The following is a 72089-nucleotide window of genomic DNA, read 5'->3' as shown; positions in this document are numbered from 1 at the left end:
TGTGACCAGTCTTTATACTATTATTCCTCATGCACAAGGAATGGCTGCAGTAGCTTATCATCTCCTCAAATATCCCTATGTAGGCCCTCCAGTGGATGTAATAATGGAACTGCTGGACTTCTGTCTGAGCTGTAACTATTTCAAATTTGAAAAAGAGTTTTATTCTGCAAACATCTGGCAAAGCGATGGGGTCCAATGTGGCCCCATCCTATCTGAATCTCTTTATGGCACAGTTCAAAACTGTACAAACGGATGCCTTTCGGGACAACAGGGTTAAATTCTACAAAAGGTACATAGACAACCTGTTGGTTATTTGGGGTGGTACCCCTGAAGAGCGTTTAACTTGGTTTGCAGATTTGAATAAGGCCAACACTCAAGTGTGTTTTAAACTAACGTTCAATCTCAATTGCATAACATTTTTGGATCTTAAGATCTATAAGGATAACAAGAGATTATGTAAGCCATTTGAGAAGATGGAAACACCCATGGTCGGGTTTAAGAGAGGAAGATGTCTGAAGGACTTGCTGCTGAGACCTGACAATTGTGATAGTTATTTGCCAACTACATGGTTGAGCACCACCAAAATGGGTTGTTTCCGGTGTAGTGGATGCACTACCTGTGGTGGCTTGACGCAGAGCAATACATTCATACATCCTTGGTCCAATAAGAAGTTCTATATACAGCATAGGGTTACTTGTACTACAAAGTTTATTGTATACTTACTTCACTGTCCATGTGGCAGGTTTTACGTAGGAAAGACCCAGGATGATCTTAGGACAAGGATGGTGAACCACCGGTCTGCGATACGCAAAGCCATCAAAGATGGTGATTCAGACCAACCTGTGGCCAGGCATTTCTGTACTAACAAACATGGGGTATCCAATTTGAGGTACATTATTATTGATCATGTTCCTAGGAGTGTGAGAGGGGGTGATAGGGCTAAATGCCTACTACAAAGGGAGTCCATGTGGATTTTTAACTTGGACACAATGTATCCAAAGGGCCTGAATATGCATTTGGATTATCAATGCTTTTTGTAGTTGTTGGGTTTGCCCATTGACGTATGCTTGGTTAGTTGGGTTGGATTTAACAAGGTTAGCACACTATAGTGGGCGAATGTAGCTGTATCACATTGGGAGTCTATATTGCTACATGCCTTCTTTGGGCTGGGTAATATGTGGTCCTGAGTGTGCTAGTATGTAAGCTTAGAAATCTTCATTATGTTACTCCTGATGTATGTGTGATATATGACTGACATTTTGGGGGTTTGGGTAGCCTAACAGGGATATAACACTGTTGTTTGCAGGGATCAAGTATACTGATCATTTTTGAGTGCAACATGGTTGGACAGTGCACAAGTGATTACAGTATTAGATTATCAGGATTTTAAATCCCATTATTACCTACTTTAATAAATTATACATTTGAATTGTTCTATGCTAGTATAGCGAGTGTGTGATTTGCATTGTATGTTAAGGCTTCTCACCCTTACAGGATCAGTCTAACATTTGGTCTCATAGTTTCCAAGATGCTACTTGTCACAATGTATTTACACTTGGAGTTTTAGTATTTTGTCCTGGTTGGCTTTCCGTAGCGTTGCTCGCGCATGCGCAGTTGCACTGTACTGACGCTATGGGAGCTGACGTTGTTTCAACATGGTGGAGGGGGTAAGGTGACAAATGGTGAGTGTTTGTATGTTATTGCTAAGAGGTCTGAAGACGGGGGAGACCCCGAAAACGTTAACCATTGAATAAAGTATTGTATTATAAAACGGCGAGTGCCTTCTTCTCTGCAAGATTTATATATATATATATATATATATATATATATTTATAGCGAACACACAGTCCTCATAGACCACAATGTAAAGACAGTTTTCAGTGCCGTTTTTTTTCTAACACCCCACACCTGCCACTTTTTGAGGGGGGGGGGGGGGGGGAGTTGGGACAGATTTTAAAAATTAACTAGAGGTCTGAGCTCTGGTTAATATTTTGATCGGTAATGGCTGGTTATTTATCGCAAGTTTGCCCGTTTAGCACTCCACTTGTAATGTAGCTCTTAATCATTTCAGATTGTAGCGTTAAAGGGGGTGACATTTTTTCTATCACCAGGTATCCTGCTGGGGAAGGGTCTGAGAGCTTAGTTTTTTTTAGAAAGTGGCCCTAATTGTATGGCTAGTAATGCACAGAGGCACTCCAAATTTCACACTGTTACTGTCGGAGAGCAAATTTGGAAATTATAGAGAAATTTAAAGGGACCTGTTACCCATATGCTAAACAACTTGAAAAATATGCAGCATAACTGTAAAAAGCTGACATTAAAATATCCCCTGAACATCTGTAAAATATCACAGAATTCCTCCAGCTCACCAGAATAAGTGCTGTGATCCAGAGATACTCTTCTTTCTGTCATCTGTAGGGTGGGTGGAAAAAACTGCCAATCAGCATCATCAATGCTAAATTCACACTGTGATATTGTGGGATTTCACAATAATCTCACAAGATTTCACAGTAAACTTCCTTAAAGAGACAGTAAACACCTTGAGATTTGTATATACAATGTTTAGTTATGCAAATGTATTTTGCTCCCTTTTCATGCAATTTTCATGCAGATTGAGCTCGCATTCTATTGGCTGATCGGAACAGCCAATAGAATGCGAGCTCAATCTGATTGGCTGATTGGATCAGCCAATCGGATTGAACTTGATTCTGATTGGCTGATTCCATCAGCCAATCAGAATATTCCTACCTTAATTCCGATTGGCTGATAGAATCCTATCAGCCAATCGGAATTCGAGGGACGCCATCTTGGATGACGTCCCTTAAAGGAACCGTCATTCTTCAGTTGGACGTCGCCGGATGAAGATGGGTCCGCGGTGGAGGTCTTCAGGATGGAGCCGGTCCTCATCGGATGAAGATAGAAGATGCCGCTTGGAAGATGATGGTTGCCGGTCCGTATCTACTCTTCTTCCCGGATAGGATGAAGACTTTGGAGCCTCTTCTGGACCTCTTCAGTGGATGTCTAGCCCCCGCTTGGGTTGGATGAAGATATCGGAGCCAGGACGGATCGGTGTGATACCCGGTGAGGTGAAGACAAGGTAGGATGATCTTCAGGGGCTTAGTGTTAGGTTGATTTAAGGGGGGTTTGGGTTAGATTAGGGGTATGTGGGTGGTGGGTTGTAATGTTGTGGGGGGGTATTGTATGTTTTTTTTACAGGCAAAAGAGCTGAACTTCTTGGGGCATGCCCCGCAAAGGGCCCTGTTCAGGGCTGGTAAGGTAAAAGAGCTTTAAACTTTAGTAATTTAGAATAGGGTAGGGCATTTTTTATTTTGGGGGGCTTTGTTATTTTATTAGGGGGCTTAGAGTAGGTGTAATTAGTTTAAAATTGTTGTAAGATTTTCCTTATGTTTGTAAATATTTTTTTATTTTTTGTAACTTAGTTCTTTTTTATTTTTTGTACTTTAGTTAGTTTATTTCATTGTAGTTATTTGTAGATATTGTATTTAATTAATGTATTGATAGCTTAGTGTTAGGTTTAATTGTAGGTAATTGTAGATATTTTATTTAACTAATTTAATGATAGTGTAGTGTTAGGTTTAATTGTAACTTAGGTTAGGATTTATTTTACAGGTAATTTAGTTATTATTTTAACTAGGTAACTATTAAATAGTTCTTAACTATTTAATAGCTATTGTACCTGGTTAAAATAATTACAAAGTTACCTGTAAAATAAATATTAATCCTAAAATAGCTATAATATAATTATAATTTGTAGTGTAGCTATATTAGGATTTATTTTACAGGTAAGTATTTAGCTTTAAATAGGAATAATTTATTTAATAAGAAATAATTAATTTCGTTAGATGTAAATTATATTTAACTTAGGGGGGGTGTTAGTGTTAGGGTTAGACTTAGCTTTAGGGGTTAATACATTTATTAGAATAGCGGTGAGCTCCAGTCGGCAGATTAGGGGTTAATAATTGAAGTTAGGTGTCGGCGATGTTAGGGAGGGCAGATTAGGGGTTAATACTATTTATTATAGGGTTAGTGAGGCGGATTAGGGGTTAATAACTTTATTATAGTAGCGCTCAGGTCCGGTCGGCAGATTAGGGGTTAATAAGTGTAGGCAGGTGGAGGCGACGTTGTGGGGGGCAGATTAGGGGTTAATAAATATAATATAGGGGTCGGCGATGTTAGGGCAGCAGATTAGGGGTACATAGGGATAATGTAGGTAGCGGCGGTTTACGGAGCGGCAGATTAGGGGTTAATAATAATATGCAGGGGTCAGCGATAGCGGGGTCGGCAGATTAGGGGTTAATAAGTGTAAGGTTAGGGGTGTTTAGACTCGGGGTACATGTTAGGGTGTTAGGTGCAGACGTAGGAAGTGTTTCCCCATAGGAAACAATGGGGCTGCGTTAGGAGCTGAACGCGGCTTTTTTGCAGGTGTAAGGTTTTTTTCCAGCTCAAACAGCCCCATTGTTTCCTATGGGGGAATCGTGCACGAGCACGTTTTTGAGGCTGGCCGCGTCCGTAAGCAACTCTGGTATCGAGAGTTGAAGCTGCGTTAAATATGCTCTACGCTCCTTTTTTGGAGCCTAACGCAGCCTTTATGTGGACTCTCAATACCAGAGTTATTTTTATGGTGCGGCCAGAAAAAAGCCAGCGTTAGCTTTTCGGGTCGTTACCGACAAAACTCTAAATCTAGCCGTTTGTTACCTGCAGACTAGCTTTGTTATCTGCAGACTAGTCTTGTTACCTGCAGACTCGCTTTGTTACCTGCAGACTAGCCCTGTTACCTGCAGACTAGCCTTGTTACCTGCAGACAAGCCTTGTTACCTGCAGACTAGCCCTGTTACCTGCAGACTAGCTTTGTTACCGGCAGGCTAGCCCTGTTACCTGCAGACTAGCCTTGTTACCTGCAGACTAGCCCTGTTACCTGCAGACTAGCCTTGTTACCTGCAGACTAGCCCTGTTACCTGCAGACTAGCCTTGTTGCCTGCAGACTAACCCTGTTACCTGCAGACTAGCCTTGTTGCCTGAAGACTAGCCCTGTTACCTGCAGACTAGCCTTGTTACCTACAGATAAGCCTTGTTACCTGCAGACTAGCCCTGTTACCTGCATATAAGCCTTGTTACCTGCAGACTAGCCCTGTTACCTGCAGACTAGCCTTGTTACCTGCAGATAAGCCTTGTTATCTGCATACTAGCCAAGTTACCTGCATACAAGCCTTGTTACCTGCAGACAAGCCTTGTTACTTGTAGACTAGCCCTGTTACCTGCAGACTAGCCCTGTTACCTGCAGACTAGCCTCGTTACCTGCAGATAAGACTTGTTACCTGCAGACTAGCCCTGTTACCTGCAGACTAGCCTTGTTACCTGCAGACTAGCCCTGTTAACTGCAGACTAGCTTTGTTACCTGCAGACTAGCCCTGTTACCTGCAGACTAGCCTTGTTACCTGCAGACTAGCCCTGTTACCTGCAGACTAGCCTTGTTACCTGCAGACTAGTCCTGTTATCTGCAGACTAGCCCTGTTATCTGCAGACTAGCCTTGTTACCTGCAGACTAGCCTTGTTACCTGCAGACTAGTCCTGTTATCTGCAGACTAGCCCTGTTATCTGCAGACTAGCCTTGTTACCTGCAGACTAGCCTTGTTACCTGCAGACTAGTCCTGTTATCTGCAGACTAGCCCTGTTACCTGCAGACTAGCCCTGTTACCTGCAGACTAGCCTTGTTACCTGCAGACTAGCCCTGTTACCTGCAGACTAGCCTTGTTACCTGCAGACTAGCCAAGTTACCGGCAGACTAGCTTTGTTACCTGCAGACTAGCTTTGTTACCTGCAGACTAGTCTTGTTACCTGCAGACTAGCTTTGTTACCTGCAGACTAGCCCTGTTACCTGCAGACTAGCCTTGTTACCTGCAGACAAGCCTTGTTACCTGCAGACTAGCCCTGTTACCTGCAGACTAGCCCTGTTACCTGCAGACTAGCCAAGTTACCTGCAGACTAGCCCTGTTATCTGCAGACTAGCCTTGTTACCTGCAGACTAGCTTTGTTACCTGCAGACTAGCTTTGTTACCTGCAGACTAGCCCTGTTACCTGCAGACTAGCCAAGTTACCTGCAGACTAGCCCTGTTATCGGCAGACTAGCCCTGTTACCTGCAGACTAGCTTTGTTACCTGCAGACTAGCTTTGTTACCTGCAGACTAGCCCTGTTACCTGCAGACTAGCTTTGTTACCTGCAGACTAGCTTTGTTATCTGCAGACTAGTCTTGTTACCTGCAGACTCGCTTTGTTACCTGCAGACTAGCCCTGTTACCTGCAGACTAGCCTTGTTACCTGCAGACAAGCATTGTTACCTGCAGACTAGCCCTGTTACCTGCAGACTAGCTTTGTTACCTGCAGGCTAGCCCTGTTACCTGCAGACTAGCCTTGTTACCTGCAGACTAGCCCTGTTACCTGCAGACTAGCCTTGTTACCTGCAGACTAGCCCTGTTACCTGCAGACTAGCCTTGTTGCCTGCAGACTAACCCTGTGTCAGATACTTGTTAGTCAGTATGTACCTTTAAGCATATCCTATATAAGGCTACTCCTCCCCCTTCCACCTGCCAATTAATGCGTTTGTGTTACTGACTAAGTCGCCTTGACACAGATACTATTTCTCCTGGCTAAAGCTAAAAACTTACTATTCAGGAATAATCTACCTGCACAACGAGTTGTGCCTTTCAAAACAACCAAGCAAGCACCTTTCAGGTTACGGACTTTGCAGCTACTACCTCTGTTAACCTGAATACCGGATCTTCCACTTAAACTACCGGATTAAGGCTGTGTAACCACTGCACTGAACTTTTACATACCGCTTCTCAGTTCCAGCCGTTTACAAACTTTTACCGCTCCTGAATTGTTTGTCTCCTCTGTGTGCTCAGCGTCCACTCTGCCTGTCAGCTTTACCAGCCTCCTGATTGGACAGTTCGCACACACCCTCACAGCCGCTGCTGCTGCAGCTACGAAGCACTTCTCCCTGCAGAGTGAATCAGCTTTCTCCTGCTACAACTCTCAAGTTACTGCCTTGCAACTTGTATTACACACAGTAAGAACTTTTACTAACAACTAAAGGAACTTTATTGTACAGCTCATTCACAGAACTACAACATTATTCTCTGCTCTCTGCTTACTATATCAGGCAACACCTGTCCTGTTAGTGCTGCCGGTGAATACATTATCGTTCCTCCTCTGGTTACTTCAGACCTTATACACTTCCAACATCTACTCCTGTAACAAGATAACAGGGGTCTACTTAAAACCAACCCTCCTCTTCTAATTATTACAGGGACTGCAGTTGTGATCCACTATATAAGGAATATTTCCTCCATATTACCTAACATATTAATTGGCCCTACTATGGATCCAGCAGATCTCCCCAATGTGGTCTATAACCTCACACAGCGTGTGGATCAACTTTCACAGGCATTCAGAGACCTTCAATTACAAAATGACAATTTGAGGGCAGCTTTAAGAGATAACACGCCAGAACCTCAGGTTTGCTTACCCGAAAAATTCTCGGGTGACAGGAAATACTTTAGGCAATTCAGGAACGCCTGTTATCTACTTTTCCAAATGCGCCCTAGGACTTACCATACAGAGAGACTTAAGGTCATGACAGTAATATCTTTTTTGGCTGGTGAGGCTAGGATATGGGCTGACAATTTATTTGAAAATAACGATCCGACTCTCACCTCATTGTCTGATTTCTTCACACAAATGAGCCTGTTATACGAAGATACACAAAAACAGCTTACTGCGGAAGCCAAGATGCGCTCTCTGAGACAAGGCAGGCGTCCTGTAGAAGAATACCTTTCAGAATTTAAGCTTTACATCAAAGACTCTGAATGGAGTGAGGTTGCTCTACGTAATCAGTATCGCCTGGGATTATCTGATACCTTGAAGGATGAGTTAGCCCGTATCGAACTTCCCAACACTTTGGAAGGTATCATGAACCTTTCCATACAGATCGATAGGAGGGTCAGAGAAAGACGCTCTGAACGACAACAAACAGAAGGACCACCAAGATTCTCTTCAACATCCCAGGGAATAAAAGAAACTACTGTTCCCATGGAGATCGGCTTCACCAAAGGGCCCCTCACTTTGGAAGAGAGACACCGCCGACAGCAGAAAAACCTCTGCATGTACTGCGCATCTCCTACTCATCCAGTAAAAGAATGTCCCTTGCTCCAACGCCAAAAGAAAAGTAAGTTAACATTCACTAGAAATTGTTTCACAAACAAAATGGTTGATGTTGCTTACTGTACTCTCCCTTTATCTATACAGTGGGACCTCCAGGCCCTTCAAGCGGAAGCAATTATTGATTCTGGAGCATATGCAAACTTCATTGATTCATCTCTTATAAATAAAAATAAAATCCCTTTATGTGTGAAAGCAGTACCTGTCTCCATACGTGTCATTGATGGTACCATGGTGAGCTCCGGGCCTATAACACACCACACTGTTCCTCTTAAGGTCACCATAGGTAAGGGGCACACTGAGTTTTTATGTTTTGATGTTATACCTTCTCCTTTGTTCCCAATTGTATTGGGGTTATCATGGTTACAACAACATCAGCCATCAATCTGTTGGCAGACTCTATAAGTGGAACTGGATTCTGCATACTGTAGTGAGACCTGCTACCCCCAACAGAATATCTTACATATATCCAACCCAGCAATTCCTCTTGAATACCAAGATTTCCATGATGTCTTTGACAAAAAGCAGGCAGAGTCCCTACCTCCACACCGGATATATGACTGTCCGATTGAATTGCTACCTGGTTCCAACATTCCTTATGGACACATATATCCGCTTTCACAGCCTGAACTGGATCACCTAAAGGGGTACCTTGAGGAAAACCTGAAGAAGGGTTTCATTCGACCCTCCACCTCCCCAGCGGGAGCTGGGATGTTTTTCGTGAAGAATAAGGACAATTCCTTACGTCCAATAATTGACTACCGTGAGTTAAATAGGAGGACAAAGAAGAACAGGTACCCCCTTCCCCTGATTTCTGAACTAGTGGAACGTCTTAGTAAGGCAACCATTTACACCAAGTTAGACCTTAGAGGTGCCTACAACCTGATCAGAATCAGGGAAGGGGATGAGTGGCTCACCGCCTTCCGCACAAGATACGGACTTTATGAGTATCTGGTGATGCCATTTGGGCTTTGTAACGCCCCTGCTACGTTCCAATACTTTATCAATGATATTTTTAGGGACTTATTGGACATATGCGTAGTTGTCTATTTAGACGACATCCTGATATACTCCAATTCCATAGAGGAACACAAAAAACATGTTCGTTGGGTCTTAGGCAGACTTAGGACCCACCATCTATACGCTAAACTGGAAAAGTGTTCGTTTCATACCAACGAAATAACCTTTTTAGGATACAACATTTCCTCGTCTGGTGTTAGGATGGAAAATGACAAAATAGACGCTATCCTCAACTGGCCTACACCTTCCAACAAGAAAGATGTTCAACGTTTCCTCGGTTTTGCTAATTTTTACCGGAAATTCATCAAAGGCTTTTCCAAAATTGCAAAACCCCTCAGTATTCTCACCGGTTCACATACTCATTTCCACTGGAATTCTGAATCAGAGAAAGCTTTCTGCTCTCTGAAACATAGCTTCACCACTGCTCCCATTCTTCGTTTCCCGGATCCGAATCTTCAGTTCATTTTAGAGGTTGACGCATCTGAGTATGCTCTTGGAGCTATCTTGTCACAGCGGACAACTCCTTCAGAACCCATACATCCCGTAGCCTTTTATTCTAGGCTGATGACATCTGCCGAACAGAATTACGCAATTAGAGAGAAGGAACTTCTCGTAATTAAATCTGCTCTGGAAAATTGGAGGCACCTCCTGGAAGGTACAGTTCTCCCGATTCTTATATATACCGACCATAGGAATCTTGAATACCTCCAATCCTGTAAAACCCTCTCTGCCCGACAAGCTCGCTGGAGTCTGTTCTTTACCAGATTTAATTTTCTGATTACCTACCGACCGGGAAGCAAAAATGGGAAGGCTGATTCGCTTTCAAGACACTTACAGCGTCCAACTCCTTCGACTCAGCCGTCAAATATTCTAAATCCCCAGCAATTCCTGGGAATCTCAAGTCTTGCTTCTTCCACTCTACGTTCTCACCAACAAGCTGATAACACACTATCCAAAGACCTTCAGCATCTCGATTCCAGAGGTATCACTCATGTACATGGTAAAATCTACATACCACCCACGTTAAGACAAGAGATACTTCGAGAACACCATGACTCTCCTCTTGCAGGCCACCCTGGCATTCGGAAAACCAGTGAGCTTGTATCAAGAAACTTCTGGTGGCCCAATCTTCAGCGAACTGTAGACACGTACATTAAGTCTTGTCACATTTGTGCTATCTCCAAGTCAGAGAGATCTAAACCATTTGGCAAACTTCAGCCACTTCCCATACCCGAAAGACCATGGCACACAGTAGGCATGGATTTCATAGTGGAACTACCCGTATCCAACCACTTTAACACCATCATGGTTGTCGTGGATCTTCTCACTAAGATGGCCCACTTCATCCCATATCACAAACTTCCCACTGCTACCGAGACTGCAGCCCTCTTCTTAAAACATGTTGTACGTCTTCATGGTTTACCTTCAGTTATAGTGTCTGACAGGGGATCGCAGTTTACGTCTAAGTGCTGGAGACACCTTTGTTCCGTTTTAAAGATTGACCATCGATATAGCACTGCTTTCCATCCACAAACAAATGGGCAAACGGAGAGAGTTAATCAATGGATAGAGCAATATATTCGTTGTTATTGCTCCCACCAACAGGATGATTGGGAGAACAATATACCCATGGCAGAATATGCATACAATAACACCTTAAACTCCTCTATAAAGTGCTCTCCGTTTTATGCTAACTACGGATACCATCCAACATTTCATCTCTATCCACATCTCAATACAACATCTCCTAAAGTAGATGAGACTTCCAGGAACTTATCAGAAATCGTTGAATTTCTCAAGGAGAATATCCAACTGGCTCAACAGAAACATAAACAGTACTACGACTCCAAGAGACGTAAACCACCTGTGTACCGATTAGGTGATAGCGTATGGCTTTCTACTAAACACCTAAAACTAAAGACTCCGTCTAAAAAATTCTCTCAATTATTCATAGGACCCTATAAGATAATCATAATAATAAATGAAAATGCCGTTACTCTGTCTCTCCCTCCGGAGATTCCCGTACATCCCACCTTTCATGTCTCCCTTCTAAAACCCTATCTCATTACCAGACAACAGACGTCGAGTCAATTATCTTCTCCAGTAGTTGTTGACGAGAATGTATATGAAATCTCTTCTATCATAAATTCAAGACTACATCGTGGACAGTTGCAATACCTAATCAGGTGGAAGGGTTATACCTCCGATGAGGATTCTTGGGAGCCTGTCTCGAATGTTAATGCCTCTCGCCTCATCGCCCGATTCCATAGAGATAACCCGGATAAACCACATGCTAGTGCTGCAGTGCAGCACTTTTGACGGGGGGATCTGTCAGATACTTGTTAGTCAGTATGTACCTTTAAGCATATCCTATATAAGGCTACTCCTCCCCCTTCCACCTGCCAATTAATGCGTTTGTGTTACTGACTAAGTCGCCTTGACACAGATACTATTTCTCCTGGCTAAAGCTAAAAACTTACTATTCAGGAATAATCTACCTGCACAACGAGTTGTGCCTTTCAAAACAACCAAGCAAGCACCTTTCAGGTTACGGACTTTGCAGCTACTACCTCTGTTAACCTGAATACCGGATCTTCCACTTAAACTACCGGATTAAGGCTGTGTAACCACTGCACTGAACTTTTACATACCGCTTCTCAGTTCCAGCCGTTTACAAACTTTTACCGCTCCTGAATTGTTTGTCTCCTCTGTGTGCTCAGCGTCCACTCTGCCTGTCAGCTTTACCAGCCTCCTGATTGGACAGTTCGCACACACCCTCACAGCCGCTGCTGCTGCAGCTACGAAGCACTTCTCCCTGCAGAGTGAATCAGCTTTCTCCTGCTACAACTCTCAAGTTACTGCCTTGCAACTTGTATTACACACAGTAAGAACTTTTACTAACAACTAAAGGAACTTTATTGTACAGCTCATTCACAGAACTACAACATTATTCTCTGCTCTCTGTTTACTATATCAGGCAACACCTGTCCTGTTAGTGCTGCCGGTGAATACATTATCGTTCCTCCTCTGGTTACTTCAGACCTTATACACTTCCAACATCTACTCCTGTAACAAGATAACAGGGGTCTACTTAAAACCAACCCTCCTCTTCTAATTATTACAGGGACTGCAGTTGTGATCCACTATATAAGGAATATTTCCTCCATATTACCTAACACCCTGTTACCTGCAGACTAGCCTTGTTGCCTGCAGACTAGCCCTGTTACCTGCAGACTAGCCTTGTTACCTACAGATAAGCCTTGTTACCTGCAGACTAGCCCTGTTACCTGCATATAAGCCTTGTTACCTGCAGACTAGCCCTGTTACCTGCAGACTAGCCTTGTTACCTGCAGATAAGCCTTGTTATCTGCATACTAGCCAAGTTACCTGCATACAAGCCTTGTTACCTGCAGACAAGCCTTGTTACTTGTAGACTAGCCCTGTTACCTGCAGATTAGCCCTGTTACCTGCAGACTAGCCTTGTTACCTGCAGATAAGACTTGTTACCTGCAGACTAGCCCTGTTACCTGCAGACTAGCCTTGTTACCTGCAGACTAGCCCTGTTAACTGCAGACTAGCTTTGTTACCTGCAGACTAGCCCTGTTACCTGCAGACTAGCCTTGTTACCTGCAGACTAGCCCTGTTACCTGCAGACTAGCCTTGTTACCTGCAGACTAGTCCTGTTATCTGCAGACTAGCCCTGTTACCTGCAGACTAGCCTTGTTACCTGCAGACTAGCCTTGTTACCTGCAGACTAGTCCTGTTATCTGCAGACTAGCCCTGTTATCTGCAGACTAGCCTTGTTACCTGCAGACTAGCCTTGTTACCTGCAGACTAGTCCTGTTATCTGCAGACTAGCCCTGTTACCTGCAGACTAGCCCTGTTACCTGCAGACTAGCCTTGTTACCTGCAGACTAGCCCTGTTACCTGCAGACTAGCCTTGTTACCTGCAGACTAGCCAAGTTACCTGCAGACTAGCTTTGTTACCTGCAGACTAGCTTTGTTACCTGCAGACTAGTCTTGTTACCTGCAGACTAGCTTTGTTACCTGCAGACTAGCCCTGTTACCTGCAGACTAGCCTTGTTACCTGCAGACAAGCCTTGTTACCTGCAGACTAGCCCTGTTACCTGCAGACTAGCCCTGTTACCTGCAGACTAGCCAAGTTACCTGCAGACTAGCCCTGTTATCTGCAGACTAGCCTTGTTACCTGCAGACTAGCTTTGTTACCTGCAGACTAGCCCTGTTACCTGCAGACTAGCCAAGTTACCTGCAGACTAGCCCTGTTATCTGCATACTAGCCCTGTTACCTGCAGACTAGCTTTGTTACCTGCAGACTAGCTTTGTTACCTGCAGACTAGCCCTGTTACCTGCAGACTAGCTTTGTTACCTGCAGACTAGCTTTGTTATCTGCAGACTAGTCTTGTTACCTGCAGACTCGCTTTGTTACCTGCAGACTAGCCCTGTTACCTGCAGACTAGCCTTGTTACCTGCAGACAAGCATTGTTACCTGCAGACTAGCCCTGTTACCTGCAGACTAGCTTTGTTACCTGCAGGCTAGCCCTGTTACCTGCAGACTAGCCTTGTTACCTGCAGACTAGCCCTGTTACCTGCAGACTAGCCTTGTTACCTGCAGACTAGCCCTGTTACCTGCAGACTAGCCTTGTTGCCTGCAGACTAACCCTGTTACCTGCAGACTAGCCTTGTTGCCTGCAGACTAGCCCTGTTACCTGCAGACTAGCCTTGTTACCTACAGATAAGCCTTGTTACCTGCAGACTAGCCCTGTTACCTGCATAGAAGCCTTGTTACCTGCAGACTAGCCCTGTTACCTGCAGACTAGCCTTGTTACCTGCAGATAAGCCTTGTTATCTGCATACTAGCCAAGTTACCTGCATACAAGCCTTGTTACCTGCAGACAAGCCTTGTTACTTGTAGACTAGCCCTGTTACCTGCAGATTAGCCCTGTTACCTGCAGACTAGCCTTGTTACCTGCAGATAAGACTTGTTACCTGCAGACTAGCCCTGTTACCTGCAGACTAGCCTTGTTAACTGCAGACTAGCCCTGTTAACTGCAGACTAGCTTTGTTACATACAGACTAGCCCTGTTACCTGCAGACTAGCCTTGTTACCTGCAGACTAGCCCTGTTACCTGCAGACTAGCCTTGTTACCTGCAGACTAGTCCTGTTATCTGCAGACTAGCCCTGTTATCTGCAGACTAGCCTTGTTACCTGCAGACTAGCCTTGTTACCTGCAGACTAGCCCTGTTACCTGCAGACTAGCCTTGTTACCTGCAGACTAGCCAAGTTACCGGCAGACTAGCTTTGTTACCTGCAGACTAGCTTTGTTACCTGCAGACTAGTCTTGTTACCTGCAGACTAGCTTTGTTACCTGCAGACTAGCCCTGTTACCTGCAGACTAGCCTTGTTACCTGCAGACAAGCCTTGTTACCTGCAGACTAGCCCTGTTACCTGCAGACTAGCCTTGTTACCTGCAGACTAACCCTGTTACCTGCAGACTAGCCAAGTTACCTGCAGACTAGCCCTGTTATCTGCAGACTAGCCTTGTTACCTGCAGACTAGCCTTGTTACCTGCAGACTAGTCCTGTTATCTGCAGACTAGCCCTGTTACCTGCAGACTAGCTTTGTTACCTGCAGACTAGCCCTGTTACCTGCAGACTAGCTTTGTTACCTGCAGACTAGCTTTGTTATCTGCAGACTAGTCTTGTTACCTGCAGACTCGCTTTGTTACCTGCAGACTAGCCCTGTTACCTGCAGACTAGCCTTGTTACCTGCAGACAAGCCTTGTTACCTGCAGACTAGCCCTGTTACCTGCAGACTAGCTTTGTTACCTGCAGGCTAGCCCTGTTACCTGCAGACTAGCATTGTTACCTGCAGACTAGCCCTGTTACCTGCAGACTAGCCTTGTTACTTGCAGACTAGCCCTGTTACCTGCAGACTAGCCTTGTTGCCTGCAGACTAACCCTGTTACCTGCAGACTAGCCTTGTTGCCTGCAGACTAGCCCTGTTACCTGCAGACTAGCCTTGTTACCTGCATATAAGCCTTGTTACCTGCAGACTAGCCTTGTTACCTGCAGATAAGCATTGTTATCTGCATACTAGCCAAGTTACCTGCATACAAGCCTTGTTACCTGCAGACAAGCCTTGTTACTTTTAGACTAGCCCTGTTACCTGCAGACTAGCCCTGTTACCTGCAGACTAGCCTTGTTACCTGCAGATAAGACTTGTTACCTGCAGACTAGCCCTGTTACCTGCAGACTAGCCTTGTTACCTGCAGACTAGCCCTGTTAACTGCAGACTAGCTTTGTTACCTGCAGGCTAGCCCTGTTACCTGCAGACTAGCCCTGTTATCTGCAGACTAGCCTTGTTACCTGCAGACTAGTCCTGTTATCTGCAGACTAGCCTTGTTACCTGCAGACTAGCCTTGTTACCTGCAGACTAGTCCTGTTATCTGCAGACTAGCCCTGTTATCTGCAGACTAGCCTTGTTACCTGCAGACTAGCCTTGTTACCTGCAGACTAGTCCTGTTATCTGCAGACTAGCCCTGTTACCTGCAGACTAGCCCTGATACCTGCAGACTAGCCTTGTTACTTGCAGACTAGCCCTGTTACCTGCAGACTAGCCCTGTTACCTGCAGACTAGCCTTGTTACCTGCAGACTAAAGTCCAGATTGGCTCCTCCAAATTAGGCAAATGGTGGGTGGAGTTATTGAAAAATAATTACAGTAAAAAGGATGTTAATTTGCATTGAAAACATTAAGATTTTGCTGATATGTTTTTCTATGGCAACGCAACTGAAATGCCTTGTAATTACAAGGAGTTTACTGTCCCTTTAAACTGAGGGCTAATCCGGCACTGCTGATCTGCAGAGAGAGTAACTGAACACTAGAGAACATCAGAGAGAGAGAGAGTTGAAAAGCAGAGAGAGTTTATGGTTAAAGGGACAGTATACATCAATTTTCATATAACTGAATGTAACAGACACTACTATTAAGAAGAATATGCACAGATACTGATATAAAAATCCAGTAATTTTTTTTATTTTTTTTAAACTTACTTAGAAGCTGCCAGTTTAGCCCTGTTGATGAGGTTAGTCTGGGACTACCACTGAAAGGGGCTGGGGAAGCAGAAAGAGCAGACCCCCCTCCTTACACATGACACAAATACACAAATACTGATTACACAAACAGTAATCTGTAGACCTGGGTCTACATCTAAAACGTTGGGGCTTGGTTAGGAGTCAGCACAATGTTATTAAAAAATAAGCAAAACTATACATTGTTACAAAAACAATACCAGATTGGCAATATATATGGAGTATCTACAAAACATTTATGGGAAGAAAAATCTAGTGTACAATGTCCCTTTCATAACTTCTAATCTGCTTCATTATAAAGTGATACCTGTGGTGAATATTATATTTATTTTACCAAATGTGTGAGCGTGTTTGTGAGAGGTAGAAGAAACAGCTTTCAAAATATAAAATAGAAAGACCCTAAAGTATATAAATGGAGTCTTCTGCCTAACCTATTTAAGTCACCATTTAAGACTGGTAGGAATTACAGCTGATTATGCCTGATATATATTGTTATCTGTATGTATTCAGTAATGCTACATGAAAAGTTGTAAATTAAAAACAGTTATATTAGACTGGGTTTTGGTTTTAGCATTTCAAACCATTTATTAAAGTAAATAATGCGTGAAACTAATAGCTGCAACTGTTATAACTTATAATGATGTCAGCTATTAGTTTCATGCATTGTTTACTTTAATAAATGGTTTGAAATGCTACAACCAAAACCTTGTCTAATAATTCATCCCTTTCTTTTTGAGTATGTTGCGTATTAATGCTGATGTGTCCCTTGTTTCGCCTCAGATCTGGTCACACTAGATTACATGTATATGAATATCTTCATTAACTTCAGAGCACTGGTAATACAATAACATTTTTTCTTTTATTTAGTTTATTGTGTAATTCAGTAGCCTTTGATTTTAGGTTACCATTGCCTAAGGACTATGCATCCTCATAGAAAAGCCTGTGGCGTGCTGGTGTTAAAGGGACATTAAACACTAAACATAAGTGGCTGGTTAATGCTTCCGCGAGCTTGTGGTAGCAATTAAAACTCAGAAAATTAACCAGAGGTCAGACCCCTGGTTAAATTTAAAAATAAAGTGTGTATATCCTTAAAGGGACAGTCAAGTCCAACAACTTCCCAATTTACTTTTATCACCAATTTTGCTTTGTTCTCTTGGTATTCTTAGTTGAAAGTTAAACCTAGGAGGTTCATATGCTAATTTCTTAGACCTTGAAGACTGCCTCTAATCTGAATACATTTTGTCAACTAGAGGGCATTAATTCACATGTTTCATATAGATAACATTGAGCTCATGCACGTAAAGTGACCTAGGAGTGAGCACTGATTTGCTAAACTGCATGTCTGTCAAAATAACTGAAATAAGGGGGCAGTCAGCAGAGGCTTAGATACAAGATAATTACAGAGGTAAAACGTGTATTATTATAACTGTGTTGGATATGCAAAACTGGGGAATGGGTAATAAAGGGATTATCTTTCTTTTTAAACAACAAAAATTCTGGTGTTGACTGTCCCTTTAATAAAATAAAAAAATATTTATATAGAACAAAGCAGTTTTAAGGGGTCAAAGTGTGCGGATGTGGGGTGTTAGAAAAAAAGCAATGGCACTGAAAAGTGCCTTTCATTGCAGTCTATGGGGACTGTGTTAAAACTGTAAATATATATGTATGTGCTTATATACATGTGTCAATATGTCTATATACAAATATAAACACACACACATATATAAATATATATATATATATATATATATACACACTTTTTGGTCTGAGGAAGGACTATAATATGTCCGAAAACGTTCACTAAATAAAAGTGCCTGTTTAAGGATCCCTTGGAGTGCCCTTCTTTCCATATGCCTGTTTGTTTGTTTGCTGCACCCAGGGCACTGGATTGTTCATTTGCTTGGAGTGCAATCCCCCAGTGATATATATATATATATATATATATATATTTATGTATATATTCATATGCATATATATATTTAACCTTACCCCTTCACTGCTCTAGGTTCTCTGCCGTATCTCACGGCATGAGAACGAGGCTCCCATTGGGGCCTATGGAAGTGAGCTTTCGTGAGTGCAAAGCTTCCTTCAATGTGAACGTGAGGTCACGTCCGTATTGCGCTCAACTAGTAATATCAGTGCACATTTGCATGCACCGGTATTACTGAGTGGAGTGCAAATATCGTGCTCGCTTAAGCACAATTTTGTGCTCCACTCATAATCTGGTAATAAATAAATCATTGCTTGAATGGTGTATTCAGAGCAAAGATTACCTTTAGAATAAGTTGTACATGTATTTTTAAAAAACATATTAGTTGTCTAAATATTGTAACAAAGTATTGTAAAATTAATGTCCATAGATCAGTGGGCGTCGCCATATTGTAACTTAGGTTACCTTTTCTGCTGAGGCCAATTAGAAATGGTTATAAATGGCTTACTAGAGTGTGCAACCAATTACTGTGTAGAATACAGCTGTGTCTGCACTTCCATGTTTAACAGGAATTGCTAAGTCTGCAATATTCAATATTAAATTGCAACAAAGGAGAACAAAATAAATAATGAAAGTATATTGCAAAGTTGTTTTACTACATTACAATTTATATTACTATCTTGAAGTATTTAATGTCTTTGTAAATAGGAGACTAGGCAAATGCATAAGACTTGTGCTTAGCATGTAAGCAATAAAGTGTTGCTTGGACTAGAGCATTTGTGGTCAGCACTCAAGCTACTTGGATTATAATAGCCACATTATTATTTATGTTACAATGATTAGAATAAGATACTATCAAAGCAAAATAGTTTAAAAAATCACGTTATTTTTCTATTGTAGAGTTGTCTTTGTTTTATCAAGGTCTTCAGAGTATGCCCCTCCCCTTCCTGTATAACTACATCCGTATTTCTTTTTTTACCAAAAACCTGTGTCATTGCCCAGCATTATGTATCAGATTCATAATAATATTAAAATAGATATTTAGTGGCTTGATTTGCAGCGTAAACATGTATTAGTAGTTATTTAAATGTTTAGAAATATTTTCATTTATTCTCTAAGGTAACCATAACCATATTCAATTGAGGGACAAGGGATATTTCTTAAGAAAGTAAATCTAATTTTGAATCAAAAGATTTATTGCATTTAGCAAAAAGTGTTAGTCTGTATGGTAAAGTGTAAGGATATTTCCACAAATAAAGCATTGCTGTTCACTGGGCAAAGAAGAGTTAATCTAATAATCTTTTAATCCTATTTGTACCTGACATCTGTCAATTCCAAGGAAAGACTCCAACAAATCTTCTGTGTTGCCTGGGACTGACATGCTGAGCTGGGGCTGCTAAAAAGCGAAACATTTATACTAACTTATTTTGAAGCTGTGGTCATGAAGTAAAAATATATATTGTTGGTGGAGGACTGTGGGAAAAATGAAGAATCATATGGAAATACAAGTCTCAATAGAGCAACAAACAAATAAGGATTAACAGCCTTACAGTGATTCTTTATAACAGGATGGGGTGCACACCTTCGCATAGTGGTATTATTCATAGTATTGTAAAAAATACATCAATACCATTAAAGAAAAATGGACCCATCCCTACCTCTAGCTTGGATAATAATGGATTTACAAACACTTTGGGTAAAAATGACTCAAACTTTTATGATGCTGATGGTGAACTCAACTCTGGAATAAGTCTAGAAAATGGGCAAAGAATATCCAACTTGGAGAAGGATGGTTGTAAGGATAGGATGGATAAAAATACATTGATGCTACAGGAACAATGGAAAAAAGAAACCGTGGATGAAGCTATGGTAAAGTTAAGTTACCAAAAAGGCAAAACAGAAAGGACATATGCAAGGAAGCAGAGTTCAACAGGATCTGAACAAGACATTGGAGATGAAATTGTACAGGAGAGTAATAGAAGGAAAGGCAAAAAATCAAAGAGTCAAAGAAGCCACAAACAAAGTCGGCGTGTCAAGTCAAGAGATAAAGATTTACTCTTTCCTGAGACAGAAAAAAAGGTGGATTTTCCTGAGCTTCTTGTTAAGGCTCATCAGAATGCCTATGCTTACCTAAATCCTAATTTATCCAAATATGAAGCTATCATTTCTATGGCAAATCAAGCTTCTGAAACACAGCTTATAATGCAGCAGATGGTGAGCTTCATGACTCTGAGATTTGAAGAGATCAACCAGTGTTTGGAAGAAATTGCAGAGGATGGGGAAAAACTTTTAAAAGAAGTAGGAAACAATCTTGCTTGGCCTCTTGGAAAAGGAAATCCTACGGAACAGCCAGATCTACTGCAACAACTGCTGCAGTACACAGTTAACAAAATGCAAACAATAAATTGTACAGTCTCCACATTAACTTCAAATACTTTGCAAGAAACCTGTAACTATTTACAATCAGCTTCCATTACCCTTCAAGAAAAATTTAAAGTTAAGCAACTCTATGATGAACGTCTTCTTAGGACTATAAAATTGTTGGAGACATCAGCTGTTGGCCCTCCACAGATCTATCCAAATGATGTGACTCTTTATTCTGAGGACAGTGGTATTGGAGTTGACAATGAATCTATTAAAGAATCTAGATCCATAAGCAAACATTTACGAAAAAGAAGTGATTCAGAGAGTTTGGGGAGAAATCCAGAAATAATCTCTCAACATGAGTCAATCACTGGAAACAAGATGGCTGAACTCACTGATGCAAATCTGAACAAAAATGAAAGTTTTAATTATTCATCAAAAAATAAACATACCCCTTTAAATGTTAAAAAAAGATCCAGCATAGGAGATAATATTTCCATCAACTCTCTTGGGTCCAGTACAACTCTTGAGCAAGACAGCATTAATGGCCAAGAAACAGAAGACACAGCGGGCAATGATGATAGTTCTGATGAAAGTGAGGACAACACAAGTTTATCGGATCAAATTAGAATGCCTCAAAGACCTATGACTTCTCCAGCAGGAACAGGTACTTATAAACTTTCATCAAAATGGTTAGAAAATCCTGAAAATGAGGAAATGTCATTAAAAATGAAAGAGGCAATCAGTGAAAAAATCAAATTTGTTCCTGAGAAATTAAATAACCAAATGTGGATTAGAGAAGAAGGTGAGACATTGGCCTTAATAAGGCCTAGCTCTGCAAGTGCACGCAGAAGAAAAACATCTAAACATAGACGATCTAGATCAGTAGAATCACTCAAAAGTCAAGCAGAGGATCCCACTCTTTTAGAACTTCAAAGGACTCAAAAAGAGCTCACTAAAAAGCTGGAACAATTACATTTGTCCAACGGAAATAAAAACAAAGAAATGCAAACAAATGCCAATATTAAATCATTTAACCACAGAAATGACAATATTGCACTAAGTTCTTCTACCAACAAACTTAAAGCATGTCTTGACAAATGTTTTAATATTTTGCCAAGCCAGGAAAGAGTAATCTTAACAACATCAGATCAGAGTATAGAAAATAACTTAGATAACAATTCATGTGTTGTGCTGGATACGTTCTTACAAAAACAAAGTGCTCAAACTGAACAAAATGTTCCTTCTGTTGAACGAAAACCAGAGAGTATGAGCATGTCCCCTCGTCAATCTGTTAGAAAGCTAATTGAAACATTTAGCCCGGGAGACAATTCCATAAAACAAAGATCATTAGGGCCACTAAGATGTATTCATAAGTTTGGTGTACCTGTTCTTCCTCCTACTATTTCTGCCTACCGAGGATTACAACCTCTAAATCACAAACACTCTCTTTTACCCACAAACGAGTTGCCTTCTGATGATTTAAACACATGCCTAAGTAAGTCTTTCACTAGTTTTCCTTCTGACCTATATTCAGATGTCATCAAATCTGATCCAAATGACATAGGGGCTGATGACATAGAAAACTTGCCTCCTCCTCCTCTTGAAATACTTATGGATGATTCATTTAATGTACTCAAATCTGATTATTTAAAGCATCATATGTATCAAAGTATCAACTTAGAACCTGGAGCTATAAAGAAAAAAACAACTTCTCAAAAAATGAAAGGCACAATCACTGCAATAGACCTATTACCAAATAAAAATGGTACTGATGCATACTTTTCAACTGAGAAGGCTTTCAAAAACCAGATTAACAGTTTCCCACTAAGAAAATGTTCTTTGGGAGCAGTTCAGCAACTTGCAACACAAACGGAAAAAGATAGGGGTACTGAAATGCAAAAAAGACATGAAATAGAGCAGGCTGCACATTTATACAAACAGTCACACAAAATAATCCCCCTTCAGAATCCTGGTGAATTGATTAAGTCAAGTAATGATGGAGAGATTACAGATCCATGCACTAATGGACCAACTTTGATTAAACAAAAACAATGCTATTCTACAATACAAAAGAGTGTGAAGACTGAACCAGTAGTTAGAAGGATCTCCCCAACAAGGGCAACAGCTCCATCTCCACCATGTGAAGGAAAACTTACAAGCCCACCAGTACCCAGAGCTATATTTAAAAGCCACTCACATGTACAACCAAGTCCTCCATCGCTACAGAATAACATCAGTCCTGTAGGATCAAAAATGCAGAGCCCCCCTTCGCAACGTAAGTTACCTAGTCCCCCATCTCAACGAAACGTGCCTAGTCCCCCTTCTCCGAGGATGGTGTCTAGCCCACTATCTCAGAGGAAGGTGTCTAGCCCACCATCTCAAAGAAATGTGTCTAGCCCTCCAGCTCAACAAAAGGTGCCCAGCCCTCCACCTCAACGAAAGGCACCTAGCCCTCCATTGCAACGGAAACTGCCCAGCCCTCCATCTCAACAAAAGCTATCCAGCCCTCCACAAGTACGAAGACAGCAAAGTCCTCCAAATCAACGTAGACTTCCCAGTCCACCAAGCAGTCGTAGGGAACCTAGTCCTCCCTCTCACTGCACCCCTTCTCCACCTCTTTCTCCATCATTTTCACAAAAGGGATTAAGGCATAGCTCTGATGAACAACAGTCTTCATCCAAAATGATTGGCAATGCACAATCAATATTTTGCCCGTCATCAACTTCCTTGTTTGAAGCTAAGTTACCATCTCCACCAAGCACCTCAAAAACAGAAGTAGCATCTAATCAAATTAAAGGCCCCATACTGAGAAGCAGCTTTTCTAACCATCAGTATGATGACCAACATAGAAGAGTTGCAATGAGTGCAGCCAACCCTCAACCTTTTGTTCGAAGGTGCTTTTCTGAGAGAAGGCCACGGGTTCAACTTAGAATTCCAGTTTCAATTTCTGCTGCCTCGACTAGTGAACCAGATCTTCAGAAACTTAGGTAAGAAAAACTGTCTAGAACATTTTATTCATGTTTCCAAAGGGGTTGCACCTCTTAAAAGAGCACTCTGGTGCAAAAATAACACGCCCCAATGCATTTAAGCATGTCATGCTTGCATTACCAATCCTAGTTAATTATGTGTGTAACCCCCTCCCCCAGCAACCCCCAGCAAATGTATAGTCCTACTTGGAAGCCACAACCATTGAAGTTCCTGAGCAGGTAATTGCCAGTGAGCCAATCAAAAGAGGGAGTCATGGCTATAGCGATTTGCTCAGGAGCTGTAAAACTTGAGTCTCACAAGTAGGAATTTACATATGTCTTTAAACCCCTGGCAGGGGTTAACACATAGTAATATAGGTTAATACAAAAATGACATTGTCTTACAAATTAGAAAATAAATTTTACATCATAATGTCCCTTTAAGAAGCAACTAAAATTCAGATAGGACAGAGATTTGTTATCCTTTGCATTTAAATATCTTTCTAAAGGTGCATAGCTTCCTTTATTTGTGCAGTTTGCTTTTGGTATCTCAGAATGCACCAGCGATGCTTCAGTATGTTAAAAACAACACCACACCTGAACACATACGCAGGACAAATGATGGCACCTGACATCACAAAAACTTTACTATATTACCTTTAGCCCACAAGTTGGCTGAAACAGTTGCTGAAAGGGATACTTAGCCAAAATTATTTCATGATTCAGATAGAGCATGTCATTTTAAGCAACTTTCTAATTTACTTCTATCAAACAAATAGCTTAGATGCCTTCTTTTTCAAATAAATTTAGCAAGAGAACAAAGAAAAATTGATAATAGGAGTAAATTAGAAAGTTGCTTAAAGGGACAGTCTAGTCCAAAAAAAACTTTCATGATTCAGATAGGGCATGTAATTTTAAACAATTTTCCAATTTACTTTTATCACCAATTTTTCTTTGTTCTCTTGGTATTCTTAGTTGAAAGCTTAACCTAGGAGGTTCATATGCTAATTTCTTAGACCTTGAAGGCCGCCTCTTAAGAATGCATTTTAACAGGTTTTTCCCCACTAGAGGGTGTTAGTTCATGTTTTTCATATAGATAACACTGTGCTCGTGCACGTGAAGTTACCTGGGAGCCATCACTGATTGGCTAAACTGCAAGTCTGCCAAAGAACTGAAATAAAGGGGCAGTCTGCAGAGGCTTAGATACAAGATAATCACAGAGGTAAAAAATATATAAATATAACTGTGTTGGTTATGCAAAACTAGGGAATGGGTAATAAAGGGATTATCTATCTTTTAAAACAATAACAATTCTGGAGTAGACTGTCCCTTTAAAATTGCATGCTCTATCTGAATCATGAAAGAAAAAATGTGGGTTCAGTGTTCCTTTAAATAAGATAAAGACACTGTCTTCTATAGAATAAGATACACTGGCATTGTTATTCATGTTCCAGTGAAAAAGACTGTTTGTTACACTTATTTGTGTGCACTTTAAGAGTAGACATGTGGAGCCAAAGGTACTCATCTTTTATTAAAAAAAATACTTTTTGTGGTGTTTGTTTAAATAAAGTTTACTGAAAAATATCAAAATAAATATTTAATACAAAAGAAAGTTATAATAGGATTTTTTAAAAAGAGACAAACAATAGTGTGCATTGAATAATGAAGCATTACAAAAAGCTAAAGAACTTTATTGTGTTTACTGTAAGACCCCTGCCTTTTGTAATGAGCTCCTTGCTCATTTAAAAAAAAAGGCATAGGCTCCCAGAACCACCCCAAAACGGGTATGGGCCAATTAGCTGCTTATTATTCTTTTACGTGTTTGTTCCTTTAAATAATATAAAGTATAGCTGAAACTAGCGTTTAACTAGTAAGCGCTCTCACTCCCCTTTTAAGTCTTGCAATGTGTTGCAGACCTCTATGGCAACCAAAGGGTTAACCCTAACCACAATTCCTAACCTTACTTTAAAGAGATATTGATAGGGACATGAAAGTCAAAATTAAACTTCTTGGGATTTTAAGAGAATTTAATTTATACTTACTATCAAATTTGCTTTGTTCTTTTAGTATCCTTTGTTAAAAAGCAAAACTAGGTAGGCTCAGAAGCAACAACAATAGCTAGTCATTTGTGGCTATACACATACAGTATGCTTCCTGTTATTGTCTCACCAGATGTGTTCAGTGTTCAGATCCTAGTAATGCATTTTTCTATATCTGACTTTAACTATGTGTTTAACGTATTTGTAGGAGTTGCATAGTTCTATGCAATCAATAGTGCAGTAATACAATATTCTAACAAAAGATCTTTACACCTAACATTCTGATCTCTCTGCTAAAACATCGTGACTGAATACCAAGAAATATTTACAAGTTTTGTGCACTGGAATCAAGGAAGTGTTAACTACTAGCACCAACATGATTTACTGGCATTTATCTGTTACAGCTCTTCTAAGAAATCAAATAGATAATTGCACCAAGGAACAAACAAACATCAGACACAAAACAATGGATTTAAAGGAACAGATGTGCGTAGATTAAAATTTGAAAAATGAATTCTGGCTAGTTTTATCTTCCTTGTAATCTATTTATTTGAATTCAATTTTCTCTTTCACAACTCCATGTCTATAAGGATGTCTCCTTCCCTTTAAAGGGACAGTAAAGTCCAAATTAAACTTTCATGATTCAGATAGATACAAACAGAGAATGCAGCAGCATAGGTATTTTACCAATTTTATTTGTCTGTGCCAAAATAAAATTGGTAAAATACCTATGCTGCTGCATTCTCTGTTTGTATCTATTTTGGGGTTTGCAGGAACCCTGCAGCGTGCATTGAGCATTTAAGGGTGCTGGACTTTGGATTGTTTGATGATTCAGATAGAGCATGCAATTTTAAACAACTTTCTAATTTACTTTTTACTTTACTATTGTAAAATGTTCTTTATTCCCTTGGTATCTTTATTTGAAAAAAAATAGACTATAAACTAAGGAGCCGGCTCATTTTTGGTTCAGCACCTGGGTAGCGCTTGCTTATTGGTGACTACATTTAAACACCATTCAGCAAATACTACCCAGGTGCTGAACCAAACACGGGCCAGCTCCTTAGTTCACATTCTTGCTTTTTCAAAAAAGATAGCAACAGAACGAAGATAATTTGATAATAGAAGTAAATTAGGAAGTTGCTTAAAATTGCATTCTCATAAAAGTTTAGTTTTGACTAGACTATCCCTTTAAACACTTTATTTAAATGAATCTACTAATGAAAATATGTATAGGGTTTTAATAAAGGACAGGGGTCATAGTATATTTTATATGTAAGATGCAGACTGATAAAGTAAAGCTTTGTATTATCTGTCACCTTCAGCTTAGTCATCTGTCACCTTCAGCTTATTCATTTGATCAATTGAAGTAGATTTATTATTTTGAATTTATTTTATTTAATTTACACATAATAAACTTGTTTTTAAGGGTCACTTGTGTAGAACTGTGACTCATACATTTCTATAAAATATACAAATCTTTTAAATTACATCATTTGTATTTTATTGTGCACGTATATTGTAAAAAAACAATTCACAACCCAGAGAAATGACATTGTTTATCAGGTGCACAGTAAATATAACAGTAAAAATGAGAGGCAGTTTTATAGCTCAGCAAATTACAGATGCAAACAAAAAACAGGAGCTTGGAAAACAAATGAGGTCAAACACCTCACATTTTCAATTGCAGCAGGTCATATTCACAGCTAGGCAACAGGCAGGTCATATTCACAGCTAGGCAACAGGCAGGTCATATTCACAGCTAAGCAACATGCAGGTCATATTCACAGCTAGGCAACAGGCAGGTCATATTCACAGCTAGGCAACAGGCAGGTCATATTCACAGCTAGGCAACAGGCAGGTCATATTCACAGCTAGGCAACAGGCAGGTCATATTCAAAGCTAGGCAACAGGCAGGTCATATTCACAGGTAGGCAACAGGCAGATCATATTCACTGGTAGGCAACAGGCAGGTCATATTCACAGCTAGGCAACAAGCAGGTCATATTCACAGGTAGGCAACAGGCAGGTCATATTCACAGGTAGGCCACAGGCAGGTCATATTCACAGCTAAGCAACATGCAGGTCATATTCACAGCTAGGCAACAGGCAGGTCATATTCACAGGTAGGCAACAGGCAGGTCATATTCACAGGTAGGCAACAGGCAGGTCATATTCACAGCTAGGCAACATGCAGGTCATATTCACAGGTAGGCAACAGGCAGGTCATATTCACAGGTAGGCAACAGGCAGGTCATATTCACAGGTAGGCAACATGCAGGTCATATTCACAGCTAGGCAACATGCAGGTCATATTCACTGGTAGGCAACAGGCAGGTCATATTCACAGGTAGGCAACAGGCAGGCCATATTCACTGATAGGCAACAGGCAGGTCATATTCACAGCTAGGCAACATGCAGGTCAAATTCACAGGTAGGCAACAGGCAGGTCATATTCACTGGTAGGCAACAGGCAGGTCATATTCACAGGTAGGCAACAGGCAGGTCATATTTACAGGTAGACAACATGCAGGTCATATTCACAGGTAGGCAACAGGCAAGTCATATTCACAGGTAGGCAACAGGCAGGTCATATTCACTGGTAGGCAACAGGCAGGTCAAATTCACAGGTAAGCAACAGGCAGGTCATATTCACAGGTAGGCAACAGGCAGGTCATATTCACTGTTAGGCAACAGGCAGGTCATATTCACAGGTAGGCAACAGGCAGGTCATATTCACAACTAGGCAACAGGCAGGTCATATTCACAGCTAAGCAACAGGCAGGTCATATTCACAGCTAGGCAACAGGCAGGTCATATTCACAGGAAGGCAACTGGCTGGTCATATTCACAACTAGGCAACAGGCAGGTCATATTCACAGCTAGGCAACAGGCTGGTCATATTCACAGGTAGGCAACAGGCAGGTCATATTCCCTGGTAGGCAAAAGGCAGGTCATATTCACAGGTAGGCAAAAGGCAGGTCATATTCACAGGTAGGCAACAGGCAGGTCATATTCACTGGTAGGCAACAGGCAGGTCATATTCACAGGTAGGCAACAGGCAGGTCATATTCACAGGTAGGCAACAGGCAGGTCATATTCACAGGTAGGCAACAGGCAGGTCATATTCACAGGTAGGCAAAAGGCAGGTCATATTCACAGGTAGGCAACAGGCAGGTCATATTCACAGGTAGGCAACAGGCAGGTCATATTCACAGGTAGGCAACAGGCAGGTCATATTCACAGCTAGGCAGCAGGCTGCTCATATTCACAGGTAGGTAACAGGCTGGTCATATTCACAGGTAGGCAACAGGCAGGTCATATTCACAGGTAGGCAACAGGCTGGTCATATTCACAGGTAGGCAATAGGCAGGTCATATTCACAGCTAGGCAACATGCAGGTCATATTCACAGCTAAGCAACATGCAGGTCATATTCACTGTTAGGCTACAGGCAGGTCATATTCACAGGTACAGGCTGGTCATATTCACAGGTAGGCAACAGGCAGGCTATATTCACAGGTAGGGAACATGTAGGTCATATTCACAGGTAGTCAATAGGCTGGTCATATTCACAGGTTGGCAAGATGCAGGTCATATTCACAGGTTGGCAACATGCAGGCCATATTCACAGGTAGGCAACAGGCAGGTTATATTCACAGGTAGACAACATGCAGGTCATATTCACAGGTAGGCAACAGGCAGGTCATATTCACAGCTAGGCAACATGCAGGTCATATTCACAGATAGGCAACAGGCAGGTCATATTCACAGGTAGGCAACAGGCAGGTTATATTCACAGGTAGGCAACATGCAGGTCATATTCACAGGTAGGCAACAGGCAGGTCATATTCACAGGTAGGCAACATGTAGGTCATATTCACAGGTAGGCGACATGCAGGTCATATTCACAGGTAGGCAACAGGCAGGTCATATTCACAGGTAGGAAACATGTAGGTCATATTCACAGGTAGGCAACATGTAGGTCATATTCACAGGTAGGCAACATGCAGGTTATATTCACAGGTAGGCAACATGCAGGTCATATTCACAGGTAGGCAACATGTAGGTCATATTCACAGCTAAGCAACATGCAGGTCATATTCACAGGTAGGCAACATGTAGGTCATATTCACAGGTAGGCAACAGGCTGATCATATTCACAGGTAGGCAACAGGCAGGTCATATTCACAGCTAGGCAACAGGCAGGTTATATTCACAGCTAGGCAATAGGCAGGTCATATTCACAGCTAGGCAACATGCAGATCATATTCACAGCTAGGCAACAGGCAGGTCATATTCACAGGTAGGCAACAGGCAGTTCATATTCTCAGCTAAGCAACAGGACGGTCATATTCACAGCTAGGCAACAGGCAGGTTATATTCACAGCTAGGCAACAGGCAGGTTATATTCACAGCTAGGCAACAGGCAGGTTATATTCACAGCTAGGTACAGGCAGTTCATATTCACAGCTAGGCAACTGGCAGGTCCGATAATAAAAAAAATTCTTTTTTTTGTAATATTGAGAATCATAAACTACAACCTTTTTTTCTTTAAAATAAAACTTGCCGTTTACATTACCCATTTCACCATATCTCAGACACCAGCTATTGGCCTAAATTCAAAGATACTTTTGAGATTTAATTTGTTGTAAAGGTTAGAATATGCAGATTTTAGGGGGTCAGCACTTTTTGAGTCCCACTACATCTACACTCACTACACACTGTGCTACACACACACCATAAACACACACTCGCTATATAAAGCATGTGCACTTGAACATGAATATTTACTATGCAAATACCATGGGGAAAAAAACTCACAATGCTCCCTCACCAACAAATATTATGGTAAAAAAAAACTGGGGGGGGGGTGCAGCAGAAATTTGGGTGCCTAGGGCAGCACAAAACCTAAATACACCACTGCTGAAATTCTTTTGAGTATCACTTCATCAATATTTTGCAAAGTCTTTTTGTAGGCGTTGCTTCCTCTTAACCCCTTAACAACCAACGTACCCTGTACATTGTGCAGTTGTTAAGGAGTTTACTAGCGCAGCTTTGCCAACAGCGGTGAAGCTACGCTAGTGCTGCATGCCTTAACTTCTGGAGGCATCTAGACATCGGCAAGGCCCAATAAGAGGGTATGTGAAGGGGTTAAAGGGACAGGAAACCCCAAATTGTTCTTTTGTGATTCAGACAAGGCATACCATTTCAAAAATGTTTCCAATATACTTTTATTATAAAATTTACTTTGTTTTCATAGTATTCTTTGTTGGTAGGTAGCGGGCACATTTGTGGCGCAGTACATTACAGGAAACCCTGCTGTCCTTAGTGTTCTTGCAAATGTATAACAGAGTTATAAAACTGATGCATTATCTTTCTCCAGTCACATGCATGCTCCTTCCAACACTTTCCTACCTGCTTTTCAACAAAAAAAATACCAAAAGAACAAAGAAAATTTAATAATAGAAGTAATTTGAAAATGTTGTTTTTAATTTTAAACTAACACACGATATATCGTGCATCAAACACAAACTGCTACCAACGTGGAAGAACAAAAACACTTCAGGAATACGTTTCCAAAATAATTTATGTAAATGTTTGTAGTTGAAAGAGCAGCAATGCAGCCACCAATGAGCAGCTAGCTCCCAGCTCATAAACCTACTGAGGTATGCTTTTCAACAAAGAATACCAAAAACAAATTAGACAATAGAAGTAAATTGGAGAGTTGTTTACAATTGTCCCTTTAACGGTTTCAAATTTTTTTTTGTGCATAGAAGGAGGTCTTTTTTTATTTTTTTATTAGTTTTTACTGTAATGTTAAGAACGAGTTTCTGTGATGGGTATTGTTTTTCGTAGTGGATAGTGGGTCTATGTGCTGAGAGGTGCACGGTTACGAGATAGATGTGACTTGATTATAATGGAGAGTGACAACTCGGGGATGTGATGAAGGGATGGTACAAATCATCTCGTTTTTTTCTGCAAGATATTAGTTTAACAGATGGGTTTTATTGAATCTCTCCTTTGACTGGTTTATCCTTGAGTCACATTGTCTAATAGTAATTTCTCCGGGTCAGGTATCCACCACTATGATCTCTGTAGGTCTCCAAGAAACCCCTTTGCCCTCAGTACTAGATCTTGTCTGATGTCATGGCCTCCCAGTGAACCAACCCAGAAATCCAACATAGAAAATCGGTAACTCCTGATTTATTGCCTCTATACCTTGTTGTCCTTTCTGTACAATATCTGAAATAGTTATTAGACTTAACAAATGTATCCTAATGCCTCACAATGAAAGTTTTAATGGATTAATTAAAACCCTCCCGAGCCTGTTTAAAGGCAAATTGTTCTTGCATTCCACCCTAAGGACCTTTTAGTTTGCATTCTATCTATTCAATGATATATCCGTTTATCTCCCATTCCTCGTGCACAGGAGGGCCACAGATGGCTTGCTTTCCAATATGCAACTTCACTAATTTATAGGGATATTAAAGACTAATAAAGCTGAAGCACATCTCACAGAATGTAGAACCCTAGCCAAGTCCATTCATTCTACTCCCAGATTGCTTGTTTAGTGCAGGAACACACACACACACACAAATACACATACTCTGTCCCTAATCAGCCACAGCAGAAGAGATAGATATGATAGCTATGATAATATGATAAACATATTTAAGAAGCTTTTCAAGGGGTATATTCCTAAACTGCAAAAAAAAAAACAAATTTTGCTAACCAGGTTACAGTTTTAAATTATTTAAACAATGTATTTTGCACGCAGTGATTATGTGCTTTTATACACTATGCATATGTAGCGAAATCGTGTAAAAATAAATGTTCCTTCTTTTACTATGTGTTTAGTTCCTTAGGGTAAAACGTAGTCAAAGTTCCACTTCTGAAATATCCCCATGCTGCTCCAGATGAGAATACAGCCAGTGTTTGTAAAATACACATGTATGCCTGTTGCTGATTGGCTCAACAGCTGTACCCTCATCAGGAGCATCAAAACAGAACATTTGATTTTTAAACTACATTATCCCTTTAAGTATTGCTTTTTGTTAAAAAAAAGTCTTAAGTCAACACTGTATCAGTGCATTGTCATGCAAAGCTTTTGTTATTTCCGTACCTTTTAGAATATGTATAGGCTGACCATATTGCCGCTTTAAAAAGGGACACATATAAAAAATACATATGTCAGGGCTGTTTTCAGGGCTGTTTAAAGAAATGTTTTGTATAAGAACCCTGACATATGTATTTTTCATATGTCTTCCTTCTTAAAGCGGCAATATGGTCAGCCTAAATATGTACAAAACAAGGGCATATTATATATGAATCTCAGTGCACTGAGGTCTAATCCATTGTCCCATCATTGTCATTTTTCCTAATTGCAGACAATCGTGGGTGTTTGCTGTAAGGCTGGAATTTGGGCCTCACCCCTTTGCTGGAATTTAATTCTTACCACAACATTAAAGCTAAAATGTGATTCTGACGGGCATTTGTGTTGTTATTGTTAATTATCACATCACAGCACCCTGCCACTTCTTTTTAAACTAACTCAAGTCTAAGCATGTCTGCCCAAGGTAAACTTAGTGCTGCTAACCATGAAAGGGAAACAGACAACAAATTATGTTTTTATTTAGTAGCAGGCACTTTAATTAGAACTTCATTCTAATACATTTGACTTCATATTTTAAAATGTGTGTGTGTTTTTTATTTCAAACAAATTCCAATTAATAAGAAGTCTAATCAACAAGAAGTAATGATTGAAAATGAGTAAAAACTAAATGTTACTGTACAACAGCCTGCATAGTGATTGGATCTAACCAGCCCCTAATGTTATACACAGTATTGAGTAATTAAATCCTCTTGTGAAATCCAATAAGTTAAAGGGACATAAAAAACAAATTTTCTTTCATGTAATTAACAAGAGTCCATGAGCTAGTGACGTATGGGATATACATTCCTACCAGGAGGGGCAAAGTTTCCCAAACCTTAAAATGCCTATAAATACACCCCTCACCACACCCACAAATCAGTTTTACAAACTTTGCCTCCAAGGGAGGTGGTGAAGTAAGTTTGTGCTAGATTCTACGTTGATATGCGCTCCGCAGCAAGTTGGAGCCCGGTTTTCCTCTCAGCGTGCAGTGAATGTCAGAGGGATGTGAGGAGAGTATTGCCTATTGAATGCAGTGATCTCCTTCTACGGGGTCTATTTCATAAGGTTCTCTGTTATCGGTCGTAGAGATTCATCTCTTACCTCCCTTTTCAGATCGACGATATACTCTTATATTTACCATTTCCTCTACTGATTCTCGTTTCAGTACTGGTTTGGCTTTCTACAAACATGTAGATGAGTGTCCTGGGGTAAGTAAGTCTTATTTTCTGTGACACTCTAAGCTATGGTTGGGCACTTTATTTATAAAGTTCTAAATATATGTATTCAAACATTTATTTGCCTTGACTCAGAATGTTCAACTTTCCTTATTTCCAGACAGTCAGTTTCATATTTGGGATTATGCTTTAAATTATCATATTTTGTCTTACCTCAAAAATTTGACTTTTTTCCCTGTGGGCTGTTAGGCTCGCGGGGGCTGAAAATGCTTCATTTTATTGCGTCATTTTTGGCGCGGATTTTTTTGGCGCAAAAATTCATTTCCGTTTCCGGCGTCATACGTGTCGCCGGAAGTTGCGTCATTTTTTGACGTTATTTTGCGCCAAAAATGTCGGCGTTCCGGATGTGGCGTCATTTTTGGCGCCAGAAGCATTTAGGCGCCAAATAATGTGGGCGTCTTATTTGGCGCCAAAAAATATGGGCGTCGCTTTTGTCTCCACATTATTTCAGTCTCATTTTCATTTGCTTCTGGTTGCTAGAAGCTTGATGTTTGGCATTTTTTTCCCATTCCTGAAACTGTCTTATAAGGAATTTGATTTATTTTGCTTTATATGTTGTTTTTTCTCTTACATATTGCAAGATGTCTCACGTTGCATCTGAGCCAGAAGATACTACAGGAAAACCACTGCCTGCTGGATCTACCAAAGCTAAGTGTATCTGCTGTAAACTTTTGGTAGCTATTTCTCCAGCTGTTGTTTGTATTAATTGTCATGACAAACTTGTTAAAGCAGATAATATTTCCTTTAGTGATGTACCATTGCCTGTTGCAGTTCCCTCAACATCTAAGGTGCAGAATGTTCCTGATAACATAAGAGATTTTGTTTCTGAATCCATAAAGAAGGCTTTGTCTGTTATTTCTCCTTCTAGTAAACGTAAAAAGTCTTTTAAATCTTCTCTCTCTACAGATGAATTTTTAAATGAACACCATCATTCTGATTCTTTGGACTCTTCTAGTTCAGAGGATTCTGTCTCAGAGATTGATGCTGATAAATCTTCATATTTATTTAAGATGGAATTTATTCGCTCTTTACTTAAAGAAGTACTAATTGCTTTAGAAATAGAGGATTCTAGTCCTCTTGATACTAATTCTATACGTTTGGATAAGGTTTTTAAAGCTCCTGCGGTTATTCCAGAAGTCTTTCCTGTTCCTAATGCTATTTCTGCAGTAATTGCTAAGGAATGGGATAAATTGGGTAATTCATTTACTCCTTCTAAACGTTTTAAGCAATTATATCCTGTTCCGCCTGACAGGTTAGAATTTTGGGACAAAATCCCTAAAGTTGATGGGGCTATTTCTACCCTTGCTAAACGTACTACCATTCCTACGTCAGATGGTACCTCGTTTAAGGATCCTTTAGATAGAAAAATTGAATCTTTTCTAAGAAAAGCTTATCTATGTTCAGGTAATCTTCTTAGACCTGCTATATCATTGGCTGATGTTGCTGCAGCTTCAACTTTTTGGTTGGAAACTCTAGCGCAACAAGTAACAAATCGTGATTCTCATGATATTATTATTCTTCTCCAGCATGCTAATAATTTCATCTGTGATGCCATTTTTGATATTATTAGAGTTGATGTTAGATTTATGTCTCTGGCTATCTTAGCCAGAAGAGCTTTATGGCTTAAGACTTGGAATGCTGATATGGCTTCTAAATCAACTCTACTTTCCATTTCTTTCCAGGGAAACAAATTATTTGGTTCTCAGTTGGATTCTATTATTTCAACTGTTACTGGTGGGAAAGGAACTTTTTTACCACAGGATAAAAAATCTAAAGGTAAAAACAGGGCTAACAATCGTTTTCGTTCCTTTCGTTTCAACAAAGAACAAAAGCCTGATCCTTCGTCCTCAGGAGCAGTTTCAGTTTGGAAACCATCTCCAGTCTGGAATAAATCCAAGCCTGCTAGAAAGGCAAAGCCTGCTTCTAAGTTCACATGAAGGTACGGCCCTCATTCCAGTTCAGCTGGTAGGGGGCAGGTTACGTTTTTTCAAAGAAATTTGGATCAAATCTGTTCACAATCTTTGGATTCAGAACATTGTTTCAGAAGGGTACAGAATTGGTTTCAAGATGAGACCTCCTGCAAAGAGATTTTTTCTTTCCCATGTCCCAGTAAATCCAGTGAAAGCTCAAGCATTTCTGAATTGTGTTTTAGATCTAGAGTTGGCTGGAGTAATTATGCCAGTTCCAGTTCCGGAACAGGGGATGGGGTTTTATTCAAATCTCTTCATTGTACCAAAGAAGGAGAATTCCTTCAGACCAGTTCTGGATCTAAAATTATTGAATCGTTATGTAAGGATACCAACGTTCAAGATGGTAACTGTAAGGACTATATTGCCTTTTGTTCAGCAAGGGAATTATATGTCCACAATAGATTTACAGGATGCATATCTGCATATTCCGATTCATCCAGATCATTATCAGTTCCTGAGATTCTCTTTTCTAGACAAGCATTACCAATTTGTGGCTCTACCGTTTGGCCTTGCTACAGCTCCAAGAATTTTCACAAAGATTCTCGGTGCCCTTCTGTCTGTAATCAGAGAACAGGGTATTGTGGTATTTCCTTATTTGGACGATATCTTGGTACTTGCTCCGTCTTTACATTTAGCAGAGTCTCATACGAATCGACTTGTGTTGTTTCTTCAAGATCATGGTTGGAGGATCAATTTACCAAAAAGTTCTTTGATTCCTCAAACAAGGGTAACCTTTCTGGGTTTCCAGATAGATTCAGTGTCCATGACTCTGTCTTTAACAGACAAGAGACGTCTAAAATTGATTACAGCTTGTCGAAACCTTCAGTCACAATCATTCCCTTCGGTAGCCTTATGCATGGAAATTCTAGGTCTTATGACTGCTGCATCGGACGCGATCCCCTTTGCTCGTTTTCACATGCGACCTCTTCAGCCCTGTATGCTGAACCAATGGTGCAGGGATTACACGAAGATATCTCAATTAATATCTTTAAAACCGATTGTTCGACACTCTCTAACGTGGTGGACAAATCACCATCGTTTAATTCAGGGGGCTTCTTTTGTTCTTCCGACCTGGACTGTAATTTCAACAGATGCAAGTCTCACAGGTTGGGGAGCTGTGTGGGGATCTCTGACGGCACAAGGAGTTTGGGAATCTCAGGAGGTGAGATTACCGATCAATATTTTGGAACTCCGTGCAATTTTCAGAGCTCTTCAGTTTTGGCCTCTTCTGAAGAGAGAATCGTTCATTTGTTTTCAGACAGACAATGTCACAACTGTGGCATACATCAATCATCAAGGAGGGACTCACAGTCCTCTGGCTATGAAAGAAGTATCTCGAATTTTGGTTTGGGCGGAATCCAGCTCCTGTCTAATCTCTGCGGTTCATATCCCAGGTGTAGACAATTGGGAAGCGGATTATCTCAGTCGCCAAACGTTGCATCCGGGCGAATGGTCTCTTCACCCAGAGGTATTTCTTCAGATTGTTCAATTGTGGGGGCTCCCAGAGATAGATCTGATGGCCTCTCATCTAAACAAGAAACTTCCCAGGTATCTGTCCAGATCCCGGGATCCTCAGGCGGAGGCAGTGGATGCATTATCACTTCCTTGGAAGTATCATCCTGCCTATATCTTTCCGCCTCTAGTTCTTCTTCCAAGAGTAATCTCCAAGATTCTGAGGGAATGCTCGTTTGTTCTGCTAATAGCTCCGGCATGGCCTCACAGGTTTTGGTATGCGGATCTTGTCCGGATGGCATCTTGCCAGCCATGGACTCTTCCGTTAAGACCAGACCTTCTGTCACAAGGTCCTTTTTTCCATCCGGATCTGAAATCCTTAAATTTAAAGGTATGGAGATTGAACGCTTGATTCTTGGTCATAGAGGTTTCTCTGACTCCGTGATTAATACTATGTTACAGGCTCGTAAATCTGTATCTCGAGAGATATATTATAGAGTCTGGAAGACTTATATTTCATGGTGTCTTTCTCATCATTTTTCTTGGCATTCTTTTAGAATACCGAGAATTTTACAATTTCTTCAGGATGGTTTGGATAAGGGTTTGTCCGCAAGTTCTTTGAAAGGACAAATCTCTGCTCTTTCTGTTCTTTTTCACAGAAAGATTGCTATTCTTCCTGATATTCATTGTTTTGTACAAGCTTTGGTTCGTATAAAACCTGTCATTAAGTCAATTTCTCCTCCTTGGAGTTTGAATTTGGTTCTGGGAGCTCTTCAAGCTCCTCCGTTTGAACCTATGCATTCATTGGACATTAAATTACTTTCTTGGAAAGTTTTGTTCCTTTTGGCCATCTCTTCTGCTAGTAGAGTTTCTGAATTATCTGCTCTTTCGTGTGAGTCTCCTTTTCTGATTTTTCATCAGGATAAGGCGGTGTTGCGAACTTCTTTTGAATTTTTACCTAAAGTTGTGAATTCCAACAACATTAGTAGAGAAATTGTGGTTCCTTCATTATGTCCTAATCCTAAGAATTCTAAGGAGAAATCATTGCATTCTTTGGATGTTGTTAGAGCTTTGAAATATTATGTTGAAGCTACGAAATCTTTCCGTAAGACTTCTAGTCTATTTGTTATCTTTTCCGGTTCTAGGAAAGGCCAGAAAGCTTCTGCCATTTCTTTGGCATCTTGGTTGAAATCTTTAATTCATCTTGCCTATGTTGAGTCGGGTAAAACTCCGCCTCAAAGAATTACAGCTCATTCTACTAGGTCAGTATCTACTTCCTGGGCGTTTGGGAATGAAGCTTCGGTTGACCAGATCTGCAAAGCAGCAACTTGGTCTTCTTTGCATACTTTTACTAAATTCTACCATTTTGATGTATTTTCTTCTTCTGAAGCAGTTTTTGGTAGAAAAGTTCTTCAGGCAGCGGTTTCAGTTTGAATCTTCTGCTTATGTTTTTTGTTAAACTTTATTTTGGGTGTGGATTATTTTCAGCAGGAATTGGCTGTCTTTATTTTATCCCTCCCTCTCTAGTGACTCTTGTGTGGAAAGATCCACATCTTGGGTAGTCATTATCCCATACGTCACTAGCTCATGGACTCTTGTTAATTACATGAAAGAAAACATAATTTATGTAAGAACTTACCTGATAAATTCATTTCTTTCATATTAACAAGAGTCCATGAGGCCCACCCTTTTTTGTGGTGGTTATGATTTTTTTGTATAAAGCACAATTATTCCAATTCCTTATTTTATATGCTTCGCACTTTTTCTTATCACCCCACTTCTTGGCTATTCGTTAAACTGATTTGTGGGTGTGGTGAGGGGTGTATTTATAGGCATTTTAAGGTTTGGGAAACTTTGCCCCTCCTGGTAGGAATGTATATCCCATACGTCACTAGCTCATGGACTCTTGTTAATATGAAAGAAATGAATTTATCAGGTAAGTTCTTACATAAATTATGTTTTTTCCTTCATGATTCAGGTGCAGCTACAATTTTAAACAATTTTCCAGTTTACGTCTATTATCTAATTTGCTTAGTTCTAAAGTATACCTAAATAGGCTCAGGAGGTGGGAGCTAGGTGCTGATTGGTGGCTGCTCATATATGCCTCTTGTCATTGGCTTAGCAATGTGTTCAACTAACTCACAGTAATGCATTGCTGCTGCTTCAACTATGGATAACAAGAGAATGAAGGTAAACTGGAAAGTTGTTTAAAACTGCATGCTCTATCTGAATCTTGAAATAATTGTTTTGAGTTTCATGTCCCTTTAAACTCCTCTTCAGATGCAGCTACATCTCCTGTTTTCTACAAACACTTTGAAAACTAGAGCAAGTAGATAGTAAATATTATTAAATGTGTTAATAAAACCAATATACAGATAGTAAATAAACACAAGACCACTAAAGGCAGCCTGGGGCAGAAAGATTACAGGTGCCTGATCCTTAGAAAGCTTACGGTATCAGCAGTTTACACTGCACCTAGTTGGCCTAAGATGTGCAATAAACTTTCCATGGATAGCTGGTACGCTTCTTTAAAGATGTAGGTTTTGAGTAATGAATACAGGGGAGAGTCTGACAGACTGAGAGAAAGTTCCAGAGGATAGGTGTGGCCAAGGAGATAGCCTGAAGATCAAAGAAAAAGGGACTGAGAAGTGCAAATCAAAAGCAGGGTGAAGGAGTCAGCTAGGAGAGTACATTGAGATTAGTGGAGTGATATAATGAGATTTAGTATTGTGGAGAGATTTGTAGGTTATGCTAAGGACTTTTTATTTGTTCCTGGCAGTGGCACGGCCAGTGCTGCTTCATTGCTGGCCCCCCAATGGTGGTCATCACTCCTGTTCCCTCCACCATGCTGCACAGGCCTGCCAATACCTGCCATAACATGCCCAGCCTAGTTCACAACCCCTTCCTTGGCACTTTTGGTCCTGCCCTCCTAGGCAGGATCACCCACAAACCAAAGGTGAGCTTCCTGGAAGTGTCCCCCCAGAAGTAATCCCTTGAGGTGTCTCTGATCCTGGTAGATAGTGGAAACTAGCAGAGGGACCAACATAGAGGAGCAGCAGAAGAGAAAGTGTGTGTGAGGTCAATAAGCCTGGCAGCACATAGAATAGATTGAAGTGAAGGAGTGGTAAGCAAAGGAGTTTGCTGCAGTACGCAATATGTGATATGATGAGTGTACGTACCAGACATTTTTATTGCGTCTTAAGTGAGGAATGGCCAGATTTTAGAAAGTCTTTGAAATGTAAATAGAAAGATTTATTGAATAAGGGGAGTAAAAGATAGTACAGGACAGGACAAAGTCAAGAAATAGCCCATGGCAGTGGATATGGGATTAAGTGTTGTGGTGGATTTGTCAATAGTGGTGTGGATTTCAGATATTGGGGAGTCGACAGATGAAAGAATCAATAAAAGTCTTGGTGTTTTGAGGTGATAGAAGACCATTCAGGGGGAGATATTAGTGAGACAGTAGAGTAATATGCATAGATTTGGGTGTAGGTTTGCCACCTCGGCCATGTTTCCCTGGACATATATGAGTTACATATGCTGCAGGGTGAGCAGAGGGTAACATGCATCGCACCTCTGGATAGCACGCAGATGGTGATCATGGACAGCACTATTCATGTTCCTCCCTACACACCCTGCAGCATGTGTAACTCATAAGTGTCCAAGAAAAAATGGCCGGGGTGGCAACCCTATTCGGGTGTCATCAGTAAAGAGGTGGTATTGGAGCAGTGCATTGCTACAAGATAGCCTACCTAGGTATGCTTTTTAGCAAAGGATACCAAGAGAATAAAGTACATTTCAAAAAGAAGCAAATTGGCTGTATCTGAGCCATGAAAATTTAATTTTGACTTTCATGTCCCTTTAACTATCAGACAGTAAACAAACTTTCATTATGCAACATTGTAAACATTTTTTAACCTCCATTTTTTGCAGATTGATTCAGTCAACACCTATAGTCCTTTTATCTGTTACACACTCTTATTAACTGTGCCACCTTGGCTAAGAATTACTAGCCAACACTGTAAATAGTTTATGATACTTTAAGATGATGATACATTTTTTACTCATATTTTCTACAAAGGAATGTTATATTTGTTATCAGTAGGCAAAATATATTTTGTAAAGCTGCAGAAACCAGATTACTAATGCTTCTAGCATAATACGATTAGCAGTGCACTGCTTGGCATAATAAAGTCATTTCTCATTAGCATCTAAACTTAATCTTATTTTCTTATTTCAGTGCTGAGGATACCATGCACAAAGAGAACGAGCAGCAGGCAAGCCAGTGTTTATCTGAACTCAAACCATCTAATCAAACAGTAACTCATCCCCAGCTTTGCATCGTTGGTCAAGGACTTCAGAAAGAGTGACTTTAAAAGGGTTAAAGAATTTTAAACTAATGAGAAAATAACATAATTTGTAACTGGAGCTGTAGATGAGATACGGATATGTAGCAGGGCTAGGCTTGTGATGCCTGTCATGTGCTTTGTCAGGTTTAAGGACTGGAAAATCTGCAATTTTCAGAATCAAATTACAAGAAAAGGGGGTAAAATAAATCATGAAAGTATATATGCACTAAGTATTTTATATTACAATCACAAACTATTTAACGGTCCTTTTAAAAAGGAAGTGATTTGAGTACAATGTGTTTTTATAGAAATACATTTCAATGAGCTTATGATTTGACAAGCTATTGCAAGCAAATAAAACAGGGTGTGGTGACACTTGTTATCACAATATTTATACAATAATACTTTCAAGAATTGAAAGAGATGCATGAACGCCCATTTTTGAAGTTGGCAGATCTGATGCAAATGTTTGGAACTTAAATCAGTTCTTGATATTCACTTCTCAATGTCTGAAGACCTTATACCTTTGCAGTTTTTTAGATACACGTTGCCTTATTGTAAGAAGGAAGAGTTAAAAGACAATCAAATATTTTTTTTCTGTTCAGTTAAAGCAAATTGCAGTGACTGTACCTACAAGATCGCTTACTAGGTACACAGCACCATTTGTTGTCTGCAAATCACCTTCAATAAGCATTGTATAAAGAGTTTGGAACAGATGTCATATTCCTCTGGATGGATTATAAAGTGATTTTGGGACTGAACTATTCCTTTTGAGGATTTAGAATGAGTAAGTCAGTAACATCAGATACCATGATCACTTGGAAATATCACATCAAATTTCCATAAACCTAAGTGGTTATTCTAATGCAAATGTAATATGCTCTAAATTACGGACCTTGTTACTGACCCTAGAGGTTAAACACAAATAGCAGCTCCAAAAGTGAGACAAACTGGCAGTCACATGTAGCTGTCAATCACAGATGGTTTCTTGTTCAAGAACAGCAACACAGGAGCTAAACACTGTCCCATTTCTAAAGCTCCCATTTCTGGTGGGGTTGTCTAAGAAGACTGTTCATACCGCAAGGTCTAAATATTTTAGAAAGGGACTTTTTAGCTTAGTTATTTTGGAGAACATGACGTCTATGGGCTCACAAAATAAGTTATTGGGTTAGATATCTGTTTTCAAATTGAAAAATACTTTCATGTATATTGAATATTGTACAAGTTAAAGGGACATTATTCTGATAGAACAGGCATTTTGGGAAATGTGTAATGGTGCATTTCAGTTTTACATACAAGTTTTTTTTGCAATATACTTCCATTAGCAAAAATGCTTCTAGAAAATGTTATCCCTATTTTTAGTGGCATACGCACATAGGGGCCCATTTATCAAACTCCGTATGGAGCTTGATGGCTGTGTTTCTGGCGAGTCTTCAGACTCGCCAGAAACACGAGTTATGGAGCAGCAGTCTAAAGACCGCTGCTCCACAACCTGTCTGCCTGCTCTGAGGAGGCGGACAGACATTGCCGCAATTAATCCCGATCGAATATGATCGGGTTGATTGAAACCCCCCTGCTAGCGGCCGATTGGCCGTGAATCTGCAGGGGGCAGCGTTGCACCAGTAGTTCACAAGAGCTGCTGGTGCGATGCTGAATACGGAGAACGTATTGCTCTCCGCATTCAGCGAGATCTGTCGGACATGATCCGCAATGTCAGATCATGTCCGACAGGCCTTTCATAAATAGGCCCCATAGGCTGTGAGGGCCTGTGCATCAATGTCAGCATTGGCTTGCATGACACAAATTAAATCTTCACAGAAGCAATACACACTACTGCCAACTCTCTGAGCTTGAATACTGATGCATTGGCCCTTCATAGCATATGTATGTATGCTGCTGAAAAACAGTAATACTGTAATTTAAAATTGAACCCTTGCACATTTCACTATTGACCTCTCTATACCTTTAACAATCAAGCAATAGCAGTTTTAACCATTTGGATGCCAGACATGGATGCAACACATTGGCCTAGATAAAAAAAAAAACTGATTGTGAAACTAATTCATGAAACTTGTAGCAACATCACAACTTAAAAATGTCAGAGTTCATGAAGATTTGTAACCTTGTCACAGCCACAAGTTGCAAATTACTTTCCATTATAAGCAATGGAGCCAAATTTATCTTCCACACATGTAACAAATTAGATTGTGAACCACACTGGCATCACACAAATGTCTAGATCTAAGCCAATTTTCTGCCGTCTCTGGCAGTCAAATAGTTAAATATTATAGGATTCTTTTAAAATCAAATCATGTATACATTTTAGTACATACTTTATTGAGTTAGTTCAATGCAGAGAACTTGTCCCCAAATTTGAGTAACTGATTTGTTGGACAATGTAAAACTATAAATATATAAATAAAACATTTTGCAATACAAATTTCTGAAGTGAAAACAAATGACAATGTGGTTCCCATTCATTTCGATATATATGTAACATTTCTAATACATATAAAGATTTCTATCCTTTTTACATATGTGCCAAATCACATGACATGTTGGGAAATGTTTTTTGTGTGTGATATGAATAAAAAATAAATCAACTTTGTGCAGCTTTGAAATAAGTTTTTATAGTAACAATATTATGACAAAATGGTCAGATGGCGAAGCAGATGGTAAAAATGCCTTCATCTATAGGCATCCAGTTATTTTTGCTCGCTTAACTTAACATTGCTAAGCTACTAATACACTAAACCACTCATTACTTGAGGATTATGATGTCACAGTCAGGCACTGACTCGTTTAATAGGTGTTGCTGATTAGATACTTAAAGGACCAGTCAACACTGTAGATTTGCATAATCAACAAATGCAAGATAACAAGACAATGCAATAGCACTTAGTTTGAACTTCAAATGAGTAGTAGATTTTTTTTCTGACAATTTTAAAAGTTATGTCTTTTTCCACTCCCCCTGTACCATGTGACAGCCATCAGCCAATCACAAATGCATACACGTACCATGTGACAGCAATCAGCCATTCACAAATGCATACACACTTATTCTTGCACATGCTCAGTAGGAGCTGGGGACTCAAAAAGTTTAAATATAAAAAGACTCTGCACATTTTGTTAACTGAAGTAAATTAGAAAGTTGTTTAAAATTGTATGCTCTATCTGAATAATGAAAGTTTAATTTTGATTGAGTGGCCCTTTAAGTTTAAAGTTATCATCTCTAATGTCGACTATACAAGTGTTTTTTCTAAAAATATATTTACCTATGATTAAAAATGCTTACCTGTATTAGTACAGTATATATTGCATGCCTTTTATCACATTGCAAAGCAAAAACAGTAAACTACATTTAGTAATATGATAAGAAATTAGGCTTTTTCCTATATTTATCATTAGGTGGACTTTTTCTACCTGATTCATAAACTAAATTGACATTTTCCCATCCCTGTACTGTATATTATACAGGACTGACAATTTCTCGACTAGTTGCAAACTCCAGACTAGTCAGATTTTTTTTTTTTTTAATCAACATTTATTATTAGGTAGAATAGAGGCTGTTGATATTTGTTCCTGTCCTATATATTCATTGTCTGGTGCCTACTCACATACAAAAAGCAGCAAATATTAAAAACAGAACATGGAGGATTTAGTTACAGCTATTGGCTAAGACACCTCCACTGTCATATTGAGTTTGCAATTTTAAACAGCTTCTATTATCTAATTTGCTTTGTTCTCTTGGCATCCTTCATTCAAAAGCATACCTGTGTAGGCTCAGGGGCAGCAAAGCACTACTGGGAGCTAGCTGGTGATTTGTGGCTGCACATATATGCCTCTTGTCATTGACTCACCTGAGGTGTTCAGTTTGGCCCAACTATTGCATTGCTACTCCTTCAAAGGATACCAAGAGAATGAAGCAAAATAGATAATAAAAGTAAACTGGAAAATTAGTTAAAGTTGTATGCTCTATCTGAATAAAAAAGGAAAGGTTTGGGGTTTAATTTTCCTTTAAGGCTGAATTTAAGACCTTCTTGTTGGCCTTGAAGGCACACTAAACCCCAATTTTTCTTTCATGATTCAGATAGAGCATGCAATTTTAAGCAACTTTCTAATTTACTCCTATTATCAAATTTTCTTTGTTCTCTTGCTATCTTTATTTAAAAAGCAGTAATGTGATGCATAGGAGCCGGCCCATTTTTTGGTTGAGAACCTGGGTTATGCTTGCTTATTGGTGGGTAAATGTAAGCCTCCAATAACCAAGCACTATCCATGGTGCTGAACCTAAAATGGGCTGGCTGCTAAGATTTACATTCCTGCTTTTAAAATAAAGATAGCAAGAGAACAAAGAAAAATTGATAATAGGAATAAATTCGAAGTTGCTTAAAATTTAATGCTCTATCTGAACGATGAAAGAAAAAATTTGGGTTCAGTGTCCCTTTAATAATGCTGGCTAATTGCAGTCTCCATAAAAAAATGCAAACAAAACACTCACAGACGGGACTGGGTGTTCATCCAATATCCTGGGCAGCGCTCTCAGAGTAATTAAGTGCACATTCTCTGACACTGGTAACGTACCCTAGAGCAGTGTGAAATAAACTAGGAAATAACAACAAATATACAAAAACAAACAAAAAAACCTACAAAATAAATTAGCTGGCACTCAATGACCTACAAACAGTAGTAAATACTAAATAGTAATAATACTAAAAGCATAAAAAGAGGATTACATGACAGTTGTTGGCCAGGAGATGCTAAACATAAGTGTTCCCCTAAGGCTCACGAATCAGAAATAAACAAAATAAAATCTGGCATAAAATAACCCTATTTCCATTAAGAATATGAGCTCCTGATCTTCATTTGAGTTGTAACAATCATTTTGTATTATTTCTAATTTGTCTTTAGTTTTCTTAACTAACAATGAAGCCTGAAATATGAGTAAACAAACGTACCCAGAAAAAAACTGCAACGAATTGTAAACCTGCTTGCATTTTATATTTGGAACTATTGGAACAAGCATCTTATGTGTCACGCATTTGATTGATACTGCATAAATATAGAGCAGAATGTTGTTCATTTAGAAATTGAAGTTATAATCAAGAGCTATTAACTGTAAAAAAAAAAAACAGCTCTCCTCAAGAAGATTTCCTGAATTAAGCAAAACTGACAAAATATTAACAAGTTAAATGAAAGTGCCAAAAAATAAAGCTCTGGTGTGTGGTATAAAAAACAAAATGTATGCTTACCTGATAAATTTCTTTCTTTCCGGATATGGTGAGTCCACAACGTCATCATTTACTGTTGGGAATATCACTCCTGGCCAGCAGGAGGAGGCAAAGAGCACCACAGCAAAGCTGTTAAAGGGAAACTGAACCCAATTTTTTTCTTTCATGATTCAGATAGAGCATGCAATTTTAAGCAATTTTCTAATTTACTCCCATTATCAATTTTTCTTCGTTCTCTTGCATTCTTTATTCTTTATTTGATCTCTCATATGTCACATTTTTAAGTGCCTGCACACTGCCCTAAGTAATATCCTAACTAGGATATATATACAGCTGTATATGTCCCAATAAATATTTTACAGGAATCCTATAAAATGCAAATCTCCCAACCTGGAAGACAAACAGCACTTACCTGCATCTAGCCGTCCGGCAGGAGGACAGCTCACACGGTATGAGAGGACACGTATAGAGACCTGTAGTAAAAAGAAAGGACAGAGTAAACCTACTCTGGCTTTCTATACCAGGGCAGCAAAAGGTTAGGAAAACACAGCAAGGCTCCCCTCACAAGTTCCTAACTGCTTTAAAGCCACCACTGCCCTACTGAAGAGACTAACGTGGAGTACGGCTAGACCCAATCCTTGAAAAAGGTAAAGATCAGAGTAACCTACTCTGGCTTTGTAAAATAATAAAATCTTGATTGAAGCGAAATAACCCAATTTTCTTCAGACACCAAAACTTCACCTCCTCCATGCACCAAGGCAAAGAGAATGACTGGGGTTTGTGGGAAGGGAAGTGATACTTAACAGCTTTGTTGTGGTGCTCTTTGCCTTCTGCTGGCCAGGAGTGATATTCCCAACAGTAAATGATGACGTTGTGGACTCACCATATCTTAGGAAAGAAATAAGATTTATTTACACAGTAAGACAATAAATTAATAACACTATCTTCCACAGAAAAATAGATATCACAATTTAACACAAGGGTACAGCTTACCTTTGCAAAGACAATTGTGTATGTAATAGTACAGAAATAAATAAATTAATGTGATCATCAGTTGAGTAAATAGTCACATATAGATTGAAGTCACATGGGTTTCAAGTAAAGTTCTCAAGGGTCTCTTTCTTGGCACAAAGTCACAATTTTTTTCCAGCATATTCAATACTGGCTATAGGACTGGAGATGAAATCCATTGATATAACCGCAGAAAGCCAGTTTTCAAGGTTATCCCATGGTTATATAGGTTACCCATTCAAATGGCTGAGTACCTATGTTTTAGAGGAAGCATCTATTATTAAAGCTATTTTGTTCATGGTAGTTACCTACCAGGGCTTAGCATTCCCAGCTGTGTTCATTAGTGTGTGCCATAGACAAGTTGTATTAATAGTAGGTTATATTGCTAACACTAGACAAACCTTTTCAATACTAGGTGTCAAATTAACAATGAAATATGCAGAATTCTTTAAAACAAATGCAACAGAATCTTAGTGTCTTTACCTTGGTCCTTTGTTGCCATTTTGTTCTGGTATTTTGTTATTTGTAGATGCTGATAAAATGCAGCATGTGTTTGTTAAACTTTAGCGATTCAGGGCTAGATTACCACTTGCGTGAGTATTAAAAGGTGAAAGTGAGTGGGGACCTAGGGACCGATTTACTAATGTGTGGGCGGACATGATCGTCTGTAGCGGATCATGTCCGCCGCACATTGATAATCATTTGTGCACCCTGCACATTCACATTGGCCGCTAGCAGGGGTGTCAAGCAACCCGATCGTATCCGACTGCGCTAATTGCTGTCTGCCGCCTCAGAAGTGGCGGATGAGTTAAGGAGCAGCGATTTTACAACCACTGCTTCTTAACTTCCGTTTCAGGAGTGGGTCAGAGGCAGCATCCGATTCAACTTGTAATACACATGGTAAACCTGCACTTGTTACAAGTTTACTTCCAGCGGTGTTTGTGCAAGAGTGAATGCGCTAAATAGTGCACCACTTGTAATCTGGCTCCTAGACGTGTACAAGTATATTAAGATTATTTTCAAACATGGTCATAAGCCAAACCTACAGCTGATAAAGAAATACCAAAGTATGTTTTTATTCCTTTATACTTCTGCTGTACATTTATCTCTTTTTCCCCAGTACTTATTCTATATATTGAGCTCAGGATAAGACCATGGGACCGATTTACTATATGGCGGGCGGACATCGATATATGCCAACAGCATACGCTGTCGGCATTTATCATTGCACAAGCATTTATTGGCAGAGGTTGGCAGGCGGGTTAAGGAGCAGCACTGCTTCTTAACTCCTGATTCCGGCGAGCCAAAAGGCTTGCGCGGAATGAGCAGCTGCTGCTTAGTAAATTGGCCCTTTATAACATTCTGTATAGTGTCTTTGATATAAATACTAAATGTAATATGTTTATGGCACCAAAGAGAGTTTAAATCCAGCATAGAAAGTTAGGGACAGTAAAGGGCAGGAACCAGAAACAAGAAGGGAAGCAGCAGGGACCAGAAACAAGATGTTGTAGGAAAGAGAAGAGGAGAGGAATGGTAGGAAACAAAGAGAGCTGCACTGGAGCCAAACAAGGGGAGCTTAGGGGAAACAATGTAAAACAGAGAAAGGACAGAGGGGAAGCAGGGACTAAGTAGAGGGGAAGCAGGAAATAAAGGAAGCAGTGGAGAGTGTAAGAATTGGGTGAGAATATGTAAAAGAAGAGCAGTAAGAAGATGGGTGCAGAGGAGCAGCAGGGAAACAGATCAGGAGAAGTTATGGAAGCACAGTGCTATATTTGTTACTATAAGGCTAGAATAAAGGAAATTTAATCTCCAGCAACGCAAATGTTTTTTCACTGTAAGAGCAATCAAATTGTGGAACTCATTACCTAAGGAGGTAGGAAATGCCAATACCTTAGATACATTAAAAACTGGTTTAGATACATTGCTGGCTAGAAACAGATTCAGGCATATGATTGCTTATGCTAAATGGGTCATATTTTTTATTTTGATTCATTTAAGCTCAACTGGAGCTTTTATTGTAAGTACTAGTCCTAAAGCCCGTGTACACGGGCCAATTTTTTTAAGTACCGCGGTTCCAACTCTTGCTCCCTCTCTCTCCCCTTCTCTTTTGCGCTCTCCCCTTCTCTTTTGAGATCTCTCTCTCCCCCTGTTTTGCGCTCTCTCTCCCCCTCTTTTGATCTCTCCCCCTTCTCTTTTGCGCTCTCTCCCCCCTCACTTTTATGCTCTCTCCCCCTCTCTTTTGTGCTCTCTCCCTCCCTCTTCTGCGCTCTCTCTCTCCCTCTTTTGTGCTCTCTCTCCCCATTCTCTTTTGCACGCTCTCTCTCTCCCTCCTCTCTTTTGAGCTTTCTCTCTCCCCTCTCTCTTTTGCAATCTCTCTTTTCCCCCTCTCTTTTGTGCTCTCTCTCCCCCCTCTATTTTGAGTTCTCTCTCTCACTCTCTTTTGCGCTCTCTATCTCCCCCCTCTCTTTTGAGCTCTCTCTCTCCCTCTCTTTTGCGCTCTCTCTCTCCCCCCTCTGTTTTGAACTCTCTCCCCCTCTTTTGTGCTCTCTCCCCCTTCTCTTTTGCGCTCTCTCTCCCTCTCTTTTGCTCTCTCTCTCCCCCTTCTCTTTTGTGCTCTCTCTCCCCCTTCTCTTTTGTGCTCTCTCTCCCCCCTCTCTTTTGAGCTCTCTCCCCCCTCTCTTTTGTGCTCTCTCCCCCCTCTCTTTTGAGCTCTCTCTTGCCCTCTCTTTTGCGCTCTTTCTCTCCCCCCTCTCTTTTGCGCTTTCTCTCTCCCCTCTCTCTGTTGAGCTCTCCCCCTCTTTTGTGCTCTCTCTCCCCCTCTTTTGTGCTCTCTCTCACCCCTTCTTTTGCTCTCTCTCCCCCTCTTTTGCGCTCTCTCACCCCCTCTTTTGCGCTCTCTCCCTCTCCTCCTCTTTCTCTCTCCCCCCCTCTTTTGCTCTCTCCCCCCTCTTTTGCTCTCTCCCTCTCCTCCTCTTTCTCTCTCCCCCCTCTTTTGCTCTCTCTCTCTCCCCCCTCTTTTACTCTCTCTCTCTCTTCCCCCTTTTTGCTCACTTTCTATATTTCCCTCCTCTCTTTTGGACTCTCCCGCCTCTCTCCCGTTGGCCACGCCCCTTCACGTGCACTCCCGCAAGGCCACGCCCTTGGCACGCCTGCGAGACCACGTCCCCATCATGGCACGACCGGTCATCCCTGTGAGACCACGCCCCCTTGCCACGCCCGCAAGACCACGCTACCCATCGCGGCACACCCAGCCACGCCCACACCAGGCAGCTTCCGCAGTGCGCACTCCTCTGCTGATCAAGACCAGGTATGTTTGTCCTCTAACAAAAAGCTAAGAACATAAGCGCTTCCCTCGATACTAAATCATATGCAAGTAATTGTGAAACTCCTGAATAGGTGCAATAATTACTCTGGTTTAAATACAAAAAATGATGACCAAAGTGACTACACCCCGTTATGTGCAGAGTTAATGGTAGATAGTTTATAAATACACTGAAGGGGTGTCCGTTAATGTCCCAAAACAAGTTCCATATAGTGCAAGTCGGTTCGCCTAACCTTAATAAAAATGTTCGTGATGAGAGCAATAGTCCCAGTAGGAAGCAGTGCAGGATATTAGTGGTGCGATATCCCCAAAGGCGGAACCCCTGTCGCCGCTGCTGTAAAGTGTGGTAATGGATGTAGGTGCCGCTCTGTGTTGCAAAAGGTTCTCCAGTGACTCCTTTGCTGTAAAAGACTGGAAAAGAGAAAAGGTCAAGAGCGTAATATACTCTCTAAGAGTAAAAGTTTTTACTGGATGATAAAAGCGCAATTTACAAGAATAAAACGTACAAGATTAAAAACAAAAATGAGCAAAGTGTGAATATATCACCATGGAAGTCTCCCCCAAGCAAAAGACGAAACGAACACAGCCAGATTCGCCAGAACCTTCAATGCTTTGTAAATTCGTTCTACAGCCTGTCACCTGTTTCAGAGCCTGTAAAGGGGGAGAGCACAAGTGCCTCAACGCGTTTCCTCTGGTCTCCAGCAGACTTTGTCAAGAGGTTAAATTACATGTCAGCCCAATTTTCTAGCTTAAATAGTGGTATTGTACCTATTGCTGGTACAAATGGTAAGTCAGGATTAGTCAGTGGGAATGTCAATCAATACGATTGCGGGTCCCTGTATAACCTAATGAGCAACCATCAGATGCGTTCCTGGACTTAGATACACCCACTGAGCAAAACTTATTGCTTAACCCTATAGTAGCAACTGGTAGCAATATTGTAGTTAGGGATCGCACACAGTATGTGAGAGAGACCTTAGTGACAGATAAACTAGTGTTGAATACATAGAGCATAACCAACAACATAATTAGCATACATCTATAGAAACATAGCCATTTTACGAAACTTACTATACTATTATTTGAATCAAATAATAAAATAGCTGTAAAAAACTACAGAAAACAAACGGATAAAAAGAGTTTTCTTAATGCTAAGAGTGGGCATCTACATAGATGGAAGACCAATATACCCTTAGGGCAATATCAGAGGATTAGGAGAAATTGTACCTATATGAGTGACTACTATACGGAAGCAAGTATACTGGATAGGAGGTTCTTAGACAAAGGATATGACCCCAGCCTTGTACATGAAGTTAAACATAGGGTATCCAACATGAGTAGAAACGATATGCTGAACCCTAAGGGCAGGGAGAACACAACCGAATTGGAGAATGTAAGATTTATTACCACCTTTAGTCAGGGGAGCAAAGACATTGCAAGGATCGTTAAAAAACACTGGTCAGTCCTAACCAGTGATCCTAGTTTAGGAAAAGTACTCCCAGACAAACCACTTGTCACTTTCAAAAAGAATACGTATTTTAGCTCCATCTAAATTAAGGTCACAAATTACAAACAAAACCATCCCTGAAACTAATTGGTTAAGAAGAGGCAATGAAACCTGGCCATGTAATATCAGTAAATGTGGGATGTGTAAACACATTAGGAAAGGGGATTCATTTAATGATGTTCATCATACTAAAACCTATAAGGTGAACAATAAGTTTACGTGCAAATCAGTATTTGTAGTTTATTTACTCACTTGTGAAGGTAATTGTTTCTATGTGGGGAGAACCAAGTGAATGATCAGAACCAGGTTCAATGAACACTGGAACAATATTAAGAACAAAGTTGAAGGTCACAGTGTTCCAGAACACTTTAGAATTGTTCATAATTCTGATCCTGAAAGTCTAAGAATCTGTGTTCTGGATTGGATTGCACCAAATGTTTCCAATAACAGGTTAAAAGCATTACGCCAACGAGAAACGTATTGGATAATGAGTTAAGCACTTTAAACACCTCTAGTATGTTAGGACTTAACCCCTTAATGACAGAGGACGTACCAGGTACGTCATAGAAAAAACTTCCCTTAATGACAGTTGACGTACCTACGTCCTCTGTTGTCTGAAGTGCTGGAAGCGATCATGATCGCTTCCAGCTGCTTACAAGGGATTGTAGTGATGCCTCAATATTGAGGCATCACTACAATCCCCCATTTCACATACCAATGCAGAAAGGGCCACTCTGTGGCCCCATCTGCATCAGCAATTTATGTGCATAAATTAGTTGGTGGGTGTGAGCTGCTTTTAATACTTATACCCCTAGGTGTTGAATATCCTGCTTCTGTTACCCATTGCGGCAGGGGGGGGGGGCGGGGGGGGGCGGGTGCAAAATATACTGGCAACTTGAATAAAAAAAGATCGATGTAGATGCAGGGGCATCTCTGTTTTTTACTAAGGGATCTGGGAGGGGGAGGGATGTAGATTATTTAGGGGGGCCAGCTACACTACAGAAAACAAATATTTTATATTAAAAAAGTAAAAAAAACTATTTTGGGGAGCAAATTGGGTACTGGCAGACAGCTGCCAGTACCCAAGATGGCGGCAAATAGATAGAGGGGGAGGGTTAGAAAGATGTATGGGGGGATCAGGGAGGTTGTGGGGTAAGGGGGGATCCATCACTGCAGACTGTATGACAAAAAATAAAAAAAATAAAAAAATATATTTTTATTTCAGTACTGGCAGACTTTCTGCCAGTACTTAAGATGGCGGTGACAATTGTGAGGTGGGGAGGGAAGAGAGCTGTTTGAGGGGGGTCAGGGGGGATCAGGGGGTGGGATGTGTCAGGTGGGAGGCTGATCTCTACACTAAAGCTCCAAAATTAACCCCACAAACTACCTAATTAACCCCTTAACTGCTGGGCATATTACAAGTGTGGTGCGCAGCAGTATTTAACGGCCTTATTATTACCAAAAAGCAACACCAAAGCCATATATGTCTGCTATTTCTGAACAAAGGGGATCCCAGAGAAGCATTTACAACCATAATTGCACAAGCTGTTTGTAAATAATTTCAGTGAGAAACCTAAAATTGTGAAAAATTTAAGTTTTTTTTTTAATTTGATCGTATTTGGCGGTTAAATGGTGGCATGAAATATACCAAAATGGGCCTAGATCAATAATTTGGGTTGTCTACTACACTACACTAAAGCTAAAATTAAACCTAAAAGCTCCCTACAAGCTCCCTAATTAACCCCTTCTCTGCTGGGCATAATACACGTGTGGTGTGCAGCGGCATTTAGCGGCCTTCTAATTACCAAAAAGCAACGCCAAATCCATATAGGTCTGCTATTTCTGAACAAAGGGGATCCCAGAGAAGTATTTAGAACCATTTATGCCATAATTGCAGAAGCTGTTTGTAAATAAATTCAGTGAGAAACCTAAAGTTTGTGAAAAAAATTGTGAAAAAGTCAACAATTTTTTTTATTTGATCGCATTTGGCGGTGAAATGGTGGCATGAAATATACCAAAATGGGCCTAGATAAATGCTTTGGGATGTCTTCTAAATATAAATATATACATGTCAAGGGATATTCAGGGATTCCTGAAAGATATCAGTGTTCCAATGTAACTAGCGCTAATTTTGAAAAAAAGTGGTTTGGAAATAGCAAAGTGCTACTTGTATTTATGGCCCTATAACTTACAAAAAAAGCAAAGAAGATGTAAACATTGGGTCTTTCTAAACTCGGGACAAAATTTAGAAACTATTTAGAATGGGTGTATTTTGGTGGTTGTAGATGTGTAACAGATTTTGGGGGTAAAAGTTAGAAAAAGTGTGTGTTTTTTTCAATTTTTTCCTCATATTTTATATTTTTTTTATAGTAAATTATAAGATACTAGTCCTAAAGCCTGTGTACACGGGCCATTTTTTGCAGTACAGCGGTCCCACCCCTTGCTCTCTCTCTATCCCCCCTCTATTTTGCTCTCTCTCTCTCCATTTTGCTCTCTCTCTCTCTCCCCTCTCTCTTGCTCTCTCTCTCTCTCTCTTTTGCTCTCTCTCTCTCTTTTGCTCTCTCTCTCTCTCTCTTTTGCTCTCTCTCTCTTCCCCCCTCTCTTTTGCTCTCTCTCTCTTTTTCTCTCTCTCTCTTTTTCTCTCTCTCTCCCCTCTCTTTTGCTCACTCTCTCTACCCCCTCTCTTTTTCTCTCTGTCTCCCCCTCTCTTTTGCTCTCCCTCTCTCTCTTTTTCTCTCTCTCTCCCTCTCTTTTCCTCTCTCTCTCTCTCTCTCCCTCTCTTTTGCTGTCTCTCTGCCTCTCTTTTGCTCTCCCTCCCTCTCTTTTGCTCTCTCTCCCTCTCTTTTGCTCTCTCTCCCTCTCTTTTGCTCTCTCTCCCTCTCTTTTGCTCTCTCTCTCCCTCTCTTTTGCTCTCTCTCTCCCTCTCTTTTGCTCTCTCTCCCTCTCTCTTTTGTGCTCTCTCCCCCTCTCTTTTGCTCTCTCTCCACTTTCTCTTTTACTCTCTCCCCTTTCTTTTGCTCTCTCTCTCCCCTCTCTCTTTTGCTGTATCTCTCCCTCTCTTTAACTCTCTCCCCCTCTCTTTTGCGCGCTCTCCCACACTCTTTTGTGCGCTCTCTCTCCCCTCTCTCTTTTACTCTCTCCCCTTTCTTTTGCTCTCTCTCCACCCTCACTTTTGCTCTCTCTCCTCCCCCTCTCTTTTGCTCTTTCTCTCTCCACCCTCACTTTTGCTCTATCTCTTCCCTCTCTCGTTTGCTCTCTCCCCCCTCTCTTTTACTCTCTCTTTCTCCCCTTCTTCTGCTCTTTCTCTCTCCCACTCTTCTGCTCTCTCTCTCCCCTCTCTTGCTCTATCCCCCCTCTCTTTTGCTCTTTCTCTTTTGCTCTCTCTATGCCCCCTCTTTTGCTGTCTCTCTCCCTCTCTTTATCCTCCCTCTTTTGCTCTCTCTATACCCCCTCTTTAGAGCTCTGTCTCTCACGTCACGCCTGCCCCCCCCCAACACGCCCCTCCCCGTCCGCGTCACACCCACCCGGCCACGCCCACTCCACGCCAGATGCCAGGTGAGGTCAGTTGGATTAAGGCCAGGTGTGTTTGTCCTCGCGTGCTGTCTCTACTGCGCATGACAGCTTCGGACAAACACACTTGGCCTTTTATTATATAGGATAATGAAAATAATGGTATCTTTAGAAAGTCCATTTAATGGCGAGAAAAATGGTATATAATATGTGTGGGTAAAGTAAATGAGTAAGATGAAAATTACAGCTAAACACAAACACTGCAGAAATGTAAAAATAGCCATTGTCATTAAGGGTAAGAAAATTGAAAAATGGTCCGGTCATTAAGGGGTTAATAAAGACCTAGACTTACAGGCCTTCATGTAATTTCATGGGAACATATTCAGGTACGCTTTTCACTATTCCTCTAGTTTGATCAAGTGAGTAATACAAATTTCTATTCGATGAATATATTCCCTCCTTGTACACCACTCGCTCTCATAATAGTCGATTAACAAGTATACTCCAATTATTCTAAATCTGTAATGACAATTTAATAGAGACCTCCTTACTACATAGGTTCATTACACCTTAGTTTTAGGATAGTCTAGAATTTCATTACACTCTATACGATCTTTGTATTGTAGTTTTTGTTACATTTTATATGTTTGGTACATTTACAATATCCCTGTGTATTTTCATGTTTTATAACCGAAGGTCTGAACATATTTGACTCAGACATCCACTTTGGATATTAAATGTTTTCAAAAAATAGTTTTGTAAAATGGCTATGTTTCTATAGATGTATGCTAATTATGTTGTTGGTTATGCTCTATGTATTCAACACTAGTTTATCTGTCAGTAAGGTCTCTCTCACATACTGTGTGCAATCCCTAACTACAATATTGCTACCAGTTGCCACTATAGGGTTAAGCAATACGTTTTGCTCAGTGGGTGTGTCTAAGTCCAGGAACGCATCTGATGGTTGCTCATTAGGTTATACAGGGACCCGCAATCGTATTGATTGACATTCCCACTGACCAATCCTGACTTACCATTTGTACCAGCAATAGGTACAATACCACTATTTAGCTAGCAAATTGGGCTGACATGTAATTTAACCTCTTGACAAAGTCTGCTGGAGACCAGAGGAAACGCGTTGAGGCACTTGTGCTCTCCCCCTTTACAGGCTCTGAAACAGGTGACTGGCTGTAGAACGAATTTACAAAGCATTGAAGGTTCTGGCGAATCTGGCTGTGTTCGTTTTGTCTTTTGCTTGGGGGAGACTTCCATGGTGATATATTCACACTTTGCTCATTTTTGTTTTTAATCTTGTACGTTTTATTCTTGTAAATTGCGCTTTTATCTTCCAGTAAAAACTTTTACTCTTAGAGAGTATGTTACGCTCTTGTCCTTTTCTCTTTTCCTATGTTTGTCCTTTGCAGTCTCTACTGCGCAAGACTGCATCTGACAAACATACCTGGCCTTTTATTATATAGGATATTATTATATTAAGATTTGTATAAGATGAACTTGATGGTCTTCTATCTTTTTTTCAATCTCATCTACTATGTTATATTACAAGGTCCAAGAGAAACTGAAATGACTGCTTACAGTACTTGGATTTACTTTGCTTGGCAGGTTAGCAATCAGTTAGATTACGAGTTATGCGCGCTATAGGGAATTTAACGAATGCAACAAAAGTTGCGTTATTTCACCCCCTATAGCACAGCCATTACAAGTTTTGAAACAGCCGGCTTGTGCGTGCGATATGGTTGCGTTGAGCTCCATACCACACACACTACAAGTGCTGTTTTGAAGTGTTCGTGCACACTTTCCCTATAGACATCAATGGGGAGAGCGGGTTAGAAAAAAACCTAACACCTGCGATCGCGGAATGAAAAGCTCCGTAACACCCTAACATAAACCCCACGTCTAAACACCCCTAATCTGCCACCCCCAACATTGCCGACACCTACATAATGTTATTAACCCCTAATCTGCTGCTCCCGATATCGCCGCCACCCAAAGAAATCTATTAGCCCCTAATCTGCTGCTCCCGATATCGCCGCCACTATACTAAAGTTATTAACCCCTATTCCCCTGCACCCCAACATCGCCCACACTATAATAAATCTATTAACCCCATTCCGCCGCTCCCCGACATCGCTAAATACCCCTAAACCTCTGGCCTCCCACATCACTACCACTAAATAAATCTATTAACCCCTAAACCGCCAGCCCCCCACATTGCAACAACCTAAATTAAACTATATTAACCCCTAAACCTAACCCTAATGTAACCCTAACACCCCCTAACTTTAACATAATTAAAATAGAGCTAAATTAAAGTTACAATTATTAACTAAATAATACCTATTTAAAACTAAATACAAACTTACCTATAAAATAAAACCTAAGGCCTAGATTTAGAGTTTGGCGGTAGCCGTCAAAACCAGCGTTAGAGGCTCCTAACGCTGGTTTTTACCGCCCTCTGGTATTTGGAGTCAGTCATTAAAGGGTATAACGCTCACTTTCCAGCCGCGACTTTTCCATACCGCAGATCCCCTTATGTCAATTGCGTATCCTATCTTTTCAATGGGATCTTTCTAACTCCGGTATTTAGAGTCGTGTCTGAAGTGAGCGTTAGAATTCTAACGACAAAACTCCAGCCGCAGAAAAAAGTCAGTAGTTAAGAGCTTTCTGGGCTAACGCCGGTTTATAAAGCTGTTAACTACTATGCTCTAAAGTACACTAACACCCATAAACTACCTATGTACCCCTAAACCGAGGTCCCCCCACATCGCCGCCACTCGATTAAATTTTTTTAACCCCTAATCTGCCGACCGCCACCTACGTTATCCTTATGTACCCCTAATCTGCTGCCCCTAACACCGCCGACCCCTATATTATATTTATTAACCCCTAATCTGCCCCCCACAACGTCGCCGCCAGCTACCTACAATAATTAACCCCTAATCTGCCGACCGCCACCTACGTTATACTTATGTACCCCTAATCTGCTGCCCCTAACACCGCCGACCCCTATATTATATTTATTAACCCCTAATCTGCCCACCTCAACGTCGCCTCCACCTGCCTACACTTATTAACCCCTAATCTGCCGAGCGGACCGCACCGCTACTATAATAAAGTTATTAACCCCTAATCCGCCTCACTCCGCCTCAATAACCCTATAATAAATAGTATTAACCCCTAATCTGCCCTCCCTAACATCGCCGACACCTAACTTTAATTATTAACCCCTAATCTGCCGACTGGAGCTCACCGCTATTCTAATAAATGTATTAACCCCTAAAGCTAAGTCTAACCCTAACACTAACACCCCCCTAAATTAAATCTAATTTTAATCTAACGAAATTAATTAACTCTTCTTAAATAAATTATTCCTATTTAAAACTAAATACTTACCTGTAAAATAAATCCTAATATAGCTACAATATAAATTATATTTATATTATAGCTATTTTAGGATTTATATTTATTTTACAGGTAACTTTGTATTTATTTTAACTAGGTACAATAGCTATTAAATAGTTAATAACTATTTAATAGCTAAAATAGTTAAAATAATTACAAATTTACCTGTAAAATAAATCCTAACCTAAGTTACAATTAAACCTAACACTACACTATCAATAGATTAATTAAATAAAATACCTATAATTATCTACAATTAAACCTAACACTACACTATCAATAAATAAATTAAATACAATTCCTACAAATAAATACAATGAAATAAACTAACTAAAGTACAAAAAATAAAAAAGAACTAAGTTACAAAAAATAAAAAAATATTTACAAACATTAGAAAAATATTACAACAATTTTAAACTAATTACACCTACTCTAAGCCCCCTAATAAAATAACAAAGACCCCCAAAATAAAAAAATGCCCTACCCTATTCTAAATTACTAAAGTTCAAAGCTCTTTTACCTTACCAGCCCTGAACAGGGCCCTTTGCGGGGCATGCCCCAAGAAGTTCAGCTCTTTTGCCTGTAAAAAAAAACATACAATACCCCCCCCCCCAACATTACAACCCACCACCCACATACCCCTAATCTAACCCAAACCCCCCTTAAATAAACCTAACACTAAGCCCCTGAAGATCTTCCTACCTTGAGTCGTCTTCACCCAGCCGAGCCAAATTCTTCATACAAGCAGAGCAAGAAGAGGTCCTCCATCCGGTAGAAGTCTTCATCCAAGCGGGGCAGAAGAGGTCTTCCATCCAATTGAAGTCTTCATCCAAGCGGCATCTTCTATCGTCATCCATCCGGAGCGGAGCGGCAGCATCCTGAAGACCTCCAACGCGGAACATCCATCCTGGCCGACGACTGAACGACGAATGACGGTTCCTTTAAATGACGTCATCCAAGATGGCGTCCCTCAAATTCCGATTGGCTGATAGGATTCTCTCAGCCAATCGGAATTAAGGTAGGAATATTCTGATTGGCTGATGGAATCAGCCAATCAGAATCAGTTCTTAACTATTTAATAGCTATTGTACCTGGTTAAAATAAATACAAAGTGACCTGTAAAATAAATATAAATCCTAAAATAGCTATAATATAAATATAATTTATATTGTAGCTATATTAGGATTTATTTTACAGGTAAGTATTTAGCTTTAAATAGGAATAATTTATTTAATAAGAGTTAATTAATTTCGTTAGATGTAAATTATATTTAACTTAGGGGGGTGTTAGTGTTAGGGTTAGACTTCAGGCAAAATCCACGGCACGCCAGTAATCATAGGTAACATGTATACACCAAATGAGGCACACAACTCCTTCCTAACCAAAATTAGTAATTTTATCAAACATTGGAAGCGTTACAGGATAATCCTAGGGGGAGATTTCAACTTAGTAGTTGACCGCAGCTAGGACAGATCTAGCGCGATGGGGGACCCATAGGGGAGCCATCGAGGAAAATACTACTAGATTTTCACATTGACCACAATTAAATTGATTGTTGGAGAACTTTGCATAAAGGTGAGAGGGATTACACATTCTACTCCCCAACACATGGCTCTTTTTCTCGCTTAGACTATATTTTTGTAAGCCAAATTATGCAACCACTCTTAATGAAAGCTAAAATAATTGACACCTCGTGGTCGGACCACGCAATAGTTTCTACAACCTTATCAGGCATACTCAACCCCAACAGACAGAAATCTTGGACATTAGATCCAACACTATTACGAGACAATCTGTTCCTACAAGCCCTGAAGGACGACCTTACATATTTTGCTAGGGAAAATGACAACACTACTTCCAGCACTCTCATCGAATGGGGAGCAATGAAAGCCTATGCTAGAGGCCTCTTGATGGGAGAATCTAGCAAGCAAAAGAATAAACTAACACTTAGGTTAGATCAATTAAAAAAAAGAATTGGAGATTCTATCTAAACAAAACAAAGAGAACCCATCTATAGCCTTAGTCAACCAAATAAAATCTACCAGAAGAGCGATAGATGATCTTCTCCATAAGGAAGTTTATAGAACAATTCAAATATTAGATACCCATTATTTTATTTATGCAAACAAACTGGACAAAATGCTGGCTTACAAATTAAAGAGCATTACTAGAACTACTTCTTTACCCCATATTCAAACACCTGAAGGTAGACCCACTAACAATCCACAAGAGATAGCTAACACGTTTGCCGACTATTATCAAAAGCTGTATGATATTCCTAAGAAAGTGGGAGGATTAGATCTTAGCACTAAATCTAGAGAGTTCTTAACAGAATGCCAACTACTGGTCCTCAACAAGGAGGCTATAGACAAACTTAATGCACCCATCACTTTACAAGAAACACTTACATCAGTTAAAAACACCAAAGTAACTAAAGCCCCGGGTCCCGAATTTTTTACAGATCCCTAAAAGATATTATCGCTCTCAGTTGGTGAAAAATTTTAACCATATAATGGATGGTCATATAATACCCCCAGAGTTACTATTAGTCAGAATTTCAGTAATACCCAAACCGGGAAAGAACAAACAGCATTGCCAGAACTATAGGCCTATTTCATTAATTAATCAGGACATCAAACTATTTGATTGAACCCCTTTATTACTTCCCCAATACATCCTGACCAGGTGGGATTTATTCCCCATAAGGAAGCTCCAGATAATATCCGTCACACGATAGACCTAATCAATTTTGCTAATATAAGGAAAGTGCCTTCTCTGCTCCTTTCCTTGGATTCAGAGAAGGCATTTGATAGAGTGGATTGGAAATACCTGTTCACCGTTTTGGAGACTGTGGGAATTCAGAGAAAATTTCTTACAGCTATACATGCAATATATTCAAAATCTAAAGCTTTTACTAAAATTGCTGCCTACCAGTCCAAAGACAAACTGAATGAGACAGGGATGCCCATTGCCCCCCCCCCCCTAGTGCATAGAGCCATTGGCGGCTACAATTACAAACTGTCAGGAGATTTCAGGAATAGAGGTAGAGGGCTCCACCTACAAGATCGCCTTATTTGCAGACGATGTTATATTGTCTCTCACCAAACCGCTATTATCACTCCCTGTACTGTACCAACAAATTCAGAAATTTGGACAGATATCCGGTTACAAGCTAAATGAAGATAAATGCGAAGGCCTAAGTATTAATCTTCCTGCAGAGACCAAAAAGTTGCTCAAAATAAATTTTAGTTTCTTTCATGTAATTAGCAAGAGTCCATGAGCTAGTGACGTATGGGATATACATTCCTACCAGGAGGGGCAAAGTTTCCAAAACCTCAAAATGCCTATAAATACACCCCTCACCACACCCACAAATCAGTTTTACAAACTTTGCCTCCTATGGAGGTGGTGAAGTAAGTTTGTGCTAGATTCTACGTTGATATGCGCTCCGCAGCAGGTTGGAGCCCGGTTTTCCTCTCAGCGTGCAGTGAATGTCAGAGGGATGTGAAGAGAGTATTGCCTATTTGAATTCAATGATCTCCTTCTACGGGGTCTTTTTCATAGGTTCTCTGTTATCGGTCGTAGAGATTCATCTCTTACCTCCCTTTTCAGATCGACGATATACTCTTATATATATACCATTACCTCTGCTGATTTTCGTTTCAGTACTGGTTTGGCTTTCTACAAACATGTAGATGAGTGTCCTGGGGTAAGTAAGTCTTATTTTCTGTGACACTCTAAAGCTATGGTTGGGCACTTTTTTATAAAGTTCTAAATATATGTATTCAAACATTTATTTGCCTTGACTCAGGATGTTCAACATTCCTTTTTTTCAGACAGTCAGTTTCATATTTGGGATAATGCATTTGAATCAATCATTTTTTCTTACCTTAAAAATTTGACTTTTTCCCTGTGGGCTGTTAGGCTCGCGGGGGCTGAAAATGCTTCATTTTATTGCGTCATTCTTGGCGCGGACTTTTTTGGCGCAAAAAATCTTTTCTGTTTCCGGCGTCATACGTTTCCGGAAGTTGCGTCATTTTTTTTTTACGTTCTTTTGCGCCAAAAATGTCGGCATTCCGGATGTGGCGTCATTTTTGGCGCCAAAAGCATTTAGGCGCCAAATAATGTGGGCGTCTTATTTGGCGCTAAAAAAATATGGGCGTCGCTTTTGTCTCCACATTATTTAAGTCTCATTTTTCATTGCTTCTGGTTGCTAGAAGCTTGTTCTTTGGCATTTTTTCCCATTCCTGAAACTGTCATTTAAGGAATTTGATCAATTTTGCTTTATATGTTGTTTTTTCTCTTACATATTGCAAGATGTCTCACGTTGCATCTGAGTCAGAAGATACTTCAGGAAAATCGCTGCCTGGTGCTGGAGCTGCCAAAGCTAAGTGTATCTGCTGTAAACTTTTGGTAGCTGTTCCTCCAGCTGTTGTTTGTATTAAATGTCATGACAAACTTGTTAATGCAGAAAATATTTCCTTTAGTAAAGTACCATTACCTGTTGCAGTTCCATCAACATCTAATGTTCAGAGTGTTCCTGATAACATAAGAGATTTTGTTTCTGAATCCATTAAGAAGGCTATGTCTGTTATTCCTCCTTCTAGTAAACATAAAAAATCTTTTAAAACTTCTCTTTATTCAGATGAATTTTTAAATGAACATCATCATTCTGATTCTAATGATTCTTCTGGTTCAGAGGATTCTGTCTCAGAGGTTGATGCTGATAAATCTACATATTTATTTAAAATGGAATTTATTCGTTCTTTACTTAAAGAAGTCCTAATTGCATTAGAAATTGAGGATTCTGGTCCTCTTGATACTAAATCTAAACGTTTAGACAAGGTCTTTAAATCTCCTGTAGTTATTCCAGAAGTTTTTCCTGTTCCTGGTGCTATTTCTGAAGTAATTTCCAGAAAATGGAATAGTTTGGGTAATTCATTTACTCCTTCTAAACGTTTTAAGCAATAATATCCTGTGCCGTCCGACAGATTAGAGTTTTGGGACAAAATCCCTAAAGTTGATGGGGCTATTTCTACCCTTGCTAAACGTACTACTATTCCTACGGCAAATGGTACTTCCTTTAAGGATCCTTTAGATAGGAAAATTGAATCCTTTCTAAGAAAAGCTTATCTGTGTTCAGGTAATCTTCTTAGACCTGCTATATCATTGGCTGATGTTGCTGCAGCTTCAACTTTTTGGTTGGAGACTTTAGCGCAACAAGTAACAGATCATGATTCTCATAATATTATTATTCTTCTTCAACATGCTAATAATTTTATCTGTGATGCCATTTTTGATATTATCAGAGTTGATGTCAGGTTTATGTCTCTAGCTATTTTAGCTAGAAGAGCTTTATGGCTTAAAACTTGGAATGCTGATATGTCTTCTAAATCGACTCTACTTTCCCTTTCTTTCCAGGGTAATAAATTATTTGGTTCTCAGTTGGATTCTATTATCTCAACTGTTACTGGTGGGAAAGGAACTTTTTTACCACAGGATAAAAAATCTAAGGGTAAAAACAGGGCTAATAATCGTTTTCGTTCCTTTCGTTTCAACAAAGAACAAAAGACCGATCCTTCATCCTCAGGAGCAGTTTCAGTTTGGAAACCATCTCCAGTCTGGAATAAATCCAAGCCTTCTAGAAAAGCAAATTGTTATTACAAAGAATTGAAAGAGTTAAAATGATGAATCAATTACCTGGCCCAGCCTATTTAAACAGGTGTGGTGTGTATGTATGTTATCACATGACTAAGGGGTACTGACCCCGAAACGTTGTGGTGTTCTGTGTCTGATCCTGTCTAATAAAAATACTTTGGGATTTTTACAAGAGGAGTTACCCTTATTTTTCTTTTTTATACTTTATTGCTGGGAGTGTGGCAGTCACTCCAAAAGGAGTACCCTCTATCTTGGGGTCTGAAGCCGGTGCTGGATTATCTTCACTTCTAGAAAAGCAAAGCCAGCTTCTAAGTCCACATGAAGGTCCACAAGGAAGGAGAATTCCTTCAGACCAGTTCTGGATCTAAAAATATTGAATCGTTATGTAAGGATACCAACATTCAAAATGGTAACTGTAAGGACTATCCTGCCTTTTGTTCAGCAAGGGCATTATATGTCTACAATAGATTTACAGGATGCATATCTGCATATTCCGATTCATCCAGCTCACTATCAGTTTCTGAGATTCTCTTTCCTGGACAAGCATTACCAGTTTGTGGCTCTGCCGTTTGGCCTAGCTACAGCTCCAAGAATTTTTTACAAAGGTTCTTGGTGCCCTTCTGTCTGTAATCAGAGAACAGGGTATTGTGGTATTTCCTTATTTGGACGATATCTTGGTACTTGCTCAGTCTTCACATTTAGCAGAATCTCATACGAATCGACTTGTGTTGTTTCTTCAAGATCATGGTTGGAGGATCAATTCACTAAAAAGTTCATTGATTCCTCAGACAAGGGTAACCTTTTTGGGTTTCCAGATAGATTCAGTGTCCATGACTCTGTCTTTGACAGACAAGAGACGTCTAAAATTGATTTCAGCTTGTCGAAACCTTCAGTCACAATCATTCCCTTCGGTAGCCTTATGCATGGAAATTCTAGGTCTTATGACTGCTGCATCGGACGCGATCCCCTTTGCTCATTTTCACATGCGACCTCTTCAGCTCTGTATGCTGAACCAATGGTGCAGGGATTACACAAAGATATCTCAATTAATATCTTTAAAACCGATTGTACGACACTCTCTGACGTGGTGGACAGATCACCATCGTTTAGGTCAGGGGGCTTCTTTTGTTCTTCTGACCTGGACTGTAATTTCAACAGATGCAAGTCTTACAGGTTGGGGAGCTGTGTGGGGGTCTCTGACGGCACAAGGGGTTTGGGAATCTCAGGAGGTGAGATTACCGATCAATATTTTGGAACTCCGTGCAATTTTCAGAGCTCTTCAGTCTTGGCCTCTTCTGAAGAGAGAGTCGTTCATTTGTTTTCAGACAGACAATGTCACAACTGTGGCATACGTCAATCATCAAGGAGGGACTCACAGTCCTCTGGCTATGAAAGAAGTATCTCGAATTCTGGTTTGGGCGGAATCCAGCTCCTGTCTAATCTCTGCGGTTCATATCCCAGGTATAGACAATTGGGAAGCGGATTATCTCAGTCGCCAAACGTTGCATCCGGGCGAATGGTCTCTTCACCCAGAGGTATTTCTTCAGATTGTTCAAATGTGGGAACTCCCAGAAATAGATCTGATGGCTTCTCATCTAAACAAGAAACTTCCCAGGTATCTGTCCAGATCCCGGGATCCACAGGCGGAGGCAGTGGATGCATTATCACTTCCTTGGAAGTATCATCCTGCCTATATCTTTCCGCCTCTAGTTCTTCTTCCAAGAGAAATCTCCAAGATTCTGAAGGAATGCTCGTTTGTTCTGCTAGTAGCTCCAGCATGGCCTCACAGGTTTTGGTATGCGGATCTTGTCCGGATGGCCTCTTGCCAGCCGTGGACTCTTCCGTTAAGACCAGACCTTCTGTCGCAAGGTCCTTTCTTCCATCAGGATCTCAAATCCTTAAATTTAAAGGTATGGAGATTGAACGCTTGATTCTTGGTCAAAGAGGTTTCTCTAACTCTGTGATTAATACTATGTTACAGGCTAAATCTGTATCTAGAGAAATATATTATAGAGTCTGGAAGACTTATATTTCTTGGTGTCTTTCTCATCATTTTTCTTGGCATTCTTTTAGAATTCCGAGAATTTTGCAGTTTCTTCAGGATGGTTTGGATAAAGGTTTGTCTGCAAGTTCCTTGAAAGGACAAATCTCTGCTCTTTCTGTTCTTTTTCACAGAAAGATTGCTAATCTTCCTGATATTCATTGTTTTGTACAAGCCTTGGTTCGTATAAAACCCGTCATTAAGTCAATTTCTCCTCCTTGGAGTTTGAATTTGGTTCTGGGGGCTCTTCAAGCTCCTCCGTTTGAACCTATGCATTCATTGGACATTAAATTACTTTCTTGGAAAGTTTTGTTCCTTTTGGCCATCTCTTCTGCCAGAAGAGTCTCAGAATTGTCTGCTCTTTCTTGTGAGTCTCCTTTTCTGATTTTTCATCAGGATAAGGCGGTGTTGCGAACTTCTTTTGAATTTTTACCTAAGGTTGTGAATTCCAACAACATTAGTAGAGAAATTGTGGTTCCTTCATTATGTCCTAATCCTAAGAATTCTAAGGAGAAATCATTGCATTCTTTGGATGTTGTTAGAGCTTTGAAATATTATGTTGAAGCTACTAAGTCTTTCCGAAAGACTTCTAGTCTATTTGTCATCTTTTCCGGTTCTAGAAAAGGCCAGAAAGCTTCTGCCATTTCTTTGGCATCTTGGTTGAAATCTTTAATTCATCATACCTATGTTGAGTCGGGTAAAACTCCGCCTCAGAGGATTACAGCTCATTCTACTAGGTCAGTTTCTACTTCCTGGGCGTTTAGGAATGAAGCTTCAGTTGATCAGATTTGCAAAGCAGCAACTTGGTCTTCTTTGCATACTTTTACTAAATTCTACCATTTTGATGTGTTTTCTTCTTCTGAAGCTATTTTTGGTAGAAAAGTACTTCAGGCAGCTGTTTCAGTTTGAATCTTCTGCTTATATTTTTTTCATATTAACTTTATTTTGGGTGTGGATTATTTTTTTAGCGGAATTGGCTGTCTTTATTTTATCCCTCCCTCTCTAGTGACTCTTGCGTGGAAAGATCCATATCTTAGGTAGTCATTATCCCATACGTCACTAGCTCATGGACTCTTGCTAATTACATGAAAGAAAACATAATTTATGTAAGAACACCTGATAAATTCATTTCTTTCATATTAGCAAGAGTCCATGAGGCCCGCCCTTTTTGTGGTGGTATGATTTTTTTGTATAAAGCACAATTATTCCAATTCCTTATTTTTTATGCTTTCGCACTTTTTCTTATCACCCCACTTCTTGGCTATTCATTAAACTGATTTGTGGGTGTGGTGAGGGGTGTATTTATAGGCATTTTGAGGTTTGGGAAACTTTGCCCCTCCTGGTAGGAATGTATATCCCATACGTCACTAGCTCATGGACTCTTGCTAATATGAAAGAAATGAATTTATCAGGTAAGTTCTTACATAAATTATGTTTTTACATGGGCTAAGAAAGGTCTTAAATATCTGGGGATATTCCTCCCAAATAAAGCCAACTCTCTATACTCCCTTAACTATATACCAATGTTTGTGCAGATACGAAAATTTTTAAGTAATTGGACCAAAGAGAATATCTCTTTTTATGATAGTATGGTTGGGGTCAAGGTGACTATATTACCTAAACTGCTATATCTTTTTAGATCACTCCCGGTCTCAGTCCCAGTAGCAGAATTACACTGACTGCAAAAGGATATCATAAAGTTTATATGGGGTGGGAAAAGACCAAGAATAAACAGAAATACCTTAACAAAACATAAAATGAGCGGGGTTTTGGGTGTCCCCCACTTGACCTCATATTACTATGCAGCTTCCTTATGGATATCGTATAGTATTACCCACATTAAAGATTATCTAATATTAAGGAAGTCTGACACCTCTACTAACGCATCATATTTTTGGACACACCTTTGGATAAAATTTTTGGATATTTAAAATTTTTGGATATTGGATATTTTTTGCCTCAGAATGAGGTTACGCTAACATTATTATTTTTTGGTGTACACCACATTTTTTAATATATTTTTCACTTTTCACATTTTCCTTTGTATTTTTTAATAATTTTTTCGGGCACTCAATCCACCTTATTTTTGCTTTTGGACACTTAATCCACATATTTTTTGGGACACTTTTTTATATACACCACTTTTGGATTATACACCACATTGTTTCTATAAGGATTTGGACACTCTCTTTTTTTGTATCTTCAGGACTTTAAATATCGTTTGCATTATCAGGACTTTATACATATATAATTCTTTTGATGTTATTGTTATTATAATTCAACACGCAATTCATTTATATTCTATATTTCTGTATTTATATTGCATCACTGTTTTATCCCCTCTATACGCATTCTGGTCCATCCAGTCTGTATCCATTGTGAACGATTTTGGATTAGTTACTATTTTACCAGAATGTAACATTCTTTTTAATTTTTCTCTATATTAAATAAACCATAATTTTGTATCCGTTTACATCCTACTTTAAGCTTTTGTAGCCACCAGCTATTTTAGCGCTCCTTATCTCACTTATGTTTTAATCTTGGATAATGTATTCGGAAACTTTAAATAGTAGGGCTCGACAGATGAGGTTGGAAACGGACCGGACCCCTTCAAACTTTCTCCCTCAATAGCAATGTGCCCATGATCAGCTGTCTATTGATAAATGAATGATTGTTTTTAACTCTCTTAACTGATGCCAATATACACTATTCTTTATTCATAACTCATGTTCTGAGAGAGAAGAGCAACTATTTCTATGCCACTTCATGTTACTGGAAAAGAGTGTAAGTTCTACACAGTTGCGATGAATGTACCTTTATTATATAATCATTTATTTACTTTTGTACGATGATTTTCTCTGACGTACCTGTGATGTAATGATACTGAAAATATTGTAAATTCAATAAAAATTTCAACAACAACAAAAAAATACAAAGTCCCACTAACATTTCAAACCCCCACCCCCCCCAAAACCACAAAATAAAACAAAAACATTTCTAAAAAAAACTAATCTACCCATTGCCTTGAAAAGGGCATTTGTATGGGCATTGCCCTTAAAAGGCCATTTAACTCTTTTGCATTGCCCTGAAAAGGGCATTTAGCTGTTTTGCATTGCCCTGAAAAGGGCATTTAGCTCTTTTACGAAAAGCCCAAACCCTAAAATAAAAAAAAAAACCCACCCAAAAAAACCTTAAAAAAAAACCTAACACTAACCCATCTGTAGGTACTCACAGTTGTTGAAGTCCCGCTTGAACGATCTTCATCCTGGCGGCTCCATCTTCATCCAGGTGGCATCTTCATCCAGGCGGCTCCATCTTCAGCCATCGCGGGACCGGCATTTTCTTCATCCCTGTGGAGGTGGAGGTCCAGGCGAAGGTCCAAGTCGGAGATCCATCGATCCGATGTTGAGGTACTCTTCATGCGAACGTCTGCCACACACTGAGGATTGAACTGCAAGGTACCCCTTTTACACTGGGGGTACAGTTGCATTCCTATTGGCTGAAAAATTGGTTTAGCCAATAGGAATTAGGGCTGCTAAAATCCTATTGGCTGTTCAAATCAGTCAATAGGATTTAAGCAGCTCTCATTCTATTGGCTGATTCGAATCAGCCAATAGAATGAGAGCTGCTTAAATCCTATTGGCTGATTTGAACAGCCAATAGGATTTTATCAGCCCTAATTCCTAGTGGCTGATTCAAATTTTTCAGCCAATAGGAATGCAATGGTACCCCCAGTATAAAAGAGGTACCTTGCATTTCAATGCTCAGTGTGTGGTGGACGATCGCATGAAGAGGACCTCAACGTCGGGTCGATGGACCTCCGCCTCCGCGCATTCACCGCTTCTCCTCCGCAGGGATGAAGAAGATGCCGGTCCCGCGATGGATGAAGATGAAGCCGCCTTGATGAAGATGCTGCCTGGATGAAGATGGAGGCGCCTGGATGAAGATGGAGCTGCCGGGATGAAGATCCATCAAGCGGGACTTCAGCAACTCTAAGTGGATCTTTGGGGGTTAGTGTTAGGATTTTTAAAACTTTTTTGGGTGTTTTTTTTTTTTTTAGTTTAGGTTTGGGCTTTTCGTAAAAGAGCTAAATGCCCTTTTCAAGGCAATGCAAAAGAGCTAAATGCCATTTTAAGGGCAATGTCTATTCAAATTTCCTTTTCAGGGCAATGGGTAGCTTAGGTTTTTATTAAAATTAGTTTTTTTATTTTGGGGGGTTGGTTTAGTGGTTGGGTGGTTGGCCCTTTTAAGGGCTATTGAAAGTTTATTGTAGGCTAGGTTTTTTTTTTATTTTGGGTGGGCTTTTTTATTTTTATAGGGCTATTAGATTAGGTGTAATTCTTTTTTATTTTTGATAATTTCATTTGTTATTTTTCAGTATTTAGTGTTTGTTATTTTTTGTAATTTAGTATTTTTTATTTTTTGTAATTAGTTAGTTGGTAATTTTTATAGTAGTGTTAGGATTTTTTAAATGTGTAATATAGTTAATTTAAAGGGACACTGAACCCAAATTTTTTCTTTCATGATTCAGATAGAGCATGCAATTTTAAGTAACTTTCT

General features: G+C 40.0%; 1 protein-coding gene across 1 annotated transcript; it reads left to right on the top strand.

The window, feature by feature from the left end:
* Positions 1-19868: 19868 nt before the first annotated feature.
* Positions 19869-41850, top strand: LOC128644687 (photoreceptor cilium actin regulator-like). The gene is made up of 2 exons (XM_053697200.1): positions 19869-23653; positions 41721-41850. Exons 1-2 carry the CDS (start codon positions 19869-19871, stop codon positions 41848-41850), a joined length of 3915 nt encoding a protein of 1304 aa, XP_053553175.1.
* Positions 41851-72089: the final 30239 nt, after the last annotated feature.

This window comes from Bombina bombina, unplaced genomic scaffold (genome assembly GCF_027579735.1).
Source record: "Bombina bombina isolate aBomBom1 unplaced genomic scaffold, aBomBom1.pri scaffold_947, whole genome shotgun sequence".
Lineage (NCBI taxonomy): Eukaryota > Metazoa > Chordata > Amphibia > Anura > Bombinatoridae > Bombina > Bombina bombina.
Note: the sequence above shows the minus strand (reverse complement) of the source record. Positions and strands in the feature narration are given on the sequence as shown.

Coding starts and splice junctions, on each gene's coding strand:
- LOC128644687 (XM_053697200.1), top strand. CDS start 19,869: ATGGGGTGCACACCTTCGCATAGTGGTATTATTCATAGTATTGTAAAA. Junction 23,654..41,720: donor CCAGATCTTCAGAAACTTAG/GTAAGAAAAACT, acceptor TTCTTATTTCAG/TGCTGAGGATACCATGCACA.